The 72,089-nt window shown below is 45.3% G+C and overlaps 1 protein-coding gene and 1 non-coding gene across 5 annotated transcripts; both read left to right on the forward strand.

Moving 5' to 3' along the window:
* Positions 1–3,993: 3,993 nt before the first annotated feature.
* Positions 3,994–40,287, forward strand: LOC106877111 (uncharacterized). Of its 4 annotated transcripts, none has more exons than XM_089342076.1 (11): positions 3,994–4,114; positions 4,793–4,935; positions 9,016–9,656; positions 13,177–13,223; positions 17,753–17,832; positions 25,099–25,604; positions 26,689–26,732; positions 31,352–31,910; positions 33,999–34,045; positions 35,846–35,898; positions 38,638–40,287. In XM_089342076.1, exons 3-11 carry the CDS (start codon positions 9,101–9,103, stop codon positions 38,747–38,749), a joined length of 2,004 nt encoding a protein of 667 aa, XP_089198202.1. In that variant the 5' UTR covers positions 3,994–4,114; positions 4,793–4,935; positions 9,016–9,100; the 3' UTR covers positions 38,750–40,287. The 4 variants fall into 4 exon arrangements, with proteins under 4 accessions (XP_089198202.1, XP_089198201.1, XP_089198203.1 ...); XM_089342075.1 differs by lacking the exon at positions 4,793–4,935 and adding an exon at positions 10,651–11,139 and having other exon boundaries at positions 3,996–4,114; positions 38,638–38,918; XM_089342074.1 differs by lacking the exon at positions 3,994–4,114 and adding an exon at positions 10,651–11,139 and having other exon boundaries at positions 4,796–4,935; positions 38,638–38,918.
* On the forward strand, positions 17,973–18,091 carry LOC128250731 (5S ribosomal RNA). Its single transcript, XR_008266731.1, has one exon. It is a non-coding gene; the product is annotated as a 5S ribosomal RNA (ribosomal RNA).
* Positions 40,288–72,089: the final 31,802 nt, after the last annotated feature.

Raw genomic sequence — 72,089 nt, forward strand, 5'->3', positions numbered from 1 at the left:
CAAGCTTTCTCAAATTATTATTTGATTTGATTTTTTCTGGAAGATTTAGAGGCTTTCATTCAAGTGACTTTCATAAAAGTGCATTTGGATGAGTGTGAAGATGTGAGAGCTTTCATTCATATAATTTTCACAATTTTCGGATATGGAGGTTCTGGAAAATTGCCAAAAATCGCCATTGTGAAATTCCCCCCTCCCCCACAATTATTAAATTTTGACTTTTTTCCCCAACAGTAACCCTAACCCTAATCCTAGATTTTTTTAAAATAAACAAATTTGGGAGAAAATGGGGGAAGGGGGATGGGCGGAAGTCTTTCCACTGTTGTTTAGCATTTTACATGTGTTTTTGATTTGGATTTTAAGAGGTATGTAAAAGATATTATATTATACTTTCACACACACACACACACACACACACACACACACACACAAGCACAAAAATTCTCCAAGAGATGCAGATTACAATTCAACTTTATTTTTCCTTGTGTCTGTCACTGGACTGCAATCATGCTGGGACACAGCCATGAAAGGTTTAGTCAAACACATCTTTATACTGATAAAATTTAGAAAAACGTTTTTTTAGAATTTTGGGTTAATGTTTACATCTTGACCTGAAGAAGAAAATCCAAATAAAAATACTGGAATGGGTATAAAACAAGAATATGAATAAAAAAAAAAAATGTGCGCAAAGCAACGGGAGCGGGGAAAGGACTTCCGAAAATTCACAAGGTCCGAGTTTTTCCCTCATGACTTTTAGGGTTTGGGTTTTGGGTTAGGGTTTTTGTTACGCCAAAAAACGGGTGGTGTGCGTATTCCTCACCTCCGCCTGACAATTGATTGTACCGCATCTCACCTGTAAGAGACAGATACAAGATGTGTGGAGACGATGGTAGTGGTTTTAAATAAAGAATCTTGTGAATTCCATTTCCCTCCGTTAATACTTTTATATAAACTGTACGGGCATAAAGGAATTCCTGAAGTAAATCCTGTGGTATATATCTCCATACTGTTGTTGACATCAGGTAGCCGAATACTGTGGATGGGCTTTAAACAGCATTCTACAACTCGAATTATTACATGTGATACATACAAACATACTCACACGAGTAAGCACATAGATGCAAAACAAAGCGGAAAAAATAGTATTCGAATATTGAAGGTGGTAGGATCATATACTTTTTATTAAAGCTGTAAAAATCTTGACATTAGAGTTTCATGTTTCCATTCTTTGGACGATTGTGATAAATACTGAATTAAAATTGAGGTGGTACATGTAATTTGCAGATGTGGAAAAGAGTTCAAGCACTGCTTCAAACAGTGGAAAACGCGCCTGGACCGATGCATTGCTTCCAATGAAGAATTCTTTGAAGGTGATAAAAGTATAAACATATAAAACTGTGAATAAAATAATATTGCAAAATTCCGGTTTCTTTTGGGTACCGTCTCATATTAATTCAAGCCGGGAATACGTAAAAGACTTTTTTGACTCAACCTAAATATGTGTACACAGACACCCAAATTTTCTTTCTTGGTATAAAGGTTGAAATGTTTCAGAAACCGTAGAAACTCCCTTCGCCTGTAAGGCCTTCTCTTTGAACTGATGTCCTTTGCTTCCATCAAACTCATCATCAAGACGGCCAGATTAACAGCTGTCTCACACATGTCACGCACCAACACACTAACACATACATACACACACACACACACATGCAAACGGTAATCTTCCAGTTTAGGGAGGTAAAAAAAGTAAATAAAATTACAAGGGAAATAACTTAACGTCTTACTAGTATAATCCGTACGACTCTGAAATGTGTTTTTTTTTTTAGCTGTTTATAAATAAATCACACACGTGTTTTTTTTTTTTAACAAGTCCACATGGTACTAAACAATCCTCGCAGGTAAACTTATTCCTAATAAGCCGACGGCGCGCACACCATTCCAACATTTTGTGTACGGATAATACTAGTAAGACGGTTAAGTTATTTCCCTTGTATATTTTTATTTACTTTTTTACCGCCCTAAACTGGAAGATTGGATCTTTTTTAAAACGGGAGCCACATTTTTCATTAACGAAACACTTTGAAACTTGGAACACTGGTAGAATGGGTCATATAAAACATCTTTTTCTCTTAGTCTTCTTTAAAAAAAAAGAAATCCATAAATTATTCCATGTTAAAGTTGTCGTATTTCTGTAATTTCAACCAATCACTGACGTCCATTCAGCCGATATACATTAAGTGTCGACTACATAAACAAACGATTCTGAAACAATTAATCCTAACCCTAACCCTAGGGTTAGGGTTAGGGTTAGGGTTAGGGTTAAAGCAAATTTAAAATGAAAAAAGCAAATAAAACGAAGAATCGTTTGTTTATGTAGTCGGCACTTAATGTATATCGACTGAATGGACGTCAGTGATTGGTTGAAATTATCGAAATAAGACAATTTTTTACATGAAATAAATTCGAATACAAAAATATTTTTCTGTTCTATAACACAAAATAGATAAGTATACGAAGTTTGAAAGTCTTTCGGTACCAAAAACACTACGTAAAACATTAATGAAAAATGTGGCCCCCGTTTTAAAAAAGATCCGGAAGATTACCCATACACACATGCAAACATGCACATACGATATATAACATATGTTTATGCTTGTGTGTGTAGAGGTACAAACAAGGATGTCTTGTAAGAAAGGGATGTGCTTTCAAGCCATATGATTTTAGGTTCAATTCCACTGCAATGGCACCCTTGTCTTCTACTATAGCCCCAAACAAAACCGAAGCGTAAACAATGCAAGGAATAAACATTTAAATTTGATTGGGCAACAGATTTTCAAAATGCAACGGTTTTCTTTACAGGTTGGGTGTGTTGGGAATGTGAAAATTAACAAACGCATCATATACAAACATTCGCACACACACACACATTTATACATATCTTCAAGCAAGCACGTAAATGTTCAACTGGGTGACTAACTTTCAAAATACAATGGTATGGTTTCCGCTACAATTAGACTGTCACAATGGCTCTCCTTAAGGAGTCTTAGATTAGACATCTTATCTACACATCCCACTGATGCAATGCTGAGACAAGTCACTGAAGCTGTCTGTATACAGCAATACAAACCCACCATCAACCGTAAATCCGAATGGGGTAACACCCAGATTCCACTCGGGAGCACCCATTTATAATCACCCCTTTCTCTCATTTACATGTAGAAATCCATACATACATGTTGAGATGCATGATACTGAAATACATATATGTAGTTATATATATAATCGTATGAGTGTACATAGATTAATACGTATGTGTTGTGTGTGAGTATGTACATGTATGCACGTGGAGGAATGAAAATAGATGTGAGATACGCATTGTAGATCCATTATTTAGGCAGAATGGTATACATATAAGATTCCAATACCTTGTGAGTAAAATCCAATAGTATCTAAAATTGGTCATTCCAAGCATAAAGTTTTCACTTTAAATAAAACCCTTGATTCAATAGCACTGTGTACCCTAGCCCTAATCATAAAACCTTAACCCTAACCCTAAAACTCTAACCTTAAAACCCTAACCCTAAAACCTTAACCCTAACCCTAACCCTAATCCTAAAACCTTTACCCTCACCCGCAAATCCTAACCCTAACCCTAAAACCCCAACCCTAACCCTAAGTACAAAGATTTTTGGAAATTCTTTTCAGAATCATAATCTCCGTATTTTTCCGCATATTTTGAAAAATAAATAAATAAATAAATAAAATTCTGAAAAAAGGTAAAAAATGAAAAAAATTCGTATTCTCCGTAGCCGAAAACGGGGATTTGTGTAGAAAAAAAAAAGGTATGTTTTTTTTGGGGTGGGTGTGGGGGGAGGGGGGAATACAAAAGGCAGTCTTGACCCTTTCGGAAGCTGGTTATATACTTACTGGTTCTTTTTAAGTACCAGTGTACCAGTGTGAAACACTGGCATCGATGTGATTGACCATACCTGCCCGGCAAACTTCAGGCCGTCCGTTGATTGGATAATTCCTATAACTCTTCTATTGTCAAAGATAGAAAAATAAAACAAGTGGGGGAAATATAAATCAGTAACAGCGTACGCTGGAAGTTTTGCAGGTCAGTTCATGTGCATGGATATTTATAATTTCATTTTATAACTGCTATTTTTAGCGATTCTTTGTTAAGTGAGAGTGTGAATGTAAGGCGGCCACGTCGTTCGCCGTCCTTTTTTTTGTTTGTTTCTAGCCTAACATGTTTATACTTCTATAATAAACAAAATATTCTAGCCAGTTTGGCGATCTTTTAAATACAATTCCTAATAATATTTAATTAGAAAACCATTTTGGATTTTTTAAACATAGAATGGTTATAAGGAGGAATCCAAGTAAACTAGAAATCAAAAGCTTCTACAGGCGACAAATGTTTAAAAAAAAACTATTGCTCTTTGTTATGAGGGAATGTGATCCTTTTCCTGTTTCGTTTGGACATTTTTGTTCTGTTCATTGGGGGATGATAATCGGTGTGTCGAAAAATTTATGCAAGTTAACTGAATGTATCCGATGACAGATACATAATTACATATGGACACAGAGGTACCATTCGAAAAGAGTGGTCCCGGTGCGCGCATCCGCGCTAGCTAGTCGTGAATAGTCGATCCTACAATGAGTATCTAGCACGAATGCGTGTATGCGCAAAACATGTATGAGGGTTTTTTTTTAAAAACAAAGTAAATAATTTCTTTTTTGTTGAATCTTCCCCATCTTACGCTTAAAACATTGTTTTACGTTCTTCCAGGGTGTATTTTGGTATCACATCTATTTCGGTAACCCCATTGTACGCACTCCAACAATCAGAATATAGAATCGTCCCTTGTTTGATGACCTTATATATTTTCAACAGATGTCGCTGAGATCCTGTAGATTGAAGTATATTCACAGGTCTGTTATAAAAACTAAAACTTTTTCCGAGATTCAGTGATAGGAATTTCGGAAAATTCACACGATCTGACTTTCTTCCCCCCAAGGGGGCGAGAAGGGGGAAGGAATTTCGGATCAGACGGCCCACATAAGCTGGAAATTAGGGCAATTAAAAATTTTTTTTTTCACTATGCAATCAAAATCCATGGGAGAAATATTTTCAGAGGAAAATGTGTGATGTAAGGGAGATCTGGCTGTTGTTTCTAGCACATCCCAAGATCTCCTTCCTTGTTTCTTTTTCACTCACACCTATTGATGTTTTCCAATATTTTTCTGAAAGACTTCCTCCCGTCACGTCCCCACCACCTCATTTTCTCGCAAATAATTGTTTTAAAAAATTTTCTTTGTCAAAAACCCACGTTTTCGGAGATTCCAGAAAATTGCCAAATATCGGAATTTTGAAATTTTTTGACCCCCACCCCCACCCCTTTCCCCCAATTTCTTCATTTTTCACTTTTTTTCGTCACCCAACCCCAACCCTAACCCTAGCCCTAACCGTAATTAGAAAAATTTTTGTAAATTTTTTTCAGAATCATAATCTCTATTTTTCTGTATATTTCGAAAAAAAAAAAAGAATTTCTGAAAAAAGATTTGTATTCTCCATTGCCAAAAACGGGGATTTGTATAGAACAAAAGAAATTAAAAAAAAAAAAGGGGTGCTTTTGGGGGCATACAAAAGGAAGTCTTGCCTATTTTTCTTCCCACAAACACATTTTATGGAATGATGATGCCAAAGTAACATACGCATCACCCATGGCTGGGATACAAGTAAAAATGGTAATTTAAATTTTTACTCTTAACCCCAACCAAGCAAATCCTTGTATGTGTAAGAAAAAACATTTTCTAACAGAAAATTGTTATCAAAATAAATCATCTTTTACTTACCTCTTTTTAAAAACTCTGGATAAATCCCAGCTATAACCTTGTCAAGCTCTCCAATGTTTTAGAATTATAAACAGAAACAAATGGGAAGAAAGGGAGTGGGGCTAAAAAAAATCATAAATTTTCAAGGTTTTTTACTTTTTTTTATAGTATAAGTGTTTTTATGGGGAAAGATATTGAAAAACATCAACAGGCGCAGGCGTGGCTGTGTGGTAAGTAGCTTGCTTACCAACCACATGGTTCCGGGTTCAGTCCCACTGCGTGGCACCTTGGGCAAGTGTCTGCTACTATAGCCTCGGGCCGACCAAAGCATTGTGAGTGGATTTGGTAGACGGAAACTGAAAGAAGCCCATCATATATATGTGTATATATATATATATATATATATATATATGTGTGTGTGTATTTGTGTCTGTGTTTGTCCCCCCCCATCAACACTTGACAACCGATAGTGGTGTGTTTATGTCCCTGTAACTTAGCGGTTCGGCAAAAAGAGACCGATAGAATAAGTACTAGGCTTACAAAGAATAAGTCCTGGGGTCGATTTGCTCGACTAAAAGGCGGTGCTCCAGCATGGCCGCAGTCAAATGACTGAAACAAGTAAAAGAGTAAAGAGTATATATTTGAGTCAGAAAGAAAAAAGGATGGTGATCCTTGGATGTGCTAGAAACAACAACCAAATCGCCCTTAAATCACATACTTTTTCCTCTGAAAAGATTAACATTTTTTTACCATGTTTTTTAAGTGCATAATGCAAAACAGAAAAAAACACAGGAAAAATTGGCCAAAATGGGTCCAGATTGGGGTGGGAGGGAACAAGGGCACAGGAGTGGCTGTGTGGTAAGTAGCTTGCTTACCAACCACATGGTTCTGGGTTCAGTCCCACTGCGTGGCACCTTGGGCAAGTGTCTTCTACTATAGCCTCGGGCCGACCAAAGCCTTGTGAGTGGATTTGGTAGATGGAAACTGAAAAGAAGCCCGTCGTATATATATGTGTGTTTGTGTCTGTCTTTGTCCCCCCAACATCGCTTGACAACCGATGCTGGTGTGTTTACGTCCCCGTAACTTAGCGGTTCGGCAAAGGAGACCGATAGAATAAGTACTAGGCTGACAAAGAATAAGTCCTGGGGTCGATTTGCTCGACTAAAGGTGGTGCTCCAGCATGGCCTCAGTCAAATGACTGAAACAAGTAAAAGAGTATAAAACATATGCCCTTCCATCCAATCATTTTTGAATGCCACAGTGAAAAAAGTGGAAAAATCCCTGCTGAAACAGAAAATCCAACTTATTTGGGCGTTCTGATCAGAAATGGTGGCTTTTAAGGCGAAGGTAAAGCATGTGCACACCATCCATCAGACGAAAGTGAAACATCTGGCATCTTTAGCTTTTTGAAAGTGGGGATATGATGGGTGGGCGACATGGAGGAAGGGACCTTGAGTGTTTCTTTAAGATAAATTAAAATTAAAAAAAAAAAGGTAGGAGAGTATTGTAGTTCACTTGAAGCATTGTGTATTGTTTGTAAAGAATAAAAAGTTTAGAATGGTACAACAATGCACTATAGAACAAAAATGGACTATATACCTGTTGTAATTTGGTTATCTATAGTCTGATATTTCGGAATTACAATTCCTTCTCTGACTCCAGCAAAGAAGATCTGAAGAAGGAATTGTAATTCCGAAATATCATCAGACTATAGATAACCAACTTACAACAGGTATATAGTCCATTTTTGTTCTATAGTGCATTGTTATACCATTCTAAACTTTTATTCTTTATAAAAAAAAAGAATATTCCCAGATTCATAATCTCTGTATTTTTATATGTGGAATAAAAAAAAGAACTAGAATAAAAGTTAAAAATTAAGGAATTGTGGGTGAGGGGATTAAAATTTTGAAAATGTGATTTTTGGGGCAAAATCGTATTTGATATTGAAAACATATTTTGGAATAAAAATAAAATTAAAAAATATCGGAAATGGTGGGTGTGCACACACTTTACCCTTCGCCATTTTTAAAGGTGCCTTCGCATGGCCCACACTCCAGTGACTGAAACGGTAAAGCATAATTCATCGTTAGCATAATAGGAAAAAAGATCAGAGATGAATTGGATGGTATGGTTGTTTTTGATACGCTATAGGCCTTAGGTAGGTTGTTGGCACTCCGTCGCTTACGACGTCGAGGGTTCCAGTTGATCTGATCAACGGAACAGCCTGCTCGTGAAATTAACGTGCAAGTGGCTGACCACTCCACAGACACGTGTACCCTTAACGTAGTTCTCGGGGATATTCAACGTGACACAGTGTGACAAGGCTGGCTCTTTGAAATTCAGGCACAACAGAAACAGGAAGAAAGAGAGAGAAAGTTGTGGTGAAAGAGTACAGCAGGGTTCGCCACCATCCCCTGCCTGAGCCTCGTGGAGCTTTAGGTGTTTTCGCTCAATAAACACTCACAACGCCCGGTCTGGGAATCGAAACCGCGATCCTATGATCGCGAGTCCGCTGCCTTAACCACTGGGCCATTGCGCCTCCAGGCCTTAGGTACATACCCAAGTGAAAAGCAAATGCTGTCGGAAATGCTCAGTTTTGTCCACTTGATATTCTATTTTAATGATCTGAAAATACACAAAAATCAATAAAATTAAGAAATCAAAACAATATCTTGTTGAGCAAAAAATTCTTTTTCAAATAACTTAAAATATTTTGTCAATGCATTTTTAAATTTGAAAAAATTGTTCATGAATTATTCTTCAACTCTATATATATGTTTATGTATGCATGTATATATATATATATATGTTTTTATATTATTAATAAAATTATTAACAATATTCACAAGAAATCAATATTCAAATTTCTGAAAGATATATGTTTAATATGACACAGTAATCATTTTGAATTATAATTAAATTAAAATTAAAGATATACAAAATATAAATGTATATAAAAATATATGTGTACTTATAGATATACACACACACACATGATAGTTGCTGTACTGTGAGTCTGAATTAAAGCACTTGGTTGTGAAGGAGCTTTTTAACCATGCAACCATTTTCCTGTTTGAATTAAGTTGTTGAATTATGTATCCTCACCACTGAGCCAATCTTCTATTCATTCCCCACCCTTTTCACAATATTTATTAATTTTTGGTTATCTTTCAGATACCCAGAATATACAACCTTTTGAAAAATTCTATCATTTGCTGGTAGTGAGAATATATCAGAGCAGACTAAAGAACAGAAAGAAATGGGATCTAAGAAGAAGAAGAATCTCCTGCCATCGCAGAAAAACAAGGAAAATGATGTATGCAAAAGTAGATCAAAGAAAAGTGCAATGAGCATGCCTGAGCAAGAGAACTTTTCAACAGGCATCCATAATATTTTGCCTAGTACATCAGGCACTGTACAGGCGTCTAAAAAACGCACCAAGAAACTTCCCAATGTGAGCAATTCACAGCTGAAGCCATACGTTGATGACTCGACAGATGATGATGATGATGATGAAGAGATGATGACTCCAGAACACAAGACACGCCTGAATGACTCTTCTGCGGAGTTGGTGGAAAATATGATTCCTGACAATGTACTCATTTTTTTATTGGCAAAGAAAGTATTAACAAGCTATGAGGTGGACTTAGTTAAGAGTAAAGGAAGCCGTATGTCTATGAATGAAATACTCATTTCTTTGGTGAGGTGCAAGTCAGATAAGGCATTTAGTGTACTTGTAGAGACCCTGAAGAAAACTGAGCAAAAACATTTGGCCAAGTTACTGACATCTACTGAGAAACGAAAACGGAAACCAGGTAATTTCTTCACACACAAATACAGACACGCTCTTTCTTTCATAAACACTCCACAACACTTTCTCTTACAAACATACACTCAGTCTTTCTTACACATGCACACGCACACACTGAGGCATACATAGGTGTACTGATAGGCATGGCTGTATGGTTAAGAATCTCACTTTCTACTTACATGGTTTCTGACTCAGTCCTGCTGTATGACACCTTGGTCAAGTGTCATTTACCATAGTTTGGGCTGACCAAATCCTTGTGAGTGAATTTGGTAGATGGAACCTGAAAGAGGCCACTTTATATGTATGTGTGTGTACTCATGCTATATATAAGGAAAAGAAAGGATGGAAAATGCATAGTTTCATAATTCCACAATTTTCAAAAATAGTTCATATTGGAAGGACCTGAGGCTATACTTGAGGTAAATGTGGCAGAGCTCCAGCTCCTTGCATTTCACACTACTATTGAAAATCAGGTAATTGTGAAACCGGTTAAGTAAATGCAAATAAATCTTGTTAAAGACACCAAGTTCATTTTCAATTTTTATCCTCTTTATACCTCCACTTGTAAAAAGAAAACCCTTATGTACACACATACACCCACATGAAAGACACACACACACACACACACACACATATAAAGATGTATATCATCTTTTATATTTCCCTTGTTTCAGTCATTGTGGAATGCAGTTATTCTGGGGCACCACCTTAGTTAAAGAAACTTAAACCAATACTTATTTTTTCTTCTGTTTAACCACTAAGTTAAGGGGATGTAAACAAACCAACACTAGATTGTCTAGTGGTAGCAAGGGGACAAATGCAAACACGCATTCATATGAATGGTTTGTTTCAGTGCTTATTGCTGGCGAGTGACCGTGTTGTGTGTGTGTGCTGTTTTTGTCCATTTTTCTGATATTTTGTGGTGGGAATACTATTAGCAAATATTTTAAAACTAAAAAAAAAAAAAACCAAAAGAGTCTGGTTTTTTTTTCTTGCAGGGGAGATAAGCGTGCGTGTTGACATTGAGAACACAACCAGTTCTGACTGTAAAGGAAAAGAAAAGCAAATGAACTTAGATGACGAGATGGATGAGATGTATGACGTAATTAGGTCATGGCTATGCAAGATCAAACCGCAAGACAACTCTCGTGAAGCTTATAAGCAGTTTAAAAAACAATTTGACGGCACATACAAGCGTATTAAAAAGTGGCTTAAACTGTGTAAGTTAAGGAAAAAACTGTGCAGCAAAGGCCGGGTACTTACTGACATCACCAATGGAAGTATTCATCTCTGGTTCCATTGCTCTACAGTGAATGGTTTGTTAGATCTTTGGGAAATGTACACAAGTGGGAAGCTTCTCCACTTTCTCCAAGAGTCTCTTATCACACAAGACATAAAGCAGAAATTTCACCTGAAGATGGTGAAGCTAAAAGTGAGAATAATTAACGAAGAATTTCAACAATGTTATCAAGAATTATCTGGGCGATGTAAGTTTGACCATGTTTTCTAATGCTCTGAAACTTTTTTTACTTTATCGTGATGGCACCTGTGCCCAGCGTCACCTTTCTGGCACTTGTGCCAGCAGCATGTGTAAGGACCTTCGAGCGAGATCGTTGCCAGTGCCCCTGGACTGGCTCTTGTACGAGTGGCACATAAAATACACCATCTTGAGCGTGGCCGTTGCCAGTACCGCCTGACTGGCCTTCGTGCGAGTGACACGTAAAAGCACCCACTACACTCTCTGAGTGGTTGGCGTTAGGAAGGGCATCCAGCTGTAGAAACTCTGCCAAATCAGATTGGAGCCTGGTGTTGCCATCTGGTTCACCAGTCCTCAGTCAAATCGTCCAACCCATGCTAGCATGGAAAGCGGACGTTAAACGATGATGATGATGATGTTTCTTTGTTAAATGTTCAGGATGAGGCACGATTATATATATATATATATATATCTATCTATCTATATATATATATATATATATATATATATACACACACACACATATATACACATATACAAGCACACACACATATACATATATACATACATGTGTGCCTGTGGCTGTTTGGGCCCCCCCCCCCCCCCGCTTGACAACCAGTGTTGGTGTGATTACATCCCTGTAACCCAGTGGCTCAGCTTAAGAGACTGATAGAATGAGTACCAGGCTTAAAAGTAATTCCTGGAGTCAGTTCATCCGACCAAAATTCTTCCAGCACAGCCACAATCAAATGACTGAAACAAGTAAACAAATGAAAGGATATATATATATATATATATATATATATATATAAATAATATGTGAGTATATGCATATATCCGTACATGTATGTACATACCTACATCTACCTGTATATATAGATGCAAAACGTAGACAAAATGATAAACAGAGTACAGAAAACACACAGGCCACATAGAGAACATTTCCTTCATCAGCTGCCACCATTCTAACACTGGCGTTTCGAAGAGTTAGGGCAGATATATATATATATATATGGGGTTATCCTGTAAATAGTGCAGTCTTTTCAGTTGCATGAACTAAAAGTCAGAGGGGGACAGGATAATAAAAGCAGGTAGTAATTTTACCATGTACTTATTCTTAGTGCAAGTTTTGAAGAGTTCAGTTATTTTTTCAAAGCTATAATGGAAGTGACAAAGGAACATATTTGGCATATTTTGCTTTATGAATTCAATAAAGGCAACGATGCAACAAAAAGTGAAAGAGTGAAGACCTTTTTTAGCCAGTGTTTCTCCTTTATATATGCCCATATACGAATTCTAAACTTTCGTCAAAGAAATCTTTCATGAAATACGGTTCTTAGAATTCGGATATGAGCAGTTACAAAATCCCTGATTTTTGGGAAATTACTCGGTGATCGTTAGATGCCACTAAACTCCACGACTCTCACAATAGTGATAGTTGGATGTTACTAAACTCCATGACGCTCACTCATTGAGATATTGGCTATTTTTTATGCCATGTCTATGATAAAAATCCAACAAGACTTATTTAAATTGTTGTGAACTCTAGTAGTTAGTATGAAGGATTAGCTAGTGTGAATTTTAAGTCGTAATTCTCTACAAGAAAATTACTTTACTTTCCAATTCTACTATAAATGCTAAAGGTACATAAATAAAATAATCTAGTAATTATTTTCTCTTTCTTCACGTTCTTCAACTTGTTAATGAAATTTATTTCTGCAATTATAAAACTGTGTATTTTTTATAGCGGTTAAAAGAACACGAGTTTATTTATCTTCAACATACATGCACGCATAAAATATCCGTTAGCGTTTCAGAGTATATATTTCTCACTATAGCGTTTATGTAGCTGGAGTGAGGATTTATGTATAATGGTAACAATTATAAGTAAGTTATAAGTGACGTGCTTATCAATATGTATTCCCACTTCAAAAGTAAAATATATTTCTTATCTCTTTCCAAATAGAAAACATATAAAAGTAGTCTTACACAAATAATAACCAAATGCAACTATAAAAAGTATAATGTGTTGTTTGTTTTGTTCCAGCATTTGAAGGAAACGAGGGTGTCACTGAGGAACAAAAGGCCATACAGGTGAGCGAGTGGATTTTGGTTTTTGAAACATTCCATATTTTATACTGAGATAGTAAACATTACATGTGTGTGTGTGCGTGCGTGCATGTATACTTACATACATAAAAGTGTGACTTTTGTAGATACACGTATGCACACACACACACACTCACTCATATATGTATGTATATATGTACACACACACATATATTTATACATTTGGCATGGCTTCTACATCTGGATGCCCTTCCGAATACCAACTACTCTGAAAGTGTAATGGGTGCTTTTACGTGCCACCGGCACAGGTGCTATTTGTGTGACACCAGCATCTGCCACGACTGCAATTTTACTTGGCTTGATCAATCTTCTTCGAGCACAGCATAATGCCAAAGGTCTTGGTCACCGCTTCTGTGAGGTCCAACACTCGAAAGGAGCTTTTCACATGTCACCGGCATCAACCACTTTGTCTTCATGAGGCCCAATGTTTGAAAGATGCATTTTATTTGGTTCTGGCACAGGTGCCAGTTACGTGATACCAGCATCATCCACAACGATTTCACATGGCTTGACCGGTCTTCTCAAGCACAGCATATTGCCAAAGGTCTTGGTCACTAGTCATTGCCTTTGTGAGGCCCAAAGTTTGAAGATCATGCTTCACCACCTCGTCATGTCTTCCTTGGTCTACCTCTAACACAGGTTCCGTTCACAGTTAGAGATTCGCACTTTACACAGCTGTCCTCATCCATACACATCACATGACCATACCAGCGCAGTCGTCTCTTCTGAACACCACATCTGATGCCTCATATGCCCAACTTCTCTCTCAAGATGTTTACACTCTGTCAAACATGCACATTGTTCATCCAGTGAAGCCTACTGCCTTCATTTTTTTCAAGCCTACGCATGTCCTCGGCTGTCACAGCCCATGTTTCACTACCATGCAGCATAGCTGTTCATACACAGGCATCATACAATCTACTTTTCACTCTGAGGGAGAGGCCCTTTGTTATCAGCAGAGGTAGGAACTCTCTGGACTTTGCCCAACCCATTCTTATTCTGACAGCTACGCTCTCGGAGCACCCACCTCTACTACTAACTTGGTCACCTAGATAACAGAAGCTATCAACTACCTCTAGCTTACCCTCCTGGCTATTGATGGAGTCTCTTTTCTGTACATTCTCAATGCATCTTCCACACAAAACACTATTCTCCCTGTTAACCTTCCTCTAATATAGCTGCACCTCTTATTTCTTTCTTGCCCACAAGAGGCTAAACATAGAGGGGACAAACAAGGACAGACAAAGGGATTAAGTCGACTATATCGCCTCCAGTGTGTAACTGGTATTTATTTTATCGACCCCGAAAGGATGAAAGGCAAAGTAGTCCTCGGCGGAATTTGAACTCAAAACGTAGCGGCAGACGAAATACTGCTAAGCATTTTGCCCGGCGTGCTAACGTTTCTGCCAGCTCGCTGCCTCTTATGCACCTCTTATGCGGCCATAGCTTACACCGGATAAATCTTCTCTACAGATCAAGCAGGGCCATCTACCTGAAGGGAATTGTGATTTGTCTGCCTTCTTATTTACTAAGACCTTGGTTTTTGTTAGGTTAACTCTGTGGCCTTTCAATTCTAGACCTTGCTTCCATACCTGAAACATCTTCTCCAGTTCTGATAGTGATTCAGCTACAAGAAAAAAGTCACCAGCATAGAGGAGCTCCTAGTGGCAGCCTGTCTGAAATTCTTCTGTTATTGCCTGGAGGACTATGATGAACAAGAAGGAGCTGATAACCGACCCTTAGTGGACCCCTAATTGTACCTTGAATTCATCACTATGTTCATTGCTGATCTTCATCCTACTGACAGCATCCCTGTACATGGTTTGTACAGCTCTCACCAGCCTCTCATCTAACCCTATGTTTATAAAAAAAAAAATAATTTTTTGAAAATTCATGAATTTTTCAAACATCCCCTCCCCCCACTCAGTACCAATTTCAGTCTTTCTTTTTTTTTTTGCACTATGCACTTAAAATGATGGGAGATGCATTAGGGGCCAAAAAAGAAAAAAATCAGCAATCACCATTACAATCCCCACTTCCTTTATTTTCAAATTGAAAATGAAATGTAATTTAAAAACAATAGTGAAATTTAACCAGACATTTTTTATTTAACATACCCCTGCCTCATAAATCCTAAAATTTCAGCTTCTTTTCAAAATTTGCTTTAATCATAGTTTTTAAGTGCAGACCATCCAAATCTGCAATTTTTTTTTTCTTCTTAATTTCAGGATAATTTTCAGGTGGAAAGGTGTGTGATTTAAGGGTGATTTAGCTGGTGTTTCTAACACATCCCACGACCACCTGGTACCTTCCTCCTTTCTTTGTCACTCTGACATGTATTGATGTTTTTCAATATTTTTCTCCCCACAAGCTCATTTTATGGAATGATGATGCAGTAGTCCAATACTGGGATTTAAGCAACAAATAAAAAACTTTTGTTATTTAAATCTTTAATCCCCACCCTGCACCAAACGAGTGTGTGTGTGTGTGTGTGTGTGTGTGCATCATCATCATCATCGTTTAACGTCCGCTTTCCATGCTAGCATGAGTTGGACGATTTGACTGAGGACTGGTGAAACCGGATGGCTACACCAGGCTCCAAATCTGATTTGGCAGAGTTTCTACAGCTGGATGCCCTTCCTAACGCCAACCACTCAGAGAGTGTTGTGGGTGCTTTTATGTGCCACCGGCACGAAGGCCAGTCAGGCGGTACTGGCAACGGCCACGCTCAAATGGTGTATTTTATTTGAGCGTGGCCGTTGCCAGTACTGCCTGACTGGCCTTCGTGCCGGTGGCACATAAAAGTGTAATAAAAAACATATTTACTATTAAAATAAATTATCTTTTACATAGCTTTTTAAAAATCATTCTGTTGGCGTAATGAAATTCCCTACATGCATACACACACACACACATACATTGACAAATGCACACACACTCAGCGTGAACTATATACTTTAATAGAGGGTGAGAAAGTTTACCATGAGAAAATATGATAGACCAGTAGAGAGAGAGAGGGAGGGAGAGAGAGGGAGAGAGAGAGAGGGAGGGAGGGAGAGAGAGAGAGGGAGGGAGAGAGAGAGAGAAAGATCTTTTCTGTTGCTGTTACGGATTTTTAAATTTAAAAATTCAGTGAAAATTTTCAATTTTCTTTTCTTTTCTACTCTAGGCACCAGGCCTGAAATTTTGGGGGAGTGGGTGGGGCAGTCAATTAGATCAATCCCAGTATGCAACTGATACTTAATTTATCGACCCCGAAAGGATGAAAGGCAAAGTCGACCTCGGCAGAATTTGAACTCAGAACTCAGCGGCAGACGAAATACTGCTAAGCGTTTCGCCCGACGTGCTAACGATTCTGCCAGCTCGCTGCCTTGAAAATTTTCAAATTTGGCATATTGATGTACTCTTGCTTAGTGATATTTTGTCTGCCGTTACATTCTGAGTTCAAATTCTGCCGAGGTCGACTTTGCCTTTCATCCTTTCGGGGTCAATAAATTAAGTACCACTTATGCACTGGAGTTGATGTAATCGACTTAATCCCTTTGTCTGTCGTTGTTTGTCCCCTCTATGTTTAGCCCCTTGTGGGCAATAAAGAAATAGGAAACTGAAAGAAGCCCATTGTATATAAGTGTGTGTGTGTGTGTGCATGCTTTGTGTTTGCTCTGCACTACCGCTTGACTGTTGGTATTGATGTGTTTACGTCCCTGTAACTTAGTGGTTTAGCAAAAGAAACTGATAGAATAGTCATCAGGCTGGCTTAAAAAAACAGTACGAAGGTTGATTCATTCAGCTAAAAATTCCTCAATGCAGTCTCTAGCATGGCCGCATACTATCGAAGGATCTAATAATTGAAACAAGTGAAAAAGAAGATATAAATGTATGTGTGTGTGTATATACATATACATATATATATATATATATATATGTATATATATATATATATATACTCTTTTACTCTTTTACTTGTTTCAGTCATTTGACTGCGGCCATGCTGGAGCACCGCCTTTAGTCGAGCAAATCGACCCCAGGACTTATTCTTTAGAAGCGTAGTACATATTCTATCGGTTTCTTTTGCCGAACTGCTAAGTTATGGGGACGTAAACACACCACCATTGGTTGTCAAGCGATGTTGGGGGGACAAACATAGACACACAACAAACATATACACACACATACATATATATATATATATATATATATATATATATATATATATATATATATATATACGACAGGCTTCTTTCAGTTTCCGTCTACCAAATCCACTCACAAGGCTTTGGTCGGCCCGAGGCTATAGTAGAAGACACTTGCCCAAGGTGCCACGCAGTGGGAATGAACCCGGAACCATGTGGTTGGTAAGCAAGCTACTTACCACACAGCCACTCCTGCGCCTATATATATATATATATCAAGTGTGGTATATCAGGTTTGCCACAAAGCCATAAAATAATTTCCAAACATTAATGTTTTTTGTCTCTCTTTTATTTTTGAAGCCACCAGTTTCAGCTAAAGTGGAAAAAAGGATTCCACGTCAAAATATGCCACCAAAAGGTAGAAAGGCATTGAAGGAAGTGTAAGTATTTCTAATATTTTTGATGATGTTGCTAATTCCATTGTCACTGTTGTTGTTGTTGATCCCAAAGTTAGCTTCAAGCTATGTATATTTATATCCATGTGTCTGTTTATATAGCAAACACATATATACACACACATGCTTACGGCCATATTACGTTGAAAGCACCGGTCCTCGTCCGATCACCGAAGTTAAGCAACATTGAGCCTAGTTAGTACTTAGATGGGTGACCGCTTGGGAAACCTAGGTGCTGTAAGCATTTCTTACTTGTGGAGGCGCAACAACCCAGTGGTTAGGGCAGCAGACTCATGGTCATAGGATCGCGGTTTCGATTCCCAGACCGGGCGTTGTGAGTGTTTATTGAGCGAAAACACCTAAAGCTCCACGAGGCTCCGGCAGGGGATGGTGGCGAACCCTGCTGTACTCTTCCACCGCAAGTTTCACTCTTACTTCCTGTTTCTGTTGTGCCTGTAATTCGAAGGGTCAGCCTTGTCACACTGTGTCACGCTGAATATCCCCGAGAAGTACATTAAGAGTACACGTGTGTCTGTGGAGTGGTCAGCCACTTACACGTTAATTTCACGAGCAGGCTGTTCTGTTGATCGGATCAGCTGGAGCCCTCGACGTCGTAAGTGACGGAGTGCCAACAACACACACATATATATATATACACCACGTCAAAACGGTAGAGGAGTAGGGGCCGAAACTCTTCTTCCTCTCGTCCTTGTTGTCTCCGTAGGCTTTACTCGGGTAGCCAACTTCCATTTGCAAGTATTTGGAGACCTACCATTTTTGTGGCACTTCCCCCGGAAACAACTTCTATCTCATTCCAGGGTGAAAAACTAGAGGTAGTCGATAGCTTCCGCTATCTGGGCGACCAAGTTAGTAGTGGGGGTGGGTGCGCTGAAAGTGTAGCTGCTAGAATAAGAATAGCCTGGGCAAAGTTTAGAGAGCTCTTACCCCTGCTGGCGACAAAGGGACTCTCACTCAGAGTAAAAGGCAGACTGTATGACGCATGCGTACGAACAGCCATGCTACATGGCAGTGAAACATGGGCTGTAACTGCTGAGGACATACGTAAGCTCGCAAGGAATGAAGCCAGTATGCTCCGTTGGATGTGTAATGTCAATGTGAATACCCGTCAGAGTGTAAGTATCTTGAGAGAAAAACTGAACATTAGAAGCATCAGTTGTGGTGTGCAAGAGAGACGATTGCGCTGGTATGGACATGTGGTGAGAATGGATGAGGATAGCTGCGTGAAAAAGTGCCACACCCTAACAGTTGAGGGAACCCGTGGAAGAGGTAGGCCCAGGAAGACCTGGGCTGAGGTGGTGAGGCAAGACCTTCGTACATTGGGCCTCACCGAGGCGATGACTACTGACCGAGACCTTTGGAAATGTGCTGTGCGTGAGAAGACCCGGCAAGCCAAGTAAGATCGTTGCCAGTGCCCCTGGACTGGTTCTTGTGCGGGTGGCACATGAGATGCACCATTTTGAGCGTGGCCGTTGCCAGTACCGCCTGACTGGCTCCCGTAGGATTTTCGAGGGAGATCGTTGCCAGTGCCCCTGGACTGGCTTGTGCGGGTGGCACATAAAAGACACCATTTCGAGCGTGGCCGTTTTCGTGCGGGTGACACGTAAAAGCACCCACTACACTCTCTGAGTGGCTGGCGTTAGGAAGGGCATCCAGCTGTAGAAACTCTGCCAAATTAGACTGGAGCCTGGTGTTGCCATCCGGTTTCACCAGTCCTCAGTCAAATCGTCCAACCCATGCTAGCATGGAAAGCGGACGTTAAACGATGATGATACACACACACGTACGCAACTATCCTGCTGATGTTCAAATTCCAGTGAAGGAGCCTAGATGTGCTAGAAACTGGCTCTTTCTCTAGAAATAAAAACTAAATAGCATACACACTACGCCCGTCCTGTATATAAAGAAGATAAACAGAGTTAGTCATGAAATACATATTTCCATGGGGCATGAAAATACAGAATAAAATAAAGAAAATATGTAACCACTCGAAAGCCCAGACTTCGTTAAAAACTACAATGCGCATACGACAGGTGCAACCAGTCACATACATATCACAAGTATGGCTTCCTCTCCATAAAGAGAAGACGGGCAAATGCGATTTTGATTTCTCTTATATGGCTACTCTTGACACTTTGAGCCTTTCCGTGGACAAAAAAGTCGCGGTTAATGTTTACAACTTGACCCGTAACTTCTTTTACCTTCTCTTAACTTGTCATTTAGTTTATTGAGTTAACATAAAAAAGATTAAAATACGCCTGCACTTTATGGAAAAATACATTGTAGTGCTGAAAAAGGATTTGATTAACGTTTACAATTTGACCCGGATACGTAAATCTGAAAAAAATAGGGCAAGAGATTTTTTTTAAAAAGATGTGTAGGAAACGAACATGCAAAAAAAAAAAAATGCGCGCAACGAAACGTGAGGGTGGGGAGAGGAGCTCGGAAAATTCACAAGATCCGAGTTTTCCTTCATAACTTTTAGGGAAATGTTTTTTTTTTTTCAATGAAATTTTATAGAAATACTTTTCAAATGGCATACATTACGAGTATAAAAAAAATTTGTGGGTAAGATCTTCTCCAGGAGAGAGTGGGGGTGGAGGACTTCGGAAAAGTCACAAGATCCGACTTTTCCCCTCAACTCGGAACCATGTGGTTGGTAAGCAAGCTGCTTACCACATAGCTACTCCTGCGCCTATGGTAAAGGTGCACTTGTAAAAATTTAACGTAACTGTATATATCATCATCATCATCATCATCGTTTAACGTCCGCTTTCCATGCTTGCATGGGTTGGACGATTTGACTGAGGACTGGTGAACCAGAAGGCTACACCAGGCTCCAATCTGATTTGGCAGAGTTTCTACAGCTGGATGCCCTTCCTAACGCCAACCACTCTGAGAGTGTAGTGGGTGCTTTTACGTGCCACCGGCACGAAGGCCAGTCAGGCGGTACTGGCAACGATCTCACTCGAATGTCTAAGAAAAGTATATGCTATGTACCCAAACTTTGTGGACACCCTGTACATGATATGTATATATGTGTTTATGCTGTGTGGCATCTTGGGCAAGTGCCTTCTACTATAGCCTCGGGCCGACCAATGCCTTGTGAGTGGATTTGGTAGACGGAAACTGAAAGAAGCCCGTCGTATATGTGTATATATATGTGTGTGTGTGTGTATGTCTGTGTTTGTCCCCCCAACATCGCTTGACAACTGATGCTGGTGTGTTTATGTCCCCGTAACTTAGTGGTTCGGCAAAAGAGACCGATAGAATAAGTACTAGGCTTCCAAAGAATAAGTCCTGGGGTCGATTTCTTCGACTAAAGGTGGTGCTCCAGCATGGCCGCAGTCAAAAGACTGAAACAAGTAAAAGTGTAAAAGTATATATATATATATATAGTATTAGAATTTGGTTGTTTATGTATATATATGTATATATACATATAATGTTAAATCTCTGAACAAGGTATTAACAGTAACTGCACGACAAGGTGAAGTATATTTGCCACTTAAATGTGGCTGACCCCTAAGGATAAGCAACAGTAACATCCACCCTTAGGGGTCAGCCACATTTAAGTGGCAAATATACTTCACCCATATATATATATATATATATATATATATATATATATGTGCATATATGTGTGTGTGTGTGTGTGTATATATAGATGTATGTATATAATATATGTGTATATATATGTATCTATCTATCTATATAGATAGATAGATATTTATATAAAGGGCATTATTACAGAAAATAATAACGCCACACAGTGGACTTCTCAAAATAACCACATTTAGTACCTAATGCGAGGAAAAACAACCAACAGAAGGCGACCAACTTTCTTTTAAATAAACTTAACTGTATCGGCCGATTTCGCGATTACTAGAATGAATCTAGATTTCGTTCATCAGCACAGTATTGTCCCAAAAGTATATATAAATAAACAGAATTCTCACCTCACCAAAAACGAACACACTACGTATCCGACAGAGTAAAGGGAATGAAGTTTATCTGTATATATCTTCATCAAAGAAACGGGAATACTTCCGGGTTGCTTCTGGGTACCCATGTGGAGACAGGAATAAAAATTCAACATTGAATATATTCCGTGTATATATTTGATAAATAAATTCAAAAAGGGATAAAACTCTTTTACAAGAAATTTATCAAGAAGCCAGTGTGTAAAAAAATTCATAAGGGAAATTTCTATTCCCAAGAATATAATTATTCGTTTATATTTATATAAAGGGCATTATTACAGAAGTCTACTGTGTGGCGTTGTTATTTTCTGGGGGGGGGGGGAACCCCTCGGAAATGTCCCCCCCCCCCCCGCTCTCAACATTTTACAGAAATGCGTTTTCCAGAGTGTGGATTACACGGTTCATTATCTATATATATAAAAATGAGAATGTGTGTCTGTCTGTCTCTGTGTGTGAATCCCTAAAACTCAAGAACTACGCAACCAATTTCATTCAAATTTTACACATGCCTTACTTAGGGTTCCAGTTGTGTTTTAGTCAAAAAAATTTTTAACTTCTTGCAGAGTTTGAGCCCACGGCAACATAATATCTCCTCCACTATTTAAGTATTACATGTCAAAAGTGAAACAAAAACACTCATGTCAAATACTTTCACTTTAAAAATGAAACTATTCCACTAACTGAAACAATCACATTTCGATACTGTAATGACAGATACTTTCACAGAGAGAGAAAGAGAGAGACAGAAAGAGAGAGAGAGAGATGTATATGTATACATATACATGTATACGTACACCATTTCGATACTGTAATGACAGATACTTTCAGAGAGAGAGAGAGAGAGAGAGATGTATATGTATACATATAGATGTATATGTACACGTATATGTATAGATATAGAGAGAGAGAGAGAGATGTATATGTATACATATAGATGTATATGTACACGTATATGTATAGATATATATATATATAGATCTATATGCATACATGTATATGTATACATATGTGTAGATGTATATATATATATATATATAGAGAGAGAGAGAGATGTACATGTAATATGTACACATATATACATGCATACAGATATCTATACATATATACACCCATCACACACATACACATGCACACAAACACACACGTTAGTAATTTGTTTTCTTATCCAAAAGTACTGAATGGATCTTTATGAAATTTGGAAATTATATTTGCATAACGGCCATAACTCCCATGAAAATTCATATATTTTTGATGTTGATGAAATTTTAACCCGAACATAACAGATGAGCATTATTTGTAATTCAACGGTACAACAGTGTAAGACTACCCTTTCAGATATACTTACATTGTGATTTCTGCAATGTGGTGCATAAATTGTCAAGTAAATGAGACGCATCTTTGCCTCCACTGATTCACTTGCAAAGTGTTGAGTAAAATTATTTCGCTGCAGACCTCCGGCCATTTTGTTCTGTTGTTAATTCTGTAGATAACCTCAAACACAAAGTCTTTCCCAACTTTAAACAAAACTACCAAAATCACAATTGGCTATGTGAAAGAGCAATATTAGCTCCAAAAAACGTAGCTGTTACAAAAATTAATCAACACCTGATGCATTCTCTTCCCGGCAATCTTCAAACTTACAAGTCTGTTGATACAGTTCCAGATACAAATGAAGTGGTGAACAATCCTCCTGAATTTCTCAATTCGTTGGAGCCTCCAGGACTACCTCCCCACATATTATCACTTAAAGTTGGAACGCCTGTTATACTGCTCCGCAATCTGAAACCACCAAGACTTTGCAATGGAACACGACTCGTGATAAAGAAAATGATGTCACACGTTATCGAGGCTACCATTCTTTCTGGATGTGCAAAAGGGGTTTATATTGTGTGTATTTTATGTTGAAAATAATTTTTCTGAAGTCGTAGTGTATGCATGTATATATTTATTCTGTTAATAATGATAATCGTATTTTATAAACTTATTAGCGATCACTTTGTAACGACTAAAGAAAATAGTCTAGTAATGAGGCATATAAGTCCTTGACAGAAAAAGAAGTAGGTTTTCCCATACTCATGGGACTTCCAACCTGCACTTCTTTGTTTTCGCGCCAAGTATACTACCATCACACTGGCGCACAACCTGCTTCATTCAGTCAGATTTAAGAACTATGATTAGTTTGAAAGTTTGTTTTTGCAAACAAACTTTCATGTGCTCTGACTGCGATGGTTTTTGTTAAGCAGCATCGATTTTTACAATTCTGTGAATAATAATAATAATGTTTTATAAGCTTTAAAGCTTATAAGTGATCACCGCGCAAAGACTACAGAAAATAGGTAAATAACAGAGCATATAAGCCCTCGACAGAAAAAATATGTTTTCTCGTATGCGTGGGATTTGAACCCACACCTCTTTGCTTTTGCATTCCCTACCCTCCCGTTTTTGAGAACAAAAATAAGGGGTTTTCCACACGTTAGGAGGTCAGGGTACTTGATTCCATGACAAAAAATCCGAGTTTTTTCCTTTAGGGAAAATCATCAGGGTGAAGGTATCAAAATTTACCAATTTTGTTTTTAATCCACGTACAAAATTAGAGAGATTACAAATCTGAGATTTTTTTTAAATCAAAATTTTTGCGGCTGTAAGGTGGTGTGGAAAACATTTGTTTTTATAATGTGGATTGAAAAAATATTCCCACTTTCTCTTACATATCCAACTTTCTATTGGTATTAGATCTTTTTCACAGCTTCCACCTGTAATCAACAGTTTTGCTTATTTCTGATTTTTTTGACATTTTTATTGTTTCTTTGTTTGGACTTTATTCTCCTAATTATTTCCAACTTTGATTTTCGAGATGGATTAGATAATTGCAAATATGGTCTGTAAACATAACTTATTTATCTGTACATTTTCATAAATGTTTATTACGGGATCACCCTTACAAATACGTGCGCACAGTTCTTGGGGGCTTATCGATTATTGCTGAAGTTCGCCACAAGTTTTTCTTTTGAAATTAAGAAAGATATATAAGAATAACTTCTTTTGCACACACACACACACATATACACTCTAGGTAAAATTTCTGTATGAATTGTAAAATTACAGCTCAACTTCAATTAAAATGACTTTTTTTTTTATTTTGTAATTCATATTTGTGATGAGACTGTTTTCACCCCCCCCCCCCCATCCACCACCATCATCATTACAATATTTATTTTTATTTTGCTATTTTTCAATCTTACCAAATTAGGAACAGTTTCCTGACCGGTGAAAAAATGTCAGATCAACCACAGGGAATTCCAGTCAGTCAACTAATGCAAAGGAACTTGCGAAAATACTCATCCGATCCATTGCCGAGCATGTCGGGCAGTCAACTGCCATTTGAGAAAGGCATGAAGAACTTCGCCGCCAGTAAGAATATTTTTCAGTTGGGATCAGTTGTTGATGAATCGGAAGACAGCGAAGATGTAAAGATGATGAGTGAAGAACACAAGAAATGGCTGCAGGTCAACCGTGTGGAGTTAGTGCAGAATTTGATCCCGGATGAGGTATCTGATCATTTGTTGGGGAAGAATGTATTAACAATGTCTGAAAAGGACCGAATCAAAGCTGAAGGAGCGTCCATGAATAAAAAACTCATTGATACAATCATGTGCAAACCGGATAAGGCTTTCTTTGTGTTCGTAGAAGCCCTGAAGCAAACTAATCAACCCCATTTGGCCAATTTGCTGTCCCCTGCAAAGAAGCGAAAACAAGGTAATTTCTTCATACACAAATACACCCACCCACTCTTTCTCTCTCACACACACACACACACACATTCTCTCGCACACATGCATGTGAATAGGTAGTTTCTTGTCATTATAAAACCTGCTTAACCATGTCAGGCAGAGTTTATAATGACAAGAAATGTTTAGTGGCTCTCAATTTAATACTTTATACTCTTTTACTCTTTTACTTGTTTCAGTCATTTGACTGCGGCCATGCTGGAGCACCGCCTTTAGTCGAGCAAATCGACCCCAGGACTTATTCTTTGTAAGCCTAGTACTTATTCTATCGGTCTCTTTTGCCGAACCGCTAAGTTACGGGGACATAAACACACCAGCATCTGTTATCAAGCGATGTTGGGGGGACAAACACAGACATACAAACATATAGACATACATACATATATATATATATATATATATATATACATATATACGACGGGCTTCTTTCAGTTTCCGTCTACCAAATCCACTCACAAGGCTTTGGTCAGCCCGAGGCTATAGTAGAAGACACTTGCCCAAAGTGCCACGCAGTGGGAATGAACCCAGAACCATGTGGTTGGTAAGCAAGCTACTTACCACACAGCCACTCCTGCGCCTATACATTAAATGATATTTATCTTCAAGCAGATGGAGGACATTTTTTTGTTGATCTTAACTCAATGGAACACAAACCTGTGTGTATGTGTATTATGTATGTACATATGTATACACACACAGACACGTGTATATTAGTGTATACATATATAAATACATGCAATAGGTTCTTTTCTGTTGTTTTCAAAATCCACCCAGAAGGCTTTGTTTGGGCCACGGCTATAATAGAAATCACAGAGCCAAGGTGCCACACAGTCGGACTGAACCTAACATCACATGCTTGGAAAGCAAACTACATACCACAGACCCATACACATACATAAATACATACACACACACACACCTATGTAAGCACATATCATATGAGTGTGTATATGTAGAAGTCAGTGTGTTTGTATGTGATGTCAGTTCACTTGATTATGTTACTACTGCTGATAATGATGATGTTGATGATAATTTTTTTTCTTTCTACTCAGTGTCTGGTGGAGAAAATGCCAATGCAAAAAGAATGGTCATGCAGGTGAGTCAGTTGATTTCATTCTGAAGTATTTCATAATTTATACTAATATGGAAAAGAAGTGCGTGTGTGTATATATATATATATATATATTAGAAATAACGAATTTCTAAATCTCTCAGAGAGACTTAAGCAGTAGTGATGCGATAAAGTAGTTGTTCCCAATAAGGGAATATACTACTGCTGTTTAGCCCTAGGAAGCCAGACCACTTCCTATTAGGCCTTGACACACTTTCTGTGCCCTTATCCTTACGAAGGGGAGACAAACTCCTCCAGCCAGCCCAGCCTGCATTCAGGGACATGTTTCTGAGTCTTTGCTCATCATCAGCTTATATATGTATATATAAATAAATATATATATGTATGTGGAGTGGTGTGAAAGCATTTGAAGAGGCCAGGATGATGCAAGCAGGGCTCAAGAGACATTTAAGGAAAAAGGTGAAGACTGAGAAGGTGAATGACAAGGACCTTTTTGTGTGCACAGTCTGTGACAGACCATGTCTGTCCTTGGCTGGCCTCAAATCTCACCTGCGAACCCATGGAAAACAAACCTCATCCAGCTATTCTGATTATATGTCTGTGCACACGTTTGAATGTGGTGTGTGCCAGAGGGTTTGCAAATCCAATGGGGGTCTTAAAAGACATGTTAGGATCCACAATGAGCAGAACTTACTTGCAGGTATTGGTAGTGCAAATCAGAGGTGCAATCTGTGTGGGTGTTTTTTCAAAACACTGTCTGGTTTAAAAAGCCACATCAGACGCCATGAAAGGGCTAAGGTGTAGGTGCAGGAGGTGGTCAAACTCTGTTTAAGGAGTAGACAACCACCATATATATATATATATATATATATATATCATAAATATATAGGGATTGACAGTAACCTGCTTCTCCATCATACTGAGAATTCAGAAATAGCAGTCAAAGAACTACTGATTTCAAAACTACAAATTATTACTCTAGATTGATAGCGATATTTTTGATACACACAGAACAAAAAACAGTAGAGAAGAGTAAAAAAACACTTGCCTTTAGTTAATTTAGTACGATCGTTTCACAGTTAAGAGTAAATAATACTCTATTCTGATCTTCAGCTAAATATTCTAATAAATTTGTTAATGTCTCAATAACTCACGTTAATTTTGACCATGTGAACATCAATACCACGTGAGGAAGACGTTAAGAAATTTATCGGCCAGTAAGTTCAAAATCCCTCGCCCTAATGAATTTCAATTCAGTGTGCATCAGAAATAGTCCCGTCTGTGTGTATCAAAAATATCGCTATCAATCTAGAGTAATAATTTGTAGTTTTGAAATCAGTAGTTCTTTGACTGCTATTTCTGAATTCTCAGTATGTTGGAGAAGCAGGTTACTGTCAATCCCTATATATTTATGATTATAAATGTTTTTTACCGAAAAAGGTTTTTTCATACTGAGCTACCCGGCAAAATTGTTAATTATTAATTTTATTACTAATTGACGATTCCCTGCCCTGCATATCTATATTTTAATAATAACTCTAAGGTGGATAGTTAAACCACAGGAATTCGTACGAGTCTCTTTCCTATGCGGGACTATTTCTGATGCACACTGAATTGAAATTCATTAGGGCGAGGGATTTTGAACTTACTGGCCGATAAATTTCTTAACGTCTTCCTCACGTGGTATTGATGTTCACATGGTCAAAATTAACGTGAGTTATTGAGACATTAACAAATTTATTAGAATATTTAGCTGAAGATCAGAATAGAGTATTATTTACTCTTAACTGTGAAACGATCGTACTAAATTAACTAAAGGCAAGTGTTTTTTTACTCTTCTCTACTGTTTTTTGTTCTGTGTGTATCAAAAATATCGCTATCAATCTAGAGTAATAATTTGTAGTTTTGAAATCAGTAGTTCTTTGACTGCTATTTCTGAATTCTCAGTATGTTGGAGAAGCAGGTTACTGTCAATCCCTATATATTTATGATTATAAATGTTTTTTACCGAAAAAGGTTTTTTCATACTGAGCTACCCGGCAAAATTGTTAATTATTAATTTTATTACTAATTGACGATTCCCTGCCCTGCATATCTATATATATATATATATATATATAAATGTGTGTATTTATCTTGTTTCAGTCGTTAGACTGTGGTCATGCTGGGGCACTGCCTTGAATTTTAGTTAAATGAATTGACCCCAGTGCCCTTTTCTTTTTTCATCTAAATTATCTACTCCCTCTCATAAGCCACCAGAGCATTTGAGGGAATCAGTTCCCAGAGTCTCTAAAGTTTTTGCGGATCCTGTATGTCTTCCACATATACAAAGTATCTCCTCTGATAGTCTTCCAATTAACCTACTGCACCTCTTGTGAGCCCGTAGCTTACACTGGGTACACCTTATTGAGTTCCTGCCTACATCTTTCCTATAATTTGAACAGGGCCACCTACTAGAGGTGGGTAGAGTCATGTCAGTTTTCTTGCTTACTGGGACCTTAGTCTTTGCTGAGTTAACCTCAAGGCCCTTAGATTTCAGGTTTTGCTTCCACACTTGGAATTTTTCATCAAGCTCTGATATGGAATCTGTTATGAGGTCCATATTATCAGCATATAATAGCTTTACAGGGGCTGCTGGTCTTGCATTCCTCTGTTATGGCCTGGAGGACAATGATGAACAAGAGGGGAGTAAAGACTAAGCCTTGATGAACCTCTACCTGTACACTAAATTCTTTGCTGTACTCGTTAGCTCTCACCTTACTGACAGCGTCTTTGTATCACCCACTCGTCTATCCCTGACCTACTCAAAGCCCACCATATCACACAGCAGGGCACTCTGTCGAAGGCTTTCTCTTGATCAACAAATTCCAGGTGTAATGGTTTACTCTTAGCTAATTACTTCTCTTGCAGATGCTTGACTAATGAAAATAGCATCAGTACTCCTTCTTCCCCAGACGAAGCCGAAATGCATTTTGTATGGCCTAATTGGATGTATGTATATGTGTGTGTGTCTATATATATGCATGTGTGTCTATGTATATATATATGTGTGTGTGCATGTATGTATATATGTATGTATCTGTATGTATGTATATATATGTATGTATATATGTGTGTGTGTATATGTATTTACATACGTATACTTGCGTGTGTGTGTGTGTGTGTATTATATATATATACATGTATGTGTAACTTCCGGTCAGCCATAGCTCTGATTGACCGTTGACCGAACACTATTCAATTTTTTTTCTCCGTGTTTTTTTTCTCCTTGTCTCCATATTCTTTCTGTTGAAGAGCGTAGCTCGAAACGTTAAAGACTTTCCGTATTCCTGAGCGTCATACTAATACATCCTTTTGTTGTTTACACCACCTGCCCTCGTCTGTTGTTGTTTTTTCGTACATTCTCCCATATATATCATCATCATCATCATCGTTTAACGTCCGCTTTCCATGCTAGCATGGGTTGGACGATTTGACTGAGGACTGGTGAAACCGGATGGCAACACCAGGCTCCAGTCTAATTTGGCAGAGTTTCTACAGCTGGATGCCCTTCCTAACGCCAGCCACTCAGAGAGTGTAGTGGGTGCTTTTACGTGTCACCCGCACGAAAACGGCCACGCTCGAAATGGTGTCTTTTATGTGCCACCCGCACAAGCCAGTCCAGGGGCACTGGCAACGATCTCCCTCGAAAATCCTACGGGAGCCAGTCAGGCGGTACTGGCAACGGCCACGCTCAAAATGGTGCATCTCATGTGCCACCCGCACAAGAACCAGTCCAGGGGCACTGGCAACGATCTTACTTGGCTTGCCGGGTCTTCTCACGCACAGCACATTTCCAAAGGTCTCGGTCAGTAGTCATCGCCTCGGTGAGGCCCAATGTACAAAGGTCTTGCCTCACCACCTCAGCCCAGGTCTTCCTGGGCCTACCTCTTCCACGGGTTCCCTCAACTGTTAGGGTGTGGCACTTTTTCACGCAGCTATCCTCATCCATTCTCACCACATGTCCATACCAGCGCAATCGTCTCTCTTGCACACCACAACTGATGCTTCTAATGTTCAGCTTTTCTCTCAAGATACTTACACTCTGACGGGTATTCACATTGACATTACACATCCAACGGAGCATACTGGCTTCATTCCTTGCGAGCTTATGTATGTCCTCAGCAGTTACAGCCCATGTTTCACTGCCATGTAGCATGGCTGTTCGTACGCATGCGTCATACAGTCTGCCTTTTACTCTGAGTGAGAGTCCCTTTGTCGCCAGCAGGGGTAAGAGCTCTCTAAACTTTGCCCAGGCTATTCTTATTCTAGCAGCTACACTTTCAGCGCACCTGCTAGAATATATATATATATATATATATATATATATATACATGTATGTGTATTTATATATATATATATATATATATATGCACATGTAGATATTTCCATATAAATTTATACGCATGCTCAATTTGCCACATGGTGGTACTGAACCCGAAGCCATGTTGTTCTAATGCCGCTTCCTAACAGTGCAGCCGTTGATTTGCTTGGGTTAAATTGTTGAATGAAGTGAACCTGACCACTGAGCTACTTTTCATTTCACTCCTCCACCCTCCACCATCATCAGAATATTTTATTTGTTTGTTTTTGTTATTTTTCAGTCTTGCCAAACCAGAAGCCCTCTTAAAACAGGCACTGTGACCATCGTGAAAATGGAGCTGCAGAGTGAAGTGGGAGAGATATACACTGCTGGATCAAAGAATATTCTAATCGACCAGCCAAGGAAAGATAATCTTTTAATAAGTGGATATGATCAATTGCCGAGTCCATCAGCCAATGTAGAGGTGTCTGAGAAAAGCATGAAGAGCCTTCCCAGTGAAGTTATTCCTCAGTCGGGATCAGTTGTTGATGAATCGGAAGACAGCGAAGATGTAAAGATGATGAGTGAAGAACACAAGAAATGGCTGCAGGTCAACCGTGTGGAGTTAGTGCAGAATTTGATCCCGGATGAGGTATCTGATCATTTGTTGGCGAAGAATGTATTAACAATGTCTGAAAAGGACCGAATCAAAGCTGAAAGAGCGTCCATGAATAAAAAACTCATTGATACAATCATGTGCAAACCGGATAAGGCTTTCTTTGTGTTCGTAGAAGCCCTGAAGCAAACTAATCAACCCCATTTGGCCAATTTGCTGTCCCCTGCAAAGAAGCGAAAACAAGGTAATTTCTTCACACACAAATACACCCACCCACTCTTTCTCTCTCACACACACACACACACACATTCTCTCGCACACATGCATGTGAATAGGTACGGCTCTGTGGTAAAGAAGTTCATTTTCCAGTCGCATTGTTTCAGGTTCAGTCCTGCTGTATGGCACTTTGGACAAGTGTTTTCCAAATCCTTGTGAGCGTATTTGGTAGAAGGAAACTGCAAAACAACCTGTTGTATATATGTGCCTATATGTATATACACACACTCATATAATGAAAGGAAATGCATGCTTTTAGAATTTCATGATTTTACAAAAAGTAAATATAGTACAAGTTGGAAAGACCTGGTGCTATGTGGCATAGTTCTATCTCCTTGCATCTCATGATACTATTGAAAATCAAGTGATTGTGAAACCTGTTAAGTAAATGCAAATCTTGTTAAAGTCTCCATGTGCTTTTTCAATTTTTCTCCTCTTTACACTTCTATTTGTATCAAGAAAACCTTTATGTATGCATGTACATACACTCACACATCCATCCATCCATCCATTTATCCATCTGTCCATCTACCACTTAGTAGGACCGAACCTGAAACCATATAGTTGCAAAGCAAACTCCTTACCACACAACCATGTCTGTACCTCCCCCCCCCCCCCTCACACACACACACTGCATTCCAAATTATTAACATCATCATCATCATTGTTTAACGTCCGCTTTCCATGCTAGCATGGGTTGGACATAATTATATACAGGGCAAATTTTAGCCATTTCTCCGCAGACTGAAAAAGATGATGAACAACCTTAATCGATTTTCGAACCTTATTGGGATCTCATCAGAGGCATCTTAAAATTTTCTTTTAAAACTATTATGTTGTTTCACATGGAATGTTGTATTTGAAAGGTAACCGAATGTTTCAGAAATCTTAGAGAACTGATTTATTTAATGAAAGTATAATCCCATGTTCATCTATGGTGTTTACCCGTCATTTCTCTGCCATATGTTCCATCTTTAAAAAAGAAATTCATCTTTTGCTGTGATAAACTGTCTGAATGCTTCAATTACCTCTGCTCTATTAAAGAATGTTTTATTGCTTATGAAAAGCTCAAAATGCTTAAATAAGTTATGATCAGTAGGAGAGATATCAGGGGAATAGGGAGGATGTTGCAAAATCTCATAATTCAGGCTCTGCAGCTTTTGGATCATAGCTTGAGGAGTGTGAGGACATGCATTACCATGGATCAAAATTGGGCCATTTCTATTCACTAGTCTGGGTTGCTTCTTCTTCAAATTCTCATGCATAAAATCAATTTCCTGGCAATACAATGTTGCTGTTACCATTTTTCCTTGTTGCAAAAATGAATAACGAATAACTCCCTTTGCAGTGACAACTAACTTTTTAGGGTGCAATGGTGGGTTTGGGTAGTGTTTAGGTGACTCTCCCGCATCTAATCACTGTCCTGTTCTACTGTTGTCAGAGAGTATCCATTTCTCATCACAAGTTGAGAAAGCAATAAGGAGCACGCTTCGAGGCGTCTAGTTTATTTGAATCTCGTTCAGTTGATGTGGAACAAACCAATCCGTTTTCTTGACTTTTCCAATTTTTTTACAGGTTGTCCAAAACCAGTTGTGCAAGATGTTTGGAGTTCTGATGAAAGTCTCCAAACTTTTGTTCTCGGTTTTTATTCAACCAAAGCATTGAATCCATCATGCCAAATAACTGATTTTGGCCTACCCTTTGGTCTATTTTCAAGGCTATCATCTGAATGAGAGCTTTGGAACCATATCTGAACAGTTCTGATATTGACAAAACCATTATCAATGGCCCGCTTGTTATTCCATTGAGCTTCTGAGGCAGAGTGCCAGCATGGTAAATGGTTGTTAGACGACGATGATGATGATGATGAGTTTTCATATAAAATTTTTAAAATGTTATGTTGTTAATAATTTGAAATACAGTGTATATACAAAAGCAAACATGCATATGTGTTGTATGTGTGTGTTTGTGAGTGTGCATGTGTATAAGATGGCAGTTTTTGATTATGGGGTGATGATAATGAATTCTTTTGCTTTTTTTTTTTTTTCCTGCTCAGAGTCTGATGAAAGCAAAAGCGCGACAAAGAAAAGGAACGGCATAGAGGTGAGTGAGTGGATTCATCCATGTTTCGTACTTTATACTGAAAGGGAAAACATACACATGTGTCTGTACATTTATATTATATTTAAGAGCCTGTCTGTGTGTGTATATACAAATGTATATGTGTGTATACACACACATATTTATATATAGACACACACATACGCACACACAGATTTATATATAGACACACACACACACACACACATATCCTTTTTATTCTTTTACTTGTTTCAGTCATTGGACTGCGGCCACGCTGGAGCACTGCATTGAAGGATTATAGTGGAGCAAATCAATCCCAGATCTTATTTTTGTAGCCTAGAACTTACTCTGTCGGGCCCTTTTGCCAAACCACTAAGTTATGGGGATGTAAACACACTGGTTGTTAAGCAGTGATGGGGTGGGGCAGGCACAGACACAAAGGTACACGCACGCACATGTATACATACATACATACATACATACATACATACATATATATATGTATATATATATATATATATATATATATATATATAGGTAAGTGGTAGGTTTGCCTCGATCCTTCAGGGGTAGTCTGAAGCATCCAAGCAACCAGGGGATGTTTAAATCCGGAGGCACTCCTGAGGATCACCTGTATAGGTACCGTCTTGGGAAGAGGGCATCCAGAGGCAGGTAATATGTTGCTTAAACCATATATATATATATATATATATAGGTAAGTGGTAGGTTTGCCTCGATCCTTCAGGGGTAGTCTGAAGCATCCAAGCAACCAGGGGATGTTTAAATCCGGAGGCACTCCTGAGGATCACCTGTATAGGTACCGTCTTGGGAAGAGGGCATCCAGAGGCAGGTAATATGTTGCTTAAACCGTATATATATATATATATATATATATATATATATATATATATACATACATACGACTAGCTTCTTTCGGTTTCCGTCTACCAAATCCACTCACAAGGCTTTGATTGGCCCGAAGTTATAGTAGGAAGCACTTGCCCAAGGTGCCACAAAGTGGGACAGAAACAAGAACCATGTGGTTGGAAAGCAAGCTTCTTACCACACAGCCACAACTGAGCTGTTATAAGAGCTGCAGCTGAGCAAAAAGTATTTTTTATGTATGGCTCAAAAGATTGTGCAACATCTAATTTAGCTTTCATCAATTCCAGAGTTGAGTCCCTCCCCACCAACACGAGAGCTTCTTGTTTGGCTTACGATACAGCTTATAAGAGCAAAAGTTTGAATTTAAGGAAACATCGAAAGAGTCAGCTTTAGTCAGATTAGTAGTCACAGTGATTGTGAGGCCTAATATATATATATTGAGTGGCTGTGTGGTAAGTAGCTTGCTTACCAACCACATGGTTCCGGGTTCAGTCCCACTGCGTGGCACCTTGGGCAAGTGTCTTCTACTATAGCCTCGGGCCGACCAAAGCCTTGTGAGTGGATTTGGTAGACGGAAACTGAAAGAAGCCCGTCGTATATATGTGTATATATATATATATATATATATATATATATATATATATATATATATGTCTGTGTGTGTGTATATGTTTGTGTCTGTGTTTGTCCCCCCAACATCACTTGACAACCGATGCTAGTGTGTTTATGTCCCCCGTAACTTGCGGTTCGGCAAAAGAGACCAATAGAATAAGTCCTGGGGTCGATTTGCTTGACTAAAGGCGGTGCTCCAGCATGGCCGCAGTCAAATGACTGAAACAAGTAAAAGAGGTAAAAGAGGTATAGCAAGTTTTCCATAAAGGAACAAAATTAGTTGCAAATATTAACGTCTCTTGCTGCTTTTTTTTATTTTAACAGCCACCAAAATCAGCTGAAAAATCGAAATGTTGTAGAAGGGGACTGAGTGACATGTAAGTATTTCTAATATGTTTCATGCTGTTGCTAATTCTATTTGTTGTTGTTGGTGTTGTCATTGTCAGAAAGGTCATTGAACCCAAAGTCAGGCAGCATCTATGAACATTTGCATTTATACATATATGTATGTATATGTGTATCTCTCTCTCTCTCTCTCTCTCTCTCTCTCTATATATATATATATATATATATATATATATATATATATAGTGAGTTCAAACAAGAAAAACAACAAAAAAAAAACAACGTGAGGACGTGATACAGATATTGTGTTACTGGATGCTCAGGAAAGGAAAGAAAGAGATTTTGACGTTTCGAGCAGAGCTCTTCGTCAGAAATATAGGAAAGTCCAAAGAAGGGAAGACGGAGGAAGAAAAATTCGCCAATGATATACATGAGGTTATATATATGTGTGTATATATATATATATATATATATATATATATATATATATATGGATATAAACATGCCGTATGTTTAGAAAAAAATCTTAAGATCCCTAAGCTCATTCCAACTCTCCTTCTTTCTCCCTTTCTTTCACGCTCATTTATTATTTTCATTTATTCTTTCATTTATCTAATTTTGTCACAGTTTGGCTACTGACAAGATCTGTGGATGGTGGAAAGTCCCCTCTCGACCCAAGGTAATGTGGTGGTGGAACAATGTAGTTGACAGGGCCATTAGGGAAAAGAAACAGGCTTGGGAGGACTGGAAGAACGGTGGTAGTAGGGAATTGTATCAGCTTGCCAGAAGGGAAGCTAGGAGACAGGTTTACTTAGCTAGAGGGGAAGCAGATAAGAAAAAATTTGCCAAGGTTCTGTGTTGTGAGGACTAAAGATTTGAAGTGTTTTCGTGTTGCAAGACTGTGAGAGACTCGTGATGTCATAGGAGAGAAATTTGTCTGCATGGATGATGGATCACTTGCATTTAATGAGGCTGCAGAGAGATGTGGAGACGCCAATATGAAAGGTTGTTAAATGAAGAGAATGAATTGGAGAAAGAGAGTCTGCCGAATGTCGACCCAACAGAGGGACCAGCTATCTCAATTGACAGTACCTTGGTAGATAAAGCAATTAAGGGTGTGAAGACAGGGAAAGCCCCTGGCCCATCAGGAATCACCATAGAGATGCTTAAAATATCTAGCGGTGTCGGCTATAGTCTAGTCACCCATATAGACATTCAGGTGATGTGTGAAAGAGTCATACCCAATGACTGGTGTAGCAGCACCATAGTCAACTGCTACAAAGGTAGGAATAATTACAGAGGCATCAAGTTGTTGGATCAGGTAATGAAAGTCACAGAGAGGATCATAGCCCAGCTAATTAGGGAAAGAGTTAGTTTAGACAAAATGCAGTTTGGGTTTGTACCAGGGAAAAGCACCACTGATGTAACATTTCTGGTAAGGCATCTGCAGGAGAAATAGCTGGCCAAAGATAAACCTCTGTACTTGGCTTTTGTTGACTTGGAGAAAGCCTTTGACAGGGTCCCCCGATCCCTTATCTGGTGCTCAATGCAGAAACTGGGGATAGATGAGTGGTTGGTAAGAGCTGTACAAGTCCTGTACAGGGATGCTGTCAGTAAAGTGAGGGTTGGCAACATGTATAGTGAAGAATTCCAAGTAAAAGTAAGGGTTCACCAAGGATCTGTCCTCAGCCCCCTCTTATTCATCATAGTCCTCCAGGCAATAACAGAGGAATTCAAGACAGGCTGCCCTGGGAACTCCTTTATGCTGATGACCTTGCCCTAATAGCTGAGTCACTGCCAGAACTAAAGACGAAGTTTAGGGTGTGGAAGCAAGGTCTGGAATTGAAGGGCTTTAGGGTCAACCTAGCAGAAACCAAAGTTTTAGTAAGTAAGAAGGCAGACAAATCACAAACCCCTTCAGGTAGATGGCCCTGCTCGATCTGTAGAAAAGGCACAGGTAGAAACTCCATATGAAGTACCCGGTGTAAGCTGTAGACACACAAAAGGTGCAGTAATATCAAAGGAAGGTTAACTGGGAAGATGACAGATGCACAGGAGCAAAAAAGACTGAAGATGTACAGAAAACAGATTCCATCAAATGCCAGGGGAAAAAACTAGAGGTAGTTGATAGCTTTTGCTTCCTAGGGGACCAAATCTGTTGTGGGGGTGATTGCTCTGAGAGTGTAGCGGCTAGAATAAGAATAGCCTGGGCAAATTTCAGGGAGCTCCTATCTCTGCTGGCAACTAAGGGCCTGTCACTCAGGGTGAAAGGTAGACTGTATAATGCATGTGTGCGAACTGCCATGCTACACAGCAGTGAAACATGGGCCATGACTGCTGAGGACATGCGTAGGCTTGAAAGAAATGAAGCTAGTATGATCTGCTGGATGTGTAATGTTAGTGTGCAAACACGACAGAGTGTGAACGCCTTGGGAGATAAGTTGGACATAAGAAGCATCAGATGTGGTGTGCAAGAGAGACGACTGTGCTTGTATGGTGATGTGTTAGGTCTGGATGAGGACAGCTAAGTGAGGAAGTGCCACACCCTAATTGTGGAAGAGATGGATCCAGGAAGACATGGGATGAGGTGGTGAAGTATGACCTTTGATATGCTGTGATCGAGAAGCAAAGCTCGCTTCTTAACCACACACCCCAAAGAAAGAAAAAGAAAACAGACAAACAAAATGGAAGCGAAAAGAATAAAACATGTAACTGCATTTATTTATCTATTTACTTTAAAAAAAATTTTTTTTTTTTCTGTTTCTTTCCAGTTGTAAGAACATTGCACCTTCCGAGGAGAAGCTCTATGGACCTTCAGAGTCCAAAGCAGTCAACAAGGCCAGACGTTATCCATTGAGGTGCTCAAAAAAGCAGAGTACTTAATGTAAAACAATAATGATGACGACACAGCTGGCAAAGGTGGAGCATCGCTATGACAGGGTTTTAGTCAAACAAATTAAATTTAGTCCATTATATTCTTTTGTTTTTTATTCTTTTATTTGTTTCAGTCATTTGACTGTGGCCATACTGGAGCACCCCTTTACTAGAACAAATCAACTCCAGGGCTTATTCTTTGTAAGCTTAGTACCTATTCTATCGGTCGCTTTTGCTGAACTGCTAAGTTATGGGGACATAAACACACCAACATCAGTTGTCAAGTGATGGTGGGAGTACAAACACAGACACAAACATATACATATATATATATATATATATATATATATATATATATATATATATATATATATACGACTGATTTTACCTTTCTTAAAATTGAACGAAATTTAATAGTATTTTCGAATGTCTAATGGAATTAAAAATTATTTTTATGCATTTGTGTACATTTAAACTAACTAAATATTATTTTACAGAATAATAGAATTAAAATTTCTTTGATTAAAGAAGATCGAAGAGCTTGGTTGGGAAAAAATTCCTGATCCACCTTATTCTCCTGACCTTGCTCCTTCAGACTAGCATTTGTTTCGTAGTTTACAGAATCATTTGGGGGACATAACTTTCAAAAAAGCCAGGAGGAGGTCGAAACTGACATTTCAGAGTTCTTCGCTTTGAAACCAAAAGAGTTTTACATTGATAGGATTAAAAAACTTGTAAATAGATGGAAAGAAGTCATAGATAATGAAGGAAAGTACTTTGAAGATTAAATTTTAATTAAATATAACATTTGATCACTTGTTTTCTTTATTCAAAATTCAGACAGAAATTATGGGATGACCTGATAGATAATCCTGCAAAATGAAATTTAATTAGTTTAAATATGTTCAAATAGGCGCAGGAGTGGCTGTGTGGTAAGTAGCTTACTTACAAACCACATGGTTCTGGGTTCAGTCCCACTGCATGGCATCTTGGGCAAGTGTCTTCTACTATAGCCTTGGGCCGACCAAAGCCTTGTGAGTGGATTTGGTAGACGGAAACTGAAAGAAGCCTGTCGTATATATGTATATATATATATATATATGTGTGTGTGTGTGTACATGTTTGTGTGTCTGTGTTTGTCCCCCCAACATCGCTTGACAAACGATGGTGGTATGTTTACGTCCCCGTAAGCTAGCAGCTCGGCAAAAGAGACTGATAGAATAAGTACTAGGCTTACAAAGAATAAGTCCTGGGGTCGATTTACTTGACTAAAGGCGGTGCCCCAGCATGGCCTCAGTCAGATGGCTGAAACAAGTAAAAGAGTAAGAGTAAATACATATAATTATTACTTGATGCCATCAGACATTCTAAAACACTGTTAAAAGATTTACAAATCGAAAATATAGGAGTTCAGACATTACATATGGGTTGACCCGATATTTTTTTCTTTCAATTTACTTCTTTCACCTTTTGTATTTTTGTAACCTGTTCATGCAATGTCTTTAACTTGTCTGCCCTTCTGACAAATAAAAGAAATTTCTTCTATTGTTTGTGGTTTTTGATTACCTTGCATACACGTCTATGGAATTCTGCTCAGATGATTTCTTTTAGTATCATTTGATGGTTTAGCTTAGTCGGTCAAAGCATCGTGACATGTAATCACGGGGATGTGAGTTCGTGTCCACAGCTAGCCATCTACACTTTTCTCTGCAAAATAGGGGTAGTTTATCCTGTTCAGGCTATATTAGCATTATTCTGCGATTGAGAATTTAAAATCACTTCTTTAACTTATTAAAAAAAGAATTTTTTTAGTTGTGTTTGTGTTACTAAGGAGCTTGCTTTGCAACCTTGCGATTTCAAGTTCAAACCCACTGTGCAGCACCTTGAGCATGTGTCTTCTAATGTAGCTCTGGTTGAGTGAACTTTGACAGAAACTGTGTGGAAGCTTGTCGTGTATATGTGCAAAGCAAGAAAATGAGTTTCTTAATTACATAGCCATTCATTAAGAACTCAGGTGATATTACACCTAATTGTTGTTGGCACTCCGTCGCTTACCACGCCGAGGGTTCCAGTTGATCCGATCAACGGAACAGCCTGCTCGTGAAATTAACGTGCAAGTGGCTGAGCACTCCACAGACACATGTACCCTTAACGTAGTTCTCGGAGATATTCAGCGTGACACAGTGTGACAAGGCTGACCCTTCGAATTACAGGCACAACAGAAACAGGAAATAAGAGTGAGAGAAAGTTGTGGAGAAAGAGTACAGCAGGGTTCGCCACCATCCTCTGCCGGAGCCGCTCACCAGTCTGATTTCCACCCATTTACTCATTTATTTTTACTAAAGTTTTCTTTGCGTCTTGCAACCTTTTCAATAGTCGTTGACTCTATCCGGTAGAAAAAAACAAAAAATAAAACGACGCAGTTCTGATAAAAGACAGAGTCGACGCCTAATGAAAAGGTTGGGAATGGTGTACTACGTCGGACTGGCTAGCTTCTGCAGGTTTGTTTAACTGTGTGTCTATGCGCCTGTATGTGGTGGAGTAGAAAAGGAAACCATAATAACAAAATTATGAAAAGCATTGAAATATGAATAAGCCGTATTTTTCAAAAGGCTGCATTTCAACGCTAGAAATAAGAGTAAGATATCTAAGCGTTTACACAACGTTGACGATACATGGTAAGCAACTCTTAAATAGCTTTTTATGTAAGTTGTCTCCCTTTAACTACAGCCTTAAAAAAAGTTTGTGCCATTTTCTTTCAAAATTTTTCCGTTTCAAACGCTTCCGGTTTCGAAAAAATTCTGTTTGCACACTTTACTGGATGGCCGTGAAGAAATCATTTGTGCAGGTTGTGGAGCAAAGAAACATACACGCACACACATATACACACACAGAGACAGAAACACATACACAGACACTGATACACACACGCAGACACAGACACACACACACACACATACTTGTTTCGACACATCCGTGTCTGCACTCACTCTCTATCGTAATATGGAGCAATTCTGGTTTATGCATCCCTTATAACCTCTTGTAACTTAACTGTTTTGGGGGGAATTTTCAGAAAATTTTCGCGGATTTCTATTCTGCACATAACAATTCATGCGGTTATGGAGAAAAAAAATATTAAGAGGTATTTAGCTGTTTATTTTAGCACATCTCACGACCACCTGATACCTCCTTCGTTCCTTTGTCACTCTGACGTATTGGAACATTAAAAAAAAAAAAAAATTTGAATAATTACAAAAAAAAAGTGTTTTGTTCCTAATCGTATCAGTTCCCGTGTGTCGGAAACAAATTCGCAAAAATTCTCAAAACAAAAAAAGGTGCTGAAAGCAGAATTCCGTCCATTATTCCTATGTTCGTTGCATTAATTAATACTAGGTATTATCTGAACGATATTTTGCTACTATAACCAGCAAAGCAGACGACTTCCCAAATTTAGTCCCCCACGTGACCAGAATTTTTTCGAAACCGGAAGCGTTTGAAACGGTAAATTTTTGAAAGAAAACTGCAATAACTTTTTTTAAGGCTGTAGTCAAAGGGAGACAACTTACATAAAAAGCTATCGTCAACGTTGTGTAAACCTTCAGAAGCTAGCCAATCCGACGTAGTACACCATTCCAAATAAATGGGCATTTATTTAATATAATGAGAAAGATTCCAGCAACGTGGAAGCCTTTGTGAGATTGTTTATTTTGACAGATATAGCAGTGTAAACGCTTTGATATCTTACTCTTATTTCTAGCGTTGTAATGCAGCCTTTTAAAAAAGACGGCTTATTCATATTTGAATGCTTTTCCTAATGTGAGTGGATTTGGTAGACGGAAACTGAAAGAAGCCCGTCGTATATAGGTGTACATATATATTTATATATATGTTTGTGTGTCTGTGTTTGACCCCCATCATCGCTTGACAACCGATGCTGGTGTGTTTACGTCCCCGTAACTTTGTGGTTCGGCGAAAAGAGACCGATAGAATAAGTACTAGGCTTACAAAGAATAAGTTCTGTGGTCCATTTGCTCGACTGAAGGCGGTGCTCCTCTGTGGCAACTGAAACATGTAAAAGAGTATGGTTTCCTTTTCTACTCCACCACATACACACACTCACATACAGTCGCACAGACACACAATTAAACAAACCTTCGGAAGCTCGCCAGTTCGACGTTGTACGCCATTCCAAATAAATGGGCATTTATTTAATATAATGAGATACTATCAGAAGCATCTTTGGCTGCTATATCTGTCAAAATAAAAACGTTGCTGGAATCCTTCTTATTATTTTAAATAAACGCCCATTTATTTGGAATGGTGGAGAGGGAGGCCGAACAGATGCATGTATGTTCGAATTCCGCTCGAACGGTGCAGAGGGAGGCCGATCGGACGCACGTACGTTCGAATTCCGCTCGAACGGTGCATAGGGAGGCCGAACGGACGCACGTATGTTCGAATTCCGCTCGAACGGCGCAGAGGGAAGCCGAACGGACTCACGTACGTTTGAATTCCGCTCGATCGGCGCTGAAGGAGGCCGAAAGGAGACACGAAAGTTCGAATTCCGCTTGAGCGGCTCAAAGGGAGGCCGAACAGACGCCCGTACGTTCGAATTCCGCTCGAAAGCTGGGGAGGGAGGCCGAACGGATGCACGTACGTTTGAATTCCGATCGAACGGCGCAGAGGGAGGCCGAACGGACGCACGTACGTTCGAATTCCAATCGATCGGCTCAGAAGGAGGCCGAACGAACGCACGTACGTTCGAATTCCGTTCAAACGGTACAGAGGGAGGCCGAACGGACGCACGTAAGTTCGAATTCCGCTCCAACGGTGCAGAGGGAGGCCGAACGGACGCACGTACGTTCGAATTCCTCTCGAACGGCGCAGAGGGAGGACGAACGCACGCACGTACGTTCGAATTCCACTCGAACGGCGCAGAGGGAGGACGAATGGACGCACGTACGTTCGAATTCCTCTCGAACGGACGTACGTGTAGAGAGAGGTCGAACGGAAGCACGTACCTTCGAATTTCTCTCGAGCGGCTGAAAAGGAGGCCGAAAGGACGAACGCACGTTCGAATTCCGCTCGAACGGACATACTTGCACAGGGAGGCCGAACGGACGCACGAACGTACGTTCGAATTCCGCCCGAACCTACGTACTTAAAGAGTGAGGCCGAACGGACGCACGTACGTTCGAATTCCGATCGAACGATGCAGAGGAAGGCCTTCCTCTGCACCATTCGAGCGGAATTCGAACGTACGTGCGTCCGTTCGGCCTCCCTCTGCATGTACGTCCGTTCGAGCGGAATTCGAACGTACGTGCGTCCGTTCGGGTTCCTCTGATCCGTTCGAGCGGAATTTGAACGTACGTGCATCCGTTCGGCATCCCTCTGCATTGTTCGAGCGGAATTCGAACGTTCGTTCATCCGTTCGGCCTCCCTCTCCACCGTTCGAGTGGAATTCGTATCAGTTCCCGTGTGTCGGAAACAAATTCGCAAAAATTCTCAAAACAAAAAAGGTGCTGAAAGCAGAATTCCGTCCATTATTCCTATGTTCGTTGCATTTAATTAATACTAGGTATTATCTGAACGATATTTTGCTACTATAACCAGCAAAGCAGACGACTTCCCAAATTTAGTCCCCCACGTGACCAGAATTTTTTCGAAACCGGAAGCGTTTGAAACGGTAAATTTTTGAAAGAAAACTGCAGTAACTTTTTTTAAGGCTGTAGTCAAAGGGAGACAACTTACATAAAAAGCTATCGTCAACGTTTTGTAAACCTTCAGAAGCTAGCCAATCCGACGTAGTACACCATTCCAAATAAATGGGCATTTATTTAATATAATGCACCGTTCGAGCGGAATTTGAAGTTACGTGCGTCCGTTCGGCCTCCCTCTGTACCGTTTGAGCGAAATTCGAACGTACGTGCGTCCGTTTGGGCTCCCTCTGCACCGTTCGAGCGGAATTCGAACATACATGCATCTGTTCGGCCTCCCTCTCCACCATTCCAAATAAATGGGCGTTTATTTAAAATAATAAGAAGGATTCCAGCAACGTTTTTATTTTGACAGATATAGCAGCCAAAGATGTTTCTGATAGTATCTCATTATATTAAATAAATGCCCATTTATTTGGAATGGCGTACAACGTCGAACTGGCGAGCTTCCGAAGGTTTGTTTAATTGTGTGTCTGTGCGACTGTATGTGAGTGTGTGTATGTGGTGGAGTAGAAAAGGAAACCATACTCTTTTACATGTTTCAGTTGCCACAGAGGAGCACCGCCTTCAGTCGAGCAAATGGACCACAGAACTTATTCTTTGTAAGCCTAGTACTTATTCTATCGGTCTCTTTTCGCCGAACCACAAAGTTACGGGGACGTAAACACACCAGCATCGGTTGTCAAGCGATGATGGGGGTCAAACACAGACACACAAACATATATATAAATATATATGTACACCTATATACGACGGGCTTCTTTCAGTTTCCGTCTACCAAATCCACTCACATTAGGAAAAGCATTCAAATATGAATAAGCCGTCTTTTTTAAAAGGCTGCATTACAGCGCTAGAAATAAGAGTAAGATATCAAAGCGTTTACACTGCTATATCTGTCAAAATAAACAATCTCACAAAGGCTTCCACGTTGCTGGAATCTTTCTCATTATATTAAATAAATGCCCATTTATTTGGAATGGTGTACTACGTCGGATTGGCTAGCTTCTGAAGGTTTACACAACGTTGACGATAGCTTTTTATGTAAGTTGTCTCCCTTTGACTACAGCCTTAAAAAAAGTTATTGCAGTTTTCTTTCAAAAATTTACCGTTTCAAACGCTTCCGGTTTCGAAAAAATTCTGGTCACGTGGGGGACTAAATTTGGGAAGTCGTCTGCTTTGCTAGTTATAGTAGCAAAATATCGTTCAGATAATACCTAGTATTAATTAATGCAACGAACATAGGAATAATGGACGGAATTCTGCTTTCAGCACCTTTTTTTGTTTTGAGAATTTTTGCGAATTTGTTTCCGACACACGGGAACTGATACGAATTCCACTCGAACGGTGGAGAGGGAGGCCGAACGGATGAACGAACGTTCGAATTCCGCTCGAACAATGCAGAGGGATGCCGAACGGATGCACGTACGTTCAAATTCCGCTCGAACGGATCAGAGGAACCCGAACGGACGCACGTACGTTCGAATTCCGCTTGAACGGACGTAAATGCAGAGGGAGGCCGAACGGACGCACGTACGTTCGAATTCCGTTCGAATGGTGCAGAGGAAGGCCGAAGGAACGCACATACGTTCGAATTCCGCACAAACGGGAGGCCGAACGGACGCACGTAAGTTCGAATTCCGCTCGAACGGTGCAGAGGGAGGCCGATCGGACGCACGTACGTTCGAATTCCGCTCGAACGGCGCAGAGGGAGGCCGAACCGACTCACGTACGTTTGAATTCCACTCAAACGGCTCAAAAGGAGGCCGAAAAGACGAACGCACGTTCGAATTCCGCTCGAACGGAGGTTCGTGCAGAAAGAGGCCGAACGGACGAACGTACGTTCGAATTCCGCTCGAACGGACGTACTTGCAGAGTGAGGCCGAACGGACGCACGTACGTTCGAATTCCGATCGAACAGTGCATAGGAAGGCCGAACGGACGCTCGTACCTTCGAATTCCACTCCATCGGATGTACGTGCAGAGGGAGGCCGAAAGGACGAACGTACGTTCGAATTCCGCTCGAACCGACGTATTTGCAGAGGGAGGCCGAACGGACGCACGTACGTTCGAATTCCGCCCGAACGTACGTACATGAAGAGGGATGCCGAGGGGACGCACGTACGTTCGAATTCCGCACAAACGGTACAGATGGAGGCCGAACGGAAGCACGTTCGTTCGAATTCCGCTCGAACGGTGCAGAGGGAGGCCGAAAGGACGAACGTACGATCGAATTCCGCTCGAACGGTGCAGAGGGAAGCCGAACGGACGCACGTACGTTCGCATTCCACTTGATCGGCTCAGAGGGAGGACGAACGGACGCACGTACGTTCGAATTCCTCTCGAATGGACGTTCGTGAAGAGGGAGGCCGAACAGAAGCACGTACGTTCGAATTCCTCTCGAGCGGCTCAATAGGAGGCCGAAAGGACGAACGCACGTTCGAATTCCGCTCGAATTGACATACTTGTAGAGGGAGGCCGAACTGACGCACGTACGTACGTTCGAATTCCGCCCGAACATACGTACTTAAAGAGTGAGGCCGAACGGACGCACGTACGTTCGAATTCCGATCGAACGGTGGAGAGGGAGGCCGATCGGACGCACGTACGTTCGAATTCCGCTCGAACGGCGCAGAGGGAGCCGAACGAACGCACGTACGTTCGAATTCCAATCGAACGGCGCAGAGGGAGGCGGAACGAACGCACGTAGTTCGAATTCCGCTCAATCGGTGCTGAAGGAGGCCGAACAGAGGCACGAAAGTTTGAATTCCGCTTGAGCGGCTCAAAGGGAGGCCGAAAGGACGAACGTACGTTCGAATTCCGCTCGAACGGTGCAGAGGGAGGCCGAACGGACGCACGTACGTTCGAATTCCACTCGAACGGCGCAGAGGGAAGCCGAACGGACGCACGTACGTTCGCATTCCACTCGAACGGCTCAGAGGGAGGACGAACGGACGCACGTACGTTCGAATTCCTCTCGATCGGACGTACGTGAAGAGGGAGGCCGAATGGACGCACGTACGTTCGCATTCCACGCGAACGGCTCAAAAGGAGGCCGAAAAAACGAACGCACGTTCGAATTCCGCTACAACGGAGCAGAGGGAGGCCGAACGATCGCATGTACTTTTGAATTCCGCTCGAACGGTGCAGAGGGAGCCCAAACGGACGCACGTACGTTCGAATTCGGCTCAAACGGTACAGAGGGAGGCCGAACGGACGCACGTAATTTCAAATTCCGCTCGAACGGTGCAGAGGGAGGCCGATCGGACGCACAAACGTTCGAATTCCGCTCGAACGGTGCATAGGGAGGCCAAACGGACGCACGTATGTTCGAATTCCGCTCGAACGGCGAAGAGGGATGCCGAACGGTCTCACGTACGTTTGAATTCCGCTCGATCGGTGCTGAAGGAGGCCGAACGGAGAAACGAAAGTTCGAATTCCGCTTGAGCGGCTCAAAGGGAGGCCGAACGGACGCGCGTACGTTCGAATTCCGCTCGATAGGTTCAGAGGGAGGCCGAACGGACGCACGTACGTCCGAATTACGCTGGAATGGAGCAGAGGAAGGCCGAACGGACGCACGTACGTTCCAATTCCGCTCGAACGGCGCAGAGGAACCCGAACGGACGCACGTACGTTCGAATTCCGCTAGAACGGACGTACATGCAGAGGGAGGCCGAAGGAACGCACGTACGTTCGAATTCCGCTCGAATGGTGCAGAGGAAGGCCGAAGGAACGCACGTACGTTCGAATTCCGCTCAAACGGTACAGAGGGAGGCCGAACAGACGCACGTAAGTCCGAATTCCGCTAGAACGGTGCAGAGAGAGGCCGATCGGACGCACGTAAGTTCGAATTCCGCTCGAACGGTGCATAGGGAGGCCGAACGGACGCACGTATGTTCGAATTCCGCTCGAACGGCGCAGAGGGAAGCCGAACGGATTCACGTACGTTTGAATTCCGCTCGATCGGCGCTGAAGGAGGCCGAAAGGAGACACGAAAGTTCGAATTCCGCTTGAGCGGCTCAAAGGGAGGCCGAACAGACGCCCGTACGTTCGAATTCCGCTCGAAAGCTGGGGAGGGAGGCCGAACGGATGCACGTACGTTTGAATTCCGATCGAACGGCGCAGAGGGAGGCCGAACGGACGCGCGTACGTTCGAATTCCAATCGATCGGCTCAGAAGGAGGCCGAACGAACGCACGTACGTTCGAATTCCGTTCAAACGGTACAGAGGGAGGCCGAACGGACGCACGTAAGTTCGAATTCCGCTCCAACGGTGCAGAGGGAGGCCGAACGGACGCACGTACGTTCGAATTCCTCTCGAACGGCGCAGAGGGAGGACGAACGCACGCACGTACGTTCGAATTCCACTCGAACGGCGCAGAGGGAGGACGAATGGACGCACGTACGTTCGAATTCCTCTCGAACGGACGTACGTGTAGAGAGAGGTCGAACGGAAGCACGTACCTTCGAAATTCTCTCGAGCGGCTGAAAAAAAGGCCGAAAGGACGAACGCACGTTCGAATTCCGCTCGAACGGACATACTTGCACAGGGAGGCCGAACGGACGCACGAACGTACGTTCGAATTCCGCCCGAACCTACGTACTTAAAGAGTGAGGCCGAACGGACGCACGTACGTTCGAATTCCGATCGTACGATGCAGAGGAAGGCCTTCCTCTGCACCATTCGAGCGGAATTCGAACGTACGTGCGTCCGTTCGGCCTCCCTCTGCATGTACGTCCGTTCGAGCGGAATTCGAACGTACGTGCGTCCGTTCGGGTTCCTCTGCTCCGTTCGAGCGGAATTTGAACGTACGTGCATCCGTTCGGCATCCCTCTGCATTGTTCGAGCGGAATTCGAACGTACGTGCGTCCGTTCGGCCTCCCTCTGCATGTACGTCCGTTCGAGCGGAATTCGAACGTACGTGCGTCCGTTCGGGTTCCTCTGCTCCGTTCGAGCGGAATTTGAACGTACGTGCATCCGTTCGGCATCCCTCTCCACCGTTCGAGTGGAATTCGTATCAGTTCCCGTGTGTCGGAAACAAATTCGCAAAAATTCTCAAAACAAAAAAAGGTGCTGAAAGCAGAATTCCGTCCATTATTCCTATGTTCGTTGCATTTAATTAATACTAGGTATTATCTGAACGATATTTTGCTACTATAACCAGCAAAGCAGACGACTTCCCAAATTTAGTCCCCCACGTGACCAGAATTTTTTCGAAACCGGAAGCGTTTGAAACGGTAAATTTTTGAAAGATAACTGCAATAACTTTTTTTAAGGCTGTAGTCAAAGGGAGACAACTTACATAAAAAGCTATCGTCAACGTTGTGTAAACCTTCAGAAGCTAGCCAATCCGACGTAGTACACCATTCCAAATAAATGGGCATTTATTTAATATAATGCACCGTTCGAGCGGAATTTGAAGTTACGTGCGTCCGTTCGGCCTTCCTCTGTACCGTTTGAGCGAAATTCGAACGTACGTGCGTCCGTTTGGGCTCCCTCTGCACCGTTCGAGCGGAATTCGAACATACATGCATCTGTTCGGCCTCCCTCTCCACCATTCCAAATAAATGGGCGTTTATTTAAAATAATGAGAAGGATTCCAGCAACGTTTTTATTCCGCTCGAACAATGCAGAGGGATGCCGAACGGATGCACGTACGTTCAAATTCCGCTCGAACGGATCAGAGGAACCCGAACGGACGCACGTATGTTCGAATTCCGCTCGAACGGACGTAAATGCAGAGGGAGGCCGAACGGACGCACGTACGTTCGAATTCCGTTCGAATGGTGCAGAGGAAGGCCGAAGGAACGCACATACGTTCGAATTCCGCTCAAACTGGAGGCCGAACGGACGCACGTACGTTCGAATTCCGATCGAACGATGCAGAGGAAGGCCTTCCTCTGCACCATTCGAGCGGAATTCGAACGTACGTGCGTCCGTTCGGCCTCCCTCTGCATGTACGTCCGTTCGAGCGGAATTAGAACGTACGTGCGTCCGTTCGGGTTCCTCTGCTCCGTTCGAGCGGAATTTGAACGTACGTGCATCCGTTCGGCATCCCTCTGCATTGTTCGAGCGGAATTCGAACGTTCGTTCATCCGTTCGGCCTCCCTCTCCACCGTTCGAGTGGAATTCGTATCAGTTCCCGTGTGTCGGAAACAAATTCGCAAAAATTCTCAAAACAAAAAAAGGTGCTGAAAGCAGAATTCCGTCCATTATTCCTATGTTCGTTGCATTTAATTAATACTAGGTATTATCTGAACGATATTTTGCTACTATAACCAGCAAAGCAGACGACTTCCCAAATTTAGTCCCCCACGTGACCAGAATTTTTTCGAAACCGGAAGCGTTTGAAACGGTAAATTTTTGAAAGAAAACTGCAATAACTTTTTTTAAGGCTGTAGTCAAAGGGAGACAACTTACATAAAAAGCTATCGTCAACGTTGTGTAAACCTTCAGAAGCTAGCCAATCCGACGTAGTACACCATTCCAAATAAATGGGCAGCACGTACCTTCGAATTTAACTCGAGCGGCTCAAAATGATGCCGAAAGGACGAACGCACGTTCAAATTCCGCTCGTACGGACGTTGGTGCAGAGGGAGGCCGAACGGACGAACGTACGTTCGAATTCCGCCCGAACCTACGTACTTAAAGTGTGAGGCCGAACGGACGCACGTACGTTCGAATTCCGATCTAACGATGCATAGGAAAGCCGAACGGAGGCTCGTTCGTTCGAATTCCACTCGAACGGTGGAGAGGGAGGCCGAACGGACGCACGTACATTCGAATTCCGCTCGAACGGTGCAGAGGGAGGCCGAACGTATGCACGTACGTTCGAATTCCGCTCGGACAGTGCAGAGGGAGGCCGAACGGGTGCACGTACGTTCGAATTCTGCTCGAACGCAGCAGAGGAACCCGAACGGAGGCACGTACGTTCGAATTCCGCTCGAACGGTGGAGAGGGAGTCCGAACGGATGCATGTACGTTCGAATTCCGCTCGAACGGCGCAGAGGGAATCCGAACGGTCTCACGTACGTTTGAATTCCGCTCGAAAGCTGGGGAGGGAGGCCGAACGGACGCACGTTCGTTCGAATTCCGCTCGATCGGCGCTGAAGGAGGCCGAACGGAAGCACGTACGTTCGAATTCCTCTCGAGCGGCTCAATAGGAGGCCGAAAGGACGAACGCACGTTCGAATTCCGCTCGAATGGACATACTTGTAGAGGGAGGCCGAACGGACGCACGTACGTACGTTCGAATTCAGCCCGTACCTACGTACTTAAAGAGTGGGGCCGAACGGACGCACGTACGTTCGAATTCCGATCGAACGGTGGAGAGGGAGGCCGAACGGATGCACGTACGTTTGAATTCCAATCGAACGGCTCAGAGGGAGGCGGAACGAACGCACGCACGTTCGAATTCCGCTCGATCGGTGCTGAAGGAGGCCGAACGGAGGCACGAAAGTTTGAATTCCGCTTCAGTGGCTCAAAGGGAGGCCGAAAGGACGAACGTACGTTCAAATTCCGCTCAAACGGCGCAGAGGGAGGCCGAACGGACGCACGTACGTTCGAATTCCGCTCGAACGGTGAAGAGGAAGACCGAACGGACGCACGTTCGTTCGCATTCCACTCCAACGGCTCAGAGGAAGGACGAACGGACGCACGTACGTTCGAATTCCTCTCGAACAGACATACATGCAGAGAGAGGTCAAACGGAAGCACGTACCTTCGAATTTAACTCGAGCGGCTCAAAATGATGCCGAAAGGACGAACGCACGTTCAAATTCCGCTCGTACGGACGTTGGTGCAGAGGGAGGCCGAACGGACGAACGTACGTTCGAATTCCGCCCGAACCTACGTACTTAAAGTGTGAGGCCGAACGGACGCACGTACGTTCGAATTCCGATCTAACGATGCATAGGAAAGCCGAACGGACGCTCGTTCGTTCGAATTCCACTCGAACGGTGGAGAGGGAGGCCGAACGGATGCACGTACGTTCGAATTCCGCTCGAACGGTGCAGAGAGAGGCCGAACGTACGCACGTACGTTCGAATTCCGCTTGGACAGTGCAGAGGGAGGCCGAACGGGTGCACGTACGTTCGAATTCTGCTCGAACGCAGCAGAGGAACCCGAACGGAGGCACGTACGTTCGAATTCCGCTCGAACGGTGGAGAGGGAGGCCGAACGGATGCATGTACGTTCGAATTCCGCTCGAACGGTGCAGAGGGGGCCCAAACGGACGCACGTAAGATCGAATTCCGCACGAACGGTGCAGAGGAAGGCGGAACGAACGCACGTACGTTCGAATTCCGCTCAGACGGTGAAGAGGGAGGCCGAACGGACGCATGTACGTTCAAATTCCGCTCGAACGATGAAGAGGGAGGCCGAACGGACGCATGTCCTTTCGAATTCCGCTCGAACGGCGCAGAGGGAGGCCGAACGGACGCACGTACGTTCGAATTCCGCCCGAACGTACGTACGTGGAGAGGGAGGCCGAACGGACGCACGTACGTTTGAATTCCGCTCGAACATTGGAGAGGGAGCCCGAACGGATGCATATACGTTCGAATTCCACTCGAACGGTGCAGAGGTAGGCCAAATGGATGCACGTACGTTCGAATTCCCTCGAACGGTGCAGCGGGAGACCGATCGGACGCACGTACGTTCGAATTCATTCGAATGGACGTACGTGTTGAGAGAGGTCGAACGGAAGCACGTACCTTCGAATTTCTCTCGAGCGGCTGAAAAGGAGGCCGAAAGGACGAACGCACGTTCGAATTCCGCTCAAACGGACATACTTGCACAGGGAGGTCGAACGGACGCACGATCGTACGTTCGAATTCCGCCCGAACCTACGTACGTACGTTCGAATTCCGATCGAACGGTGCAGAGGAAGGCCGAAAGGACGCTCGTACGTTCGAATTCCACTCGAAGGGTGGAGAGGGAGGCCGAACGGATGAACGAACGTTCGAATTCCGGTCGAACAATGCAGAGGGATGCCGAACGGATGCACGTACGTTCAAATTCCGCTCGAACGGATCAGAGGAAACCGAACGGACGCACGTACGTTCGAATTCCGCTCGAACGGACGTACATGCAGAGGGAGGCCGAACGGACGCACGTACGTTCGAATTCCACTCGAACGGCGCAGAGGGAAGCCGAACGGACGCACGTACGTTCGAATTTCTCTCGATCGGACGTACGTGAAGAGGGAGGCCGAATGGATGCACGTACGTTCGCAGTCCACTCGAACGGCTCAAAAGAAGGCCGAAAAAACGAACGCACGTTCGAATTCCGCTCGAACGGACATACTTGCAGAGGGAGGGCGAACGGACGCACGTACGTTCGAATTACCCTCGAACGATGCAGAGGGAGGCTGAACGATCGCACGTACGTTCGAATTCCGCTCCAACGGAGCAGAGGGAGGCCGAACGATCGCATGTACTTTCGAATTCCGCTCGATAGGTGCAGAGGGATCCCCAACGGACGAACGTCAGTTCGAATTCCATGAAGAGGGAAGCCGAACGGACGCACGTACGTTCGAATTCTGCTCAAACGGTACGGAAGGAGGCCGAACGGACGCACGTACTTTCGAATTCCGCTCAATAAGTTCAGAGGGAGGCCGAACGGACGCACGTACGTTCGAAATCCGCTCGAACGGACGTAAATGCAGAGGGAGGCCGAACGGACGCACGTACGTTCGAATTCCGTTCGAATGGTGCAGAGGAAGGCCGAAGGAACGCACATACGTTCGAATTCCGCTCAAACGGGAGGCCGAACGGACGCACGTAAGTTCGAATTCCGCTCGAACGGTGCAGAGGGAGGCCGATCGGACGCACGTACGTTCGAATTCCGCTCGAACGGCGCAGAGGGAGGACGAACCGACTCACGTACGTTTGAAATCCACTCAAACGGCTCAAAAGGAGGCCGAAAAGACGGACGCACGTTCGAATTCCGCTCGAACGGAGGTTCGTGCAGAAAGAGGCCGAACGGACGAACGTACGTTCGAATTCCGCTCGAACGGACGTACTTGCAGAGTGAGGCCGAACGGACGCACGTACGTTCGAATTCCGATCGAACAGTGCATAGGAAGGCCGAACGGACGCTCGTACCTTCGAATTCCACTCCATCGGATGTACGTGCAGAGGGAGGCCGAAAGGACGAACGTACGTTCGAATTCCGCTCGAACCGACGTATTTGCAGAGGGAGGCCGAACGGACGCACGTACGTTCGAATTCCTCCCGAACGTACGTACATGAAGAGGGATGCCGAGCGGACGCACGTACGTTCGAATTCCGATCGAAACCTGGGTAGGGAGGCCGAACGGATGCACGTACGTTTGAATTCCGATCGAACGGCTCAGAGGGAGGCCGAACGAACGCACGTACGTTCGAATTCCGCACAAACGGTACAGAGGGAGGCCGAACGGAAGCACGTTCGTTCGAATTCCGCTCGAACGGTGCAGAGGGAGGCCGATCGGACGCACGTACGTTCGAATTCCAATCGAACGGCTCAGAGGGAGGCCGAACGAACGCACGTACGTTCGGATTCCGCTCAAACGGTACAGAGGGAGGCCGAACGGACGCACGTTCGTTCGAATTCCGCTCGATCGGGGCTGAAGGAGGCCGAACGGAAGCACGTACGTTCGAATTCCTCTCGAGCGGCTCAATAGGAGGCCGAAAGGACGAACGCACGTTCGAATTCCGCTCGAATGGACATACTTGTAGAGGGAGGCCGAACGGACGCACGTACGTACGTTCGAATTCAGCCCGAACCTACGTACTTAAAGAGTGGGGCCGAACGGACGCACGTACGTTCGAATTCCGATCGAACGGTGGAGAGGGAGGCCGAACGGATGCACGTACGTTTGAATTCCAATCGAACGGCTCAGAGGGAGGCGGAACGAACGCACGCACGTTCGAATTCCGCTCGATCGGTGCTGAAGGAGACCGAACGGAGGCACGAAAGTTTGAATTCCGCTTGAGCGGCACAAAGGGAGGCCGAAAGGACGAACGTACGTTCGAATTCCGCTCGAACGGTGCAGAGGGAGGCCGAACGGACGCATGTACGTTCAAATTCCGCTCAAACGGCGCAGAGGGAGGCCGAACGGACGCACGTACGTTCGAATTCCGCTCGAACGGTGAAGAGGAAGACCGAACGGACGCACGTTCGTTCGCATTCCACTCCAACGGCTCAGAGGAAGGACGAACGGACGCACGTACGTTCGAATTCCTCTCGAACAGACGTACATGCAGAGAGAGGTCGAACGGAAGCACGTACCTTCGAATTTAACTCGAGCGGCTCAAAATGATGCCGAAAGGACGAACGCACGTTCAAATTCCGCTCGTACGGACGTTGGTGCAGAGGGAGGCCGAACGGACGAACGTACGTTCGAATTCCGCCCGAACCTACGTACTTAAAGTGTGAGGCCGAACGGACGCACGTACGTTCGAATTCCGATTTAACGATGCATAGGAAAGCCGAACGGAGGCTCGTTCGTTCGAATTCCACTCGAACGGTGGAGAGGGAGGCCGAACGGACGCACGTACGTTCGAATTCCGCTCGAACGGTGCAGAGGGAGGCCGAACGTATGCACGTACGTTCGAATTCCGCTCGGACAGTGCAGAGGGAGGCCGAACGGGTGCACGTACGTTCGAATTCTGCTCGAACGCAGAAGAGGAACCCGAACGGAGGCACGTACGTTCGAATTCCGCTCGAACGGTGGAGAGGGAGGCCGAACGGATGCATGTACGTTCGAATTCCGCTCGAACGGTGCAGAGGAGGCCCAAACGGACGCACGTAAGTTCGAATTCCGCACGAACGGTGCAGAGGAAGGCGGAACGAACGCACGTACGTTCGAATTCCGCTCAGACGGTGAAGAGGGAGGCCGAACGGACGCATGTACGTTCAAATTCCGCTCGAACGATGAAGAGGGAGGCCGAACGGACGCATGTCCTTTCGAATTCCGCTCGAACGGCGCAGAGGGAGGCCGAACGGACGCACGTACGTTCGAATTCCGCCCGAACGTACGTACGTGGAGAGGGAGGCCGAACGGACGCACGTACGTTTGAATTCCGCTCGAACATTGGAGAGGGAGCCCGAACGGATGCATATACGTTCGAATTCCACTCGAACGGTGCAGAGGAAGGCCAAATGGATGCACGTACGTTCGAATTCCCTCGAACGGTGCAGCGGGAGACCGATCGGACGCACGTACGTTCGAATTCATTCGAACGGTGCAGAGGGAGGCTGATCGATCGCACGTACGTTCGAATTCCACTCGAACGGCGCAGAGGGAGGACGAATGGACGCACGTACGTTCGAATTCCTCTCGAACGGACGTACGTGTTGAGAGAGGTCGAACGGAAGCACGTAACTTCGAATTTCTCTCGAGCGGCTGAAAAGGAGGCCGAAAGGACGAACGCACGTTCGAATTCCGCTCAAACGGACATACTTGCACAGGGAGGTCGAACGGACGCAAGATCGTACGTTCGAATTCCGCCCGAACCTACGTACGTACGTTCGAATTCCGATCGAACGGTGCAGAGGAAGGCCGAAAGGACGCTCGTACGTTCGAATTCCACTCGAACGGTGGAGAGGGAGGCCGAACGGATGAACGAACGTTCGAATTCCGGTCGAACAATGCAGAGGGATGCTGAACGGATGCACGTACGTTCAAATTCCGCTCGAACGGATCAGAGGAAACCGAACGGACGCACGTACGTTCGAATTCCGCTCGAACGGACGTACATGCAGAGGGAGGCCGAACGGACGCACGTACGTTCGAATTCCACTCGAACGGCGCAGAGGGAAGCCGAACGGACGCACGTACGTTCGAATTTCTCTCGATCGGACGTACGTGAAGAGGGAGGCCGAATGGATGCACGTACGTTCGCAGTCCACTCGAACGGCTCAAAAGAAGGCCGAAAAAACGAACGCACGTTCGAATTCCGCTCGAACGGACATACTTGCAGAGGGAGGGCGAACGGACGCACGTACGTTCGAATTACCCTCGAACGATGCAGAGGGAGGCTGAACGATCGCATGTACGTTCGAATTCCGCTCCAACGGAGCAGAGGGAGGCCGAACGATCGCATGTACTTTCGAATTCCGCTCGATAGGTGCAGAGGAATCCCCAACGGACGAACGTCAGTTCGAATTCCATGAAGAGGGAAGCCGAACGGACGCACGTACGTTCGAATTCTGCTCAAACGGTACGGAAGGAGGCCGAACGGACGCACGTACTTTCGAATTCCGCTCAATAAGTTCAGAGGGAGGCCGAACGGACGCACGTACGTTCGAATTACGCTCGAATGGAGCAGAGGAAGGCCGAACGGACACACGTACGTTCCAATTCCGCTCGAACGACGCAGAGGAACCCGAACGGACGCACGTACGTTCGAATTCCGCTAGAACGGACGTACATGCAGAGGGAGGCCGAAGGAACGCACGTACGTTCAAATTCCGCTCGAATGGTGCAGAGGAAGGCCGAAGGAACGCACGTACCTTCGAATTCCGCTCAAACGATACAGAGGGAGGCCGAACGGACGCACGTAAGTTCGAATTCCTCTCGAACGGTGCAGAGCGAGGCCGATCGGACGCACGTACGTTCGAATTCCGCTCGAACGGCGCAGAGGGAGGCCGAACGGACTCACGTACGTTTGAATTCCGCTCGATCGGCGCAGAAGGAGGCCGAACGGAGGCACGAAAGTTCGAATTCCGCTTGAGCGACTGAAAGGGTGACTGAAAGGACGAACGTACGTTCGAATTCCGCTCGAACGGTGAAGAGGAAGACCGAACGGACGCACGTTCGTTCACATTCCACTCCAACGGCTCAGAGGGAGGACGAACGGACGCACGTACGTTCGAATTCCTCTCGAACAGACGTACATGCAGAGAGAGGTCGAACGGAAGCACGTACCTTCGAATTTATCTCGAGTCACTCAAAAGGATGCCGAAAGGACGAACGCAAGTTCAAATTCCGCTCGTACGGACGTTCGTGCAGAGGGAGGCCGAACGGACGAAGGTACGTTCGAATTCCGCCCGAACCTACGTACTTAAAGTGTGAGGCCGAACGGACGCACGTACGTTCGAATTCCGATCTAACGATGCATAGGAAGGCCGAACGGACGCTCGTACGTTCGAATTCCACTCGAACGGTGGGGAGGGAGGCCGAACGGACGCACGTACGTTCGAATTCCGCTCGAAAGGTGCAGAGGGAGGCCGAACGTATGCACGTACGTTCGAATTCCGCTCGGACAGTGCAGAGGGAGGCCGAACGGGTGCACGTACGTTCGAATTCTGCTCGAACGCAGCAGAGGAACCCGAACGGAGGCACGTACGTTCGAATTCCGCTCGAACGGTGGAGAGGGAGGCCGAACGGATGCATGTACGTTCGAATTCCGCTCGAACGGTGCAGAGGGGGCCCAAACGGACGCACGTAAGTTCGAATTCCGCACGAACGGTGCAGTGAAAGGCGGAACGAACGCACGTACGTTCGAATTCCGCTCAGAAGGTGAAGAGGGAGGCCGAACGGACGCATGTACGTTCAAATTCCGCTCGAACGATGAAGAGGGAGGCCGAACGGACGCATGTCCTTTCGAATTCCGCTCGAACGGCGCAGAGGGAGGCCGAACGGACGCACGTACTTTCGAATTCCGCCCGAACGTACGTACGTGGAGAGGGAGGCCGAACGGACGCACGTACGTTTGAATTCCGCTCGAACATTGGAGAGGGAGCCCGAACGGATGCATATACGTTCGAATTCCACTCGAACGGTGCAGAGGTAGGCCAAATGGATGCACGTACGTTCGAATTCCCTCGAACGGTGCAGCGGGAGACCGATCGGATGCACGTACGTTCGAATTACACTCGAACAGTGCAGAAGGAGGCTGATCGATCGCACGTACGTTCAAATTCCGCTCGAAACGGACGCACGTACGTTCGAATTCCTTCGAACGGTGCAGAGGGAGGCTGATCGATCGCACGTACGTTCGAATTTCACTCGAACGGCGCAGAGGGAGGACGAATGGACGCACGTACGTTCGAATTCCTCTCGAACGGACGTACGTGTTGATAGAAGTCGAACGGAAGCACGTACCTTCGAATTTCTCTCGAGCGGCTGAAAAGGAGGCCGAAAGGACGAACGCACGTTCGAATTACGCTCAAACGGACATACTTGCACAGGGAGGTCGAACGGACGAACGAACGTACGTTGGAATTCCGCCCGAACCTACGTACTTAAAGAGTGAGGCCGAACAGACGCACGTACGTTCGAATTCCGATCGAACGGTGCAGAGGAAGGCCGAAAGGACGCTCGTACGTTCGAATTCCACTCGAACGGTGGAGAGGGAGGCCGAACGGATGAACGAACGTTCGAATTCCGCTCGAACAATGCAGAGGGATGCCGAACGGATGCACGTACGTTCAAATTCCGCTCGAACGGAGCAGAGGAACCTGAACGGACGCACGTACGTTCGAATTCCGCTCGAACGGACGTACATGCAGAGGGAGGGCGAACGGACGCACGTACGTTCGAATTCCACTCGAACGGCGCAGAGGGAAGCCGAACGGACGCACGTTCGTTCGCATTCCACTCGAACGGCTCAGACGGAGGACGAACGGACGCACGTACGTTCGAATTCCACTCGAACGGCGGGGAGGGAGGCCGAACGGACGCACGTACGTTCGAATTCCGCTCGAAAGGTGCAGAGGGAGGCCGAACGTATGCACGTACGTTCGAATTCCGCTCGGACAGTGCAGAGGGAGGCCGAACGGGTGCACGTACGTTCGAATTCTGCTCGAACGCAGCAGAGGAACCCGAACGGAGGCACGTACGTTCGAATTCCGCTCGAACGGTGGAGAGGGAGGCCGAACGGATGCATGTACGTTCGAATTCCGCTCGAACGGTGCAGAGGGGGCCCAAACGGACGCACGTAAGTTCGAATTCCGCACGAACGGTGCAGTGAAAGGCGGAACGAACGCACGTACGTTCGAATTCCGCTCAGAAGGTGAAGAGGGAGGCCGAACGGACGCATGTACGTTCAAATTCCGCTCGAACGATGAAGAGGGAGGCCGAACGGACGCACGTACTTTCGAATTCCGCCCGAACGTACGTACGTGGAGAGGGAGGCCGAACGGACGCACGTACGTTTGAATTCCGCTCGAACATTGGAGAGGGAGCCCGAACGGATGCATATACGTTCGAATTCCACTCGAACGGTGCAGAGGTAGGCCAAATGGATGCACGTACGTTCGAATTCCCTCGAACGGTGCAGCGGGAGACCGATCGGATGCACGTACGTTCGAATTACACTCGAACAGTGCAGAAGGAGGCTGATCGATCGCACGTACGTTCAAATTCCGCTCGAAACGGACGCACGTACGTTCGAATTCCTTCGAACGGTGCAGAGGGAGGCTGATCGATCGCACGTACGTTCGAATTTCACTCGAACGGCGCAGAGGGAGGACGAATGGACGCACGTACGTTCGAATTCCTCTCGAACGGACGTACGTGTTGATAGAAGTCGAACGGAAGCACGTACCTTCGAATTTCTCTCGAGCGGCTGAAAAGGAGGCCGAAAGGACGAACGCACGTTCGAATTACGCTCAAACGGACATACTTGCACAGGGAGGTCGAACGGACGAACGAACGTACGTTGGAATTCCGCCCGAACCTACGTACTTAAAGAGTGAGGCCGAACAGACGCACGTACGTTCGAATTCCGATCGAACGGTGCAGAGGAAGGCCGAAAGGACGCTCGTACGTTCGAATTCCACTCGAACGGTGGAGAGGGAGGCCGAACGGATGAACGAACGTTCGAATTCCGCTCGAACAATGCAGAGGGATGCCGAACGGATGCACGTACGTTCAAATTCCGCTCGAACGGAGCAGAGGAACCTGAACGGACGCACGTACGTTCGAATTCCGCTCGAACGGACGTACATGCAGAGGGAGGGCGAACGGACGCACGTACGTTCGAATTCCACTCGAACGGCGCAGAGGGAAGCCGAACGGACGCACGTTCGTTCGCATTCCACTCGAACGGCTCAGACGGAGGACGAACGGACGCACGTACGTTCGAATTCCTCTCGATCGGACGTACGTGAAGAGGGAGGCCGAATGGATGCACGTACGTTCGCAGTCCACTCGAACGGCTCAAAAGGAGGCCGAAAAAACGAACGCACGTTCGAATTCCGCTCGAACGGACATACTTGTAGAGGGAGGCCGAACGGACGCACGTACGTACGAATTACCCTCGAACGATGCAGAGGGAGGCTGAACGATCGCATGTACTTTCGAATTCCGCTCCAACGGAGCAGAGGGAGGCCGAACGATCGCATGTACCTTCGAATTCCGCTCGATAGGTGCAGAGAGACCCCCAACGGACGAACGTCAGTTCGAATTCCATGAAGAGGGAGGCCGAACGGACGCACGTACGTTCGAATTCCGCTCAAACGGTGCAGAGGGAGCCTAAACGGACGCACGTACGTTCGAATTCCGCTCAAACGGTACAGAGGGAGGCCGAACGGACGCACGTAATTTCAAATTCCGCTCGAACGGTGCAGAGGGAGGCCGATCGGACGCACGTACGTTCGAATTCCGCTCGAAAGCTGGGGAGGGAGGCCGAACGGACGCACGTATGTTCGAATTCCGCTCGAACGGCGCAGAGGGAATCCGAACGGAAGCACGTACGTTCGAATTCCTCTCGAGCGGCTCAATAGGAGGCCGAAAGGACGAACGCACGTTCGAATTCCGCTCGAATGGAAATACTTGTAGAGGGAGGCCGAACGGACGCACGTACGTACGTTCGAATTCAGCCCGAACCTACGTACTTAAAGAGTGGGGCCGAACGGACGCACGTACGTTCGAATTCCGATCGAACGGTGGAGAGGGAGGCCGAACGGATGCACGTACGTTTGAATTCCAATCGAACGGCTCAGAGGGAGGCGGAACGAACGCACGCACTTTCGAATTCCGCTCGATCGGTGCTGAAGGAGGCCGAACGGAGGCACGAAAGTTTGAATTCCGCTTGAGCGGCTCAAAGGGAGGCCGAAAGGACGAACGTACGTTCGAATTCCGCTCGAACGGTGCAGAGGGAGGCCGAACGGACGCATGTACGTTCAAATTCCGCTCAAACGGCGCAGAGGGAGGCCGAACGGACGCACGTACGTTCGAATTCCGCTCGAACGGTGAAGAGGAAGACCGAACGGACGCACGTTCGTTCGCATTCCACTCCAACGGCTCAGAGGAAGGACGAACGGACGCACGTACGTTCGAATTCCTCTCGAACAGACGTACATGCAGAGAGAGGTCGAACGGAAGCACGTACCTTCGAATTTAACTCGAGCGGCTCAAAATGATGCCGAAAGGACGAACGCACGTTCAAATTCCGCTCGTACGGACGTTGGTGCAGAGGGAGGCCGAACGGACGAACGTACGTTCGAATTCCGCCCGAACCTACGTACTTAAAGTGTGAGGCCGAACGGACGCACGTACGTTCGAATTCCGATCTAACGATGCATAGGAAAGCCGAACGGACGCTCGTTCGTTCGAATTCCACTCGAACGGTGGAGAGGGAGGCCGAACGGACGCACGTACGTTCGAATTCCGCTCGAACGGTGGAGAGGGAGGCCGAACGGATGCATGTACGTTCGAATTCCGCTCGAACGGCGCAGAGGGAATCCGAACGGTCTCACGTACGTTTGAATTCCGCTCGAAAGCTGGGGAGGGAGGCCGAACGGCCGCACGTTCGTTCGAATTCCGCTCGATCGGCGCTGAAGGAGGCCGAACGGAAGCACGTACGTTCGAATTCCTCTCGAGCGGCTCAATAGGAGGCCGAAAGGACGAACGCACGTTCGAATTCCGCTCGAATGGACATACTTGTAGAGGGAGGCCGAACGGACGCACGTACGTACGTTCGAATTCAGCCCGAACCTACGTACTTAAAGAGTGGGGCCGAACGGACGCACGTACGTTCGAATTCCGATCGAACGGTGGAGAGGGAGGCCGAACGGATGCACGTACGTTTGAATTCCAATCGAACGGCTCAGAGGGAGGCGGAACGAACGCACGCACGTTCGAATTCCGCTCGATCGGTGCTGATGGAGGCCGAACGGAGGCACGAAAGTTTGAATTCCGCTTGAGCGGCTCAAAGGGAGGCCGAAAGGACGAACGTACGTTCAAATTCCGCACAAACGGCGCAGAGGGAGGCCGAACGGACGCACGTACGTTCGAATTCCGCTCGAACGGTGAAGAGGAAGATCGAACGGACGCACGTTCGTTCGCATTCCACTCCAACGGCTCAGAGGAAGGACGAACGGACGCACGTACGTTCGAATTCCTCTCGAACAGACGTACATGCAGAGAGAGGTCGAACGGAAGCACGTACCTTCGAATTTAACTCGAGCGGCTCAAAATGATGCCGAAAGGACGAACGCACGTTCAAATTCCGCTCGTACGGACGTTGGTGCAGAGGGAGGCCGAACGGACGAACGTACGTTCGAATTTCGCCCGAACCTACGTACTTAATGTGTGAGGCCGAACGGACGCACGTACGTTCGAATTCCGATCTAACGATGCATAGGAAAGCCGAACGGACGCTCGTTCGTTCGAATTCCACTCGAACGGTGGAGAGGGAGGCCGAACGGACGCACGTACGTTCGAATTCCGCTCGAACGGTGCAGAGGGAGGCCGAACGTACGCACGTACGTTCGAATTCCGCTCGGACAGTGCAGAGGGAGGCCGAACGGGTGCACGTACGTTCGAATTCTGCTCGAACGCAGCAGAGGAACCCGAACGGAGGCACGTACGTTCGAATTCCGCTCGAACGGTGGAGAGGGAGGTCAAACGGATGCATGTACGTTCGAATTCCGCTCGAACGGTGCAGAGGGGGCCCAAACGGACGCACGTAAGTTCGAATTCCGCTCAAACGGACATACTTGCACAGGGAGGTCGAACGGACGCACGATCGTACGTTCGAATTCCGCCCGAACCTACGTACGTACGTTCGAATTCCGATCGAACGGTGCAGAGGAAGGCCGAAAGGACGCTCGTACGTTCGAATTCCACTCGAACGGTGGAGAGGGAGGCCGAACGGATGAACGAACGTTCGAATTCCGGTCGAACAATGCAGAGGGATGCCGAACGGATGCACGTACGTTCAAATTCCGCTCGAACGGATCAGAGGAAACCGAACGGACGCACGTACGTTCGAATTCCGCTCGAACAGACGTACATGCAGAGGGAGGCCGAACGGACGCACGTACGTTCGAATTCCACTCGAACGGCGCAGAGGGAAGCCGAACGGACGCACGTACGTTCGAATTTCTCTCGATCGGACGTACGTGAAGAGGGAGGCCGAATGGATGCACGTACGTTCGCAGTCCACTCGAACGGCTCAAAAGAAGGCCGAAAAAACGAACGCACGTTCGAATTCCGCTCGAACGGACATACTTGCAGAGGGAGGGCGAACGGACGCACGTACGTTCGAATTACCCTCGAACGATGCAGAGGGAGGCTGAACGATCGCATGTACGTTCGAATTCCGCTCCAACGGAGCAGAGGGAGGCCGAACGATCGCATGTACTTTCGAATTCCGCTCGATAGGGATCCCCAACGGACGAACGTCAGTTCGAATTCCATGAAGAGGGAAGCCGAACGGACGCACGTACGTTCGAATTCTGCTCAAACGGTACGGAAGGAGGCCGAACGGACGCACGTACTTTCGAATTCCGCTCAATAAGTTCAGAGGGAGGCCGAACGGACGCACGTACGTTCGAATTACGCTCGAATGGAGCAGAGGAAGGCCGAACGGACGCACGTACGTTCCAATTCCGCTCGAACGACGCAGAGGAACCCGAACGGACGCACGTACGTTCGAATTCCGCTAGAACGGACGTACATGCAGAGGGAGGCCGAAGGAACGCACGTACGTTCGAATTCCGCTCGAATGGTGCAGAGGAAGGCCGAAGGAACGCACGTACCTTCGAATTCCGCTCAAACGATACAGAGGGAGGCCGAACGGACGCACGTAAGTTCGAATTCCTCTCGAACGGTGCAGAGCGAGGCCGAACGGACTCACGTACGTTTGAAATCCGCTCGATCGGCGCAGAAGGAGGCCGAACGGAGGCACGAAAGTTCGAATTCCGCTTGAGCGACTGAAAGGGAGACTGAAAGGACGAACGTACGTTCGAATTCCGCTCGAACGGTGAAGAGGAAGACCGAACGGACGCACGTTCGTTCACATTCCACTCCAACGGCTCAGAGTGAGGACGAACGGACGCACGTACGTTCGAATTCCTCTCGAACAGACGTACATGCAGAGAGAGGTCGAACGGAAGCACGTACCTTCGAATTTTTCTCGAGCCACTCAAAAGGATGCCGAAAGGACGAACGGAAGTTCAAATTCCGCTCGTACGGACATTCGTGCAGAGGGAGGCCGAACGGACGAACGTACGTTCGAATTCCGCCCGAACCTACGTACTTAAAGTGTGAGGCCGAACGGACGCACGTACGTTCGAATTCCGATCTAACGATGCATAGGAAGGCCGAACGTACGTGCGTCCGTTCGAATTCCGCTCGAACGGTGCAGAGGGAGGCCGAACGTATGCACGTACGTTCGAATTCCGCTCGGACAGTGCAGAGGGAGGCCGAACGGGTGCACGTACGTTCGAATTCTGCTCGAACGCAGCAGAGGAACCCGAACGGAGGCACGTACGTTCGAATTCCGCTCGAACGGTGGAGAGGGAGGCCGAACGGATGCATGTACGTTCGAATTCCGCTCGAACGGTGCAGAGGGGGCCCAAACGGACGCACGTAAGTTCGAATTCCGCACGAACGGTGCAGTGAAAGGCGGAACGAACGCACGTACGTTCGAATTCCGCTCAGAAGGTGAAGAGGGAGGCCGAACGGACGCATGTACGTTCAAATTCCGCTCGAACGAAGAGGGAGGCCGGACGGACGCATGTCCTTTCGAATTCCGCTCGAACGGCGCAGAGGGAGGCCGAACGGACGCACGTACGTTCGAATTCCGCCCGAACGTACGTACGTGGAGAGGGAGGCCGAACGGACGCACGTACGTTTGAATTCCGCTCGAACATTGGAGAGGGAGCCCGAACGGATGCATATACGTTCGAATTCCACTCGAACGGTGCAGAGGTAGGCCAAATGGATGCACGTACGTTCGAATTCCCTCGAACGGTGCAGCGAGAGACCGATCGGACGCACGTACGTTCGAATTACGCTCGAACAGTGCAGAAGGAGGCTGATCGATCGCACGTACGTTCAAATTCCGCTCGAAACGGACGCACGTACGTTCGAATTCCTTCGAACGGTGCAGAGGGAGGCTGATCGATCGCACGTACGTTCGAATTCCACTCGAACGGCGCAGAGGGAGGACGAATGGACGCACGTACGTTCGAATTCCTCTCGAACGGACGTACGTGTTGATAGAAGTCGAACGGAAGCACGTACCTTCGAATTTCTCTCGAGCGGCTGAAAAGGAGGCCGAAAGGACGAACGCACGTTCGAATTACGCTCAAACGGACATACTTGCACAGGGAGGTCGAACGGACGCACGAACGTACGTTCGAATTCCGCCCGAACCTACGTACTTAAAGAGTGAGGCCGAACAGACGCACGTACGTTCGAATTCCGATCGAACGGTGCAGAGGAAGGCCGAAAGGACGCTCGTACGTTCGAATTCCACTCGAACGGTGGAGAGGGAGGCCGAACGGATGAACGAACGTTCGAATTCCGCTCGAACAATGCAGAGGGATGCCGAACGGATGCACGTACGTTCAAATTCCGCTCGAACGGAGCAGAGGAACCTGAACGGACGCACGTACGTTCGAATTCCGCTCGAACGGACGTACATGCAGAGGGAGGGCGAACGGACGCACGTACGTTCGAATTCCACTCGAACGGCGCAGAGGGAAGCCGAAAGGACGCACGTTCGTTCGCATTCCACTCGAACGGCTCAGACGGAGGACGAACGGACGCACGTACGTTCGAATTCCTCTCGATCGGACGTACGTGAAGAGGGAGGCCGAATGGATGCACGTACGTTCGCAGTCCACTCGAACGGCTCAAAAGGAGGCCGAAAAAACGAACGCACGTTCGAATTCCGCTCGAACGGACATACTTGTAGAGGGAGGCCGAACGGACGCACGTACGTTCGAATTACCCTCGAACGATGCAGAGGGAGGCTGAACGATCGCATGTACTTTCGAATTCCGCTCCAACGGAGCAGAGGGAGGCCGAACGGACGCACGTACGTTCGAATTACGCTAGAACGGACGTACATGCAGAGGGAGGCCGAAGGAACGCACGTACGTTCGAATTCCGCTCGAATGGTGCAGAGGAAGGCCGAAGGAACGCACGTACGTTCGAATTCCGCTCAAACGGCACAGAGGGAGGTTGAACGGACGCACGTAAGTTCGAATTCCGCTCGAACGGCGCAGAGGGAGGCCGAACGGACTCACGTACGTTTGAATTCCGCTCGATCGGCGCAGAAGGAGGCCGAACGGAGGCATGAAAGTTCGAATTCCGCTTGAGCGGCTGAAAGGGAGGCTGAAAGGACGAACGTACGTTCGAATTCGGCTCGAACGGTGAAGAGGAAGACCGAACGGACGCACGTTCGTTCGTATTCCACTCCAACGGCTCAGAGGGAGGACGAACGGACGCACGTACGTTCGAATTCCTCTCGAACAGACGTACATGCCGAGAGAGGTCGAACGGAAGCACGTACCTTCGAATTTATCTCGAGCGGCTCAAAAGGATGCCGAAAGGACGAACGCACGTTCAAATTCCGCTCGTACGAACGTTGGTGCAGAGGGAGGCCGAACGGACGAACGTACGTTCGAATTCCGCCCGAACCTACGTACTTAAAGTGTGAGGCCGAACGGACGCACGAACGTTCGAATTCCGATCTAACAGTGCATAGGAAGGCCGAACGGACGCTCGTACGTTCGAATTCCACTCAAACGGTGGAGAGGGAGGCCGAACGGACGCACGTACGTTCGAATTCCGCTCGAAGGGTACAGAGGGAGGCCAAACGTATGCACGTAAGTTCGAATTCCGCTCGGACAGTGCAGAGGGAGGCCGAACGGATGTACGTACGTTCAAATTCCGCTCGAACGGAGCAGAGGAACCGGAACGGACGCACGTACGTTCGAATTCCGCTCGAACGGACGTACATGCAGAGGGAGGCCGAACGGACGCACGTACGTTCGAATTCCGCTCGAATGGTGCAGAGGAAGGCCGAAGGAACGCACGTACGTTCGAATTCCGCTCGAACGGCGCAGAGGGAGGCCGAACCGACTCACGGACGTTTGAATTCCACTCAAACGGCTCAAAAGGAGGCCGAAAAGACGAACGCACGTTCGAATTCCGCTCGAACGGAGGTTCGTGCAGAAAGAGGCCGAACGGACGAACGTACGTTCGAATTCCGCTCGAACGGACGTACTTGCAGAGTGAGGCCGAACGGACGCACGTACGTTCGAATTCCGATCGAACAGTGCATAGGAAGGCCGAACGGACGCTCGTACCTTCGAATTCCACTCCATCGGATGTACGTGCAGAGGGAAGCCGAAAGGACGAACGTACGTTCGAATTCCGCCCGAACGTACGTACATGAAGAGGGATGCCGAGCGGACGCACGTACGTTCGAATTCCGATCGAAACCTGGGTAGGGAGGCCGAACGGATGCACGTACGTTTGAATTCCGATCGAACGGCTCAGAGGGAGGCCGAACGAACGCACGTACGTTCGAATTCCGCACAAACGGTACAGAGGGAGGCCGAACGGAAGCACGTTCGTTCGAATTCCGCTCGAACGGTGCAGAGGGAGGCCGATCGGACGCACGTACGTTCGAATTCCAATCGAACGGCTCAGAGGGAGGCCGAACGAACGCACGTACGTTCGGATTCCGCTCAAACGGTACAGAGGGAGACCGAACGGACGCACGTTCGTTCGAATTCCGCTCGATCGGCGCTGAAGGAGGCCGAACGGAAGCACGTACGTTCGAATTCCTCTCGAGCGGCTCAATAGGAGGCCGAAAGGACGAACGCACGTTCGAATTCCGCTCGAATGGACATACTTGTAGAGGGAGGCCGAACGGACGCACGTACGTACGTTCGAATTCCGCCCGAACCTACGTACTTAAAGAGTGAGGCCGAACGGACGCACGTACGTTCGAATTCCGATCGAACGGCGGAGAGGGAGGCCGAACGGATGCACGTACGTTCGAATTCCAATCGAAGGGCTCAGAGGGAGGCGGAACGAACGCACGCACGTTCGAATTCCGCTCGATCGGTGCTGAAGGAGGCCGAACGGAGGCACGAAAGTTTGAATTCCGCTTGAGCGGCTCAAAGGGAGGCCGAAAGGACGAACGTACGTTCGAATTCCGCTCGAACGGTGCAGAGGGAGGCCGAACGGACGCATGTACGTTCAAATTCCGCTCAAACGGCGCAGAGGGAGGCCGAACGGACGCACGTACGTTCGAATTCCGCTCGAACGGTGAAGAGGAAGACCGAACGGACGCACGTTCGTTCGCATTCCACTCCAACGGCTCAGAGGAAGGACGAACGGACGCACGTACGTTCGAATTCCTCTCGAACCTACGTACTTAAAGTGTGAGGCCGAACGGACGAACGTACGTTCGAATTCCGCCCGAACCTACGTACTTAAAGTGTGAGGCCGAACGGACGCACGTACGTTCGAATTCCGATCTGACGATGCATAGGAAGTCCGAACGGACGCTCGTACGTTCGAATTCCACTCGAACGGTGGAGAGGGAGGCCGAACGGACGCACGTACGTTCGAATTCCGCTCGAACGGTGCAGAGGGAGGCCGAACGTATGCACGTACGTTCGAATTCCGCTCGGACAGTGCAGAGGGAGGCCGAACGGGTGCACGTACGTTCTAATTCTGCTCGAACGCAGCAGAGGAACCCGAACGGAGGCACGTACGTTCGAATTCCGCTCGAACGGTGGAGAGGGAGGCCGAACGGATGCATGTACGTTCGAATTCCGCTCGAACGGTGCAGAGGGTGCCCAAACGGACGCACGTAAGTTCGAATTCCGCACGAACGGTGCAGAGGAAGGCGGAACGAACGCACGTACGTTCGAATTCCGCTCAGACGGTGAAGAGGGAGGCCGAACGGACGCATGTACGTTCAAATTCCGCTCGAACGATGAAGAGGGAGGCCGAACGGACGCATGTCCTTTCGAATTCCGCTCGAACGGCGCAGAGGGAGGCCGAACGGACGCACGTAAGTTCGAATTCCGCTCGAACGGCGCAGAGGGAGGCCGAACGGACTCACGTACGTTTGAATTTCGCTCGATCGGCGCAGAAGGAGGCCGAACGGAGGCATGAAAGTTCGAATTCCGATCTGACGATGCATAGGAAGGCCGAACGGACGCTCGTACGTTCGAATTCCACTCGAACAGTGCAGAGGTAGGCCAAATGGATGCACGTACGTTCGAATTCCGTCCAACGGTGCAGCGGGAGACCGATCGGACGCACGTACGTTCGAATTACGCTCGAACAGTGCAGAAGGAGGCTGATCGATCGCACGTGCGTTCGAATTCCGCTCGAACGGTGCAGATGGAGGTCGAACGGATGCACGTACGTTCGAATTCATTCGAACGGTGCAGAGGGAGGCTGATCGATCGCACGTACGTTCGAATTCCACTCGAACGGCGGAGAGGGAGGACGAATGGACGCACGTACGTTCGAATTCCTCTCGAACGGACGTACGTGTTGAGAGAGGTCGAACGGAAGCACGCACCTTCGAATTTCTCTCGAGCGGCTGAAAAGGAGGCCGAAAGGACGAACGCACGTTCGAATTCCACTCAAACGGACATACTTGCACAGGGAGGTCGAACGGACGCACGAACGTACGTTCGAATTCCGCCCGAACCTACGTACTTAAAGAGTGCGGCCGAACGGACGCACGTACGTTCGAATTCCGATCGAACGGTGCAGAGGAAGGCCGAAAGGACGCTCGTACGTTCGAATTCCACTCGAACGGTGGAGAGGGAGTCCGAACGGATGCACGTACTTTCGAATTCCGCTCAATAAGTTCATAGGGAGGCCGAACGGACGCACGTACGTTCGAATTACGCTCGAATGGAGCAGAGGAAGGCCGAACGGACGCACGTACGTTCCAATTCCGCTCGAACAACGCAAAGGAACCCGAACGGACGCACGTACGTTCGAATTCCGCTAGAACGGACGTACATGCAGAGGGAGGCCGAAGGAACGCACGTACGTTCGAATTCCGCTCGAATGGTGCAGAGGAAGGTCGAAGGAACGCACGTACGTTCGAATTCCGCTCAAACGATACAGAGGGAGGCCGAACGGACGCACGTAAGTTCGAATTCCTCTCGAACGGTGCAGAGCGAGGCCGATCGGACGCACGTACGTTCGAATTCCGCTCGAACGGCGCAGAGGGAGGCCGAACGGACTCACGTACGTTTGAATTCCGCTCGATCGGCGGAGAAGGAGGCCGAACGGAGGCACGAATTTCGAATTCCGCTTGAGCGACTGAAAGGGAGACTGAAAGGACGAACGTACGTTCGAATTCCGCTCGAACGGTGAAGAGGAAGACCGAACGGCTCAGAGGGAGGACGAACGG

The sequence above is a fragment of the Octopus bimaculoides genome, chromosome 25 (assembly GCF_046866305.1).
Source record: "Octopus bimaculoides isolate indiv1 chromosome 25, ASM4686630v1, whole genome shotgun sequence".
NCBI lineage: Eukaryota > Metazoa > Mollusca > Cephalopoda > Octopoda > Octopodidae > Octopus > Octopus bimaculoides.

Excerpts from the sequence above, each read along its gene's own strand:
- LOC106877111 (XM_089342075.1), top strand. The coding sequence starts at position 9,101 with ATGGGATCTAAGAAGAAGAAGAATCTCCTGCCATCGCAGAAAAACAAG. Across the intron at positions 13,224-17,752 it reads AGGAACAAAAGGCCATACAG|CCACCAGTTTCAGCTAAAGT; the intron begins GTGAGCGAGTGG and ends TTATTTTTGAAG. Across the intron at positions 35,899-38,637 it reads AGAAGGGGACTGAGTGACAT|TTGTAAGAACATTGCACCTT; the intron begins GTAAGTATTTCT and ends GTTTCTTTCCAG.